The sequence below is a fragment of the Osmerus mordax genome, chromosome 14 (assembly GCF_038355195.1).
Source record: "Osmerus mordax isolate fOsmMor3 chromosome 14, fOsmMor3.pri, whole genome shotgun sequence".
Lineage (NCBI taxonomy): Eukaryota > Metazoa > Chordata > Actinopteri > Osmeriformes > Osmeridae > Osmerus > Osmerus mordax.
The window spans coordinates 4,449,521-4,510,468 of NC_090063.1; the positions used below are offsets into that span (position 1 = coordinate 4,449,521).

Sequence of the window (60,948 nt, forward strand, 5' to 3'; positions counted from 1 at the left end):
AGAGAGAGAAAAATGAGGGTGTGAAAGGGGGAAAAGGGGAAGAGAGCGTGTCTGGTCACTGGAGACGTGGTACTGCAGTAGCTATCTGGCTGTAGGGCTGATTCCTCCATACATATTTCATACTGCAGATTTGTGGCACAAATCCCTGTAGTCATTAACCCTGCTGTCTCCTCACTGAGGATGAGCACTTTGCTGGAATGATCCATCGACCCACCCAACCATCCATCCACTCACTATTGTATTTCAACTGGTAATTGTAAATAAAACAATATGTTTTACTAGCAGGTAAGTTGTGTAACTAGAATGTTCTCCCTAAACTCCCAGATGTGGCATTCAGGCCTTTAACTCAAGTTTATGACACAACGTTCTGAACAACAGACCGAGGATGAAGGAGAGTTTGGGGGGGGGCACCATAGAGGGGGAGGAACACACCATGAGGTTCAGCCGAGGTTCAGTTCCAACTCCCAAACCAATTTTTCCATGGGGCAGTCGGTACTGATGAAAGCCTTGCGTAAGAGCATATCATCAGATATATGGCTGAGAACACCCCCTGGGGAGAGCCTTTCTCTGTGCAGGAGGATCGATCTGCAGACCTGGCAGTCAGCAACATAACTATGGGTCTTTGTGAGAAAGAGACTGACGGAAGCAGCTTTAACCGCCTCTGTAATATACGGTCATAGATAAAGTACTCACAGCGCGTTCCTCCACCTGTTCCTACCGTCTGGCTAGGAGAAGAACACACTCAGGGAGGGAAGGTGGATGTTGCTCTCTATGTAGATCACCCTCTCTTGTTACTGGCCTACTTTACTTATCTTTATAGGACAGAGAGACCTCTGTTTGTCACCATGCCGGCATCCACAAGTATAACGCAGTCCCAGGAAAGTTTCCTGCAAAACTGTGTATATCCAGCACCAGTGGCACACCCTCCTAAGCACAGCCTATGATGATTGTGAACCCAAATCACGGATGTAGCCCTAATGCAGTGGTGGCAGACAGCCGTTCCTCCGAGACTGACGGAAGGAACGACAAAGGGGGTGTCGGGTGTGTGTGCATGCATGTGTGCATGAGTGTCTGCGCGTGTGAGGGCATGCATGGATGTATCTGAGAGGGAGAGAGTGTGTGTGTGTGTGGTGGGGTGTGTGTATGTGCGCGCGTGTGTGCACTGGAGCTTGGCTGACCTTTCGACAATTACCTTGGTGGGTAGAAGGACCTTAAGCACAGCACACCTCCCTCTACCCATAATGTGGCATGCATGGCTGCTTATTATCCTTCTGATTGTAGGGAGTCAGGTGGCTGTGTGGTTAGGGAATCGGGCTAGTAATCGGAAGGTTGTGGGTTCGATTCCCGGCTGTGTCAAATGATGTTGTGTCCTTGGGCAAGGCACTTCACCCTACTTGCCTCAGGGGGAATGTCCCTGTACTTACTGTAAGTCGCTCTGGATAAGAGCGTCTACTAAATGTAAATGATTGAGCAGAAAGCGACCATCATTTTTCTTTTTTGGAGTTGGGTTTTTCCACGACTACTAAACCAGTGAGAGACCTCCATTTTATTAACGACTGAAAAGAGATCAAACCAGAGACAGGAAACCCAGACCCTGTTGTTAAAAAGAAACCTGAATGTGTGTTAATTCAGCTCTCAGTTTGCGATCCTTCCATTCTCCTTTTCACTGCATCTGTCTCTTGGCTTCCTGTCATCTTGTCATCTTGTCATTCCCTCGTTCCGTGTTCTTGTTCTGTGGCTCTCCCTCCCCTGGACGTTCACATCCTGTGAGCTGTCCCTGGGCAACATTTACAATGTCACCAAAGTCACCTTGTCTCCCCTCTCTGATGCACACACACCCATACACAAAATCTCTCCCTCACCGACTATAGCACACGCACCAACATTCACTCAACCACACACACTCACTGTCTTTGTCTGACGCATGATCACGCACCAACACTAACATTCCCTAAAATATATGTGCTTCTCTCTCTCTCTCTCTGACACACACACAAACACAAATGCTCACTCAAACACACACACACACTATCGTTCTCTCTATGACACGCACACCCCCCACCAACCAAAACATTCACTCAAACACACACTCCTTGACTAGTGATGAAGCATAGGTCATTTACAGTACAGACAGCTGCTCATTCAGTCAGCCCTGATGGGTTTCCTGGTGCTGCTTGGCACCACCAGTGAATGAGATTAAGTCACTCACTAGAACATCTCAATGACTCATCTCTAAATCAACATAGTCATCCTACGTTATTGCATGTCAATAAGACCCAGCCGGCAATAAATCACACGTTTCTTCATTAGATTATCTCGACATCTACAGAAAATCATCTCAACTGTTTGGCGACCGGCCTGGCTCTCACAAAAATACCCCCCCCCCCCCCCCCCCGCCCATCCATGATAATCCAATCCCTGGGTTTTAATTGCTATTGATCGCAATCTGCTGTGCTCTCCCTCTAAAGACAGGAAGGGAAGAAGACTGAGTGGATTGGTTGTTGAGGGAGAGATGACTTGGATTCTCCAGCTGCTCTTTAACCACCTCTGCCGTCTGCACCAAAGACAGAGCTGGGGGAAATCCATCCTGTATGTACAGTATCCTATAGCCATCTGCTAACTCCCTGGGTGGCACAGAGGGTCTCCCTCCCTCCCTCTCTCATCTCTTCCTTTGTCCGTCCCTGCATCCACTACTGCTCCCTGGCTCTTCCAGCTGTCTCTCCATCCATCCATCCATCCATCCCTCACTCCTCTCTTTTTCACCACCCCCCACCCACCTCTTTAACTGCTCTGTGATTCCCAGTGCCCACAGAGGAAGCCTGGCGCAACGTGATGAATAGCATATCATCTATCAAGCAGACGGGCAATTGCGCTCTCCATCTCTCATTCCGTCCCTCCATCCCTCTCTCCCTCGACTCCCCTCTGCTCAGAAAAGGCTGATCTGTGTGTTAAAGGCAACACCAACTGGTGGCTTTGATTTCCTGTAGTAAAGCAGGAACGTCTCTCTAGGGAGTTGGTTTTTACAGTAAAAACAGACTGAGGCCGTATGTTTTCAAACAACTTTCAGAATTAGGGTTGACAGGAACATTACCTGTTAAAAGCTGGTGATAATACCTATTTAGAACCCAAAGCTAACTTTAACATAATGTATGGATAACAAAAGAATTACTGAATTTACTTAAGGGGAAACTGTATATTGGATCCAATGTACAAATGGCCCATAGATATCTCCAGTTAATTGTATGTCGTGAAAGCATTTATGATTATTTTGCTAATGGGGAAAGCCCCTGTATAACAGACAGACAGGTCAAAGAGGGCCAGAATGTACTCAGAGAGAGAGAGAGGAAGAGAGAGAGGTGGGGGGGGAGGAAAGAGAGAGAGAAGGATGGATGAATGGAAAGAGAGAACCAGAGAGCAACATAGATTTACAGATAGAGGAAAACAGAGGAAGGCGATGAGAGAGAAATAAAGAAAGAGACAGCGGGGGAGGGAAGGAGGGCACGCCCCACGACTAGAGACCAACAGCATGTCTGCCTTCCTATCAGCTCCCTGTCTCCACCCTCCTGGCGTCATATACTACTAAACCCACACACACACACACACACACAAGTGTGTAGACCAGTCACTGCCTGGAGCTCACATTCGAATCAGTATATTGCATTTCAGGAACATAACAACATGCAGAATACAGTATAAGTGTCGTTAAACCATAAAGATGAAAGGCTAGATACAAACACCTACTGTAAAGTCATACAGACTGAGGTGAAAAGAACTTGATCTCATAGACTTTTGGTTGGTCCTTGATCAACATGGTATGCAGTCAATTCAAGTCAAATTGAATTATACTTACTACACAGTTTTTCATTTTGAGCTTACATAGATAGAAAGAGAGTGACAAGGGTGAGGGAAGGGGAGAGAAAGAAGGTGAAATAATAGATGAGCATCTTATGTAGCGCTGACTCTCACTTTCAGTTTTTTTTTTGCCAGTCATTTCAGCCATATAACACCCTCTTCTTTAGACACAGCCTCCTCTCCTCCCTTCGGTCCTCTCCCTCCCTCCCTCCCTCCCTCCCTCCCCTCCCCCCCCCTCCTCTGTCCTCAAAAGCCACCAGGGGGTATGAGCATGCTAATAACCCAGGGCACTCCTCTGCATCTGGGCTGCGTTGCAAGGCAACCACAAGCCAGGGAAGGGAGGAGGGAGGAGGCGAAGGGCAGAGAGGGAAAAACAAGGAGGGGTACATAGGGAAGGTACACAGTTGGTGTCGGGGAGTACTCAGTCGAGAGTGTACCAATATGAGCAAGAGTGGCATTCAGGTTATTCAGTCGAGAGTGTACCACCATCAGTTTCAATTCCAAACGTTTGGGAGTAAATCAGGTAAAAGCTAAATGGTTCCCCATCGCTGCTGTGGCCAGGTTTAACTCTGAGGAATACTCAGAGGACAACAATGTCAGTAGACATTCGATCTGAGGAGAATCACAGTCTATATGTCAACGTACTGTTTATGGAACAAATCAAGTGATCTATTAAGACATCGTTTTTCACAAGGCGACCTTACTGTTCCTAACTCAGCATGAATTACAAAATAATTGTGGATGTGCAGATAAATCAAGGCAGACACATAGACCACACAGACACAGACTGACAAACAATGATGAAGTCACACACACGGTTGAGATTACTAATAGTCTCTAAATGGCTCAGCTGCGTTTATATTCCTGTCAGCAGCACAGACAGCCCTTCGAAAAGGTACCTTAGATGAACACTGGAGGAGACACCAGGACCTGTGTGTTCCAGTCATTTCCATCCCAAAGTCACGGTACCTCTCTAGTGACAGGCAGACAATCATAGACAGAAGCCATCTGTCTGTGATGAACATTGCATACTTGTGGCCTGCACTATAGCAAAACCCCCCAAGCAGAAGGCACGGTTTATCCTGACATAGCGTGGGTGGGGGCCAGTCTGAAGCCTGTGAGGTAATGGTCAAGGGCAACGCCTCACATCCGGACACTGTCATTACTTCATTAAGTGGGCATCATCGCTGGACTGTTGCTACATTTCCCGTCCCTGTTATAAGGACACAGGAAGATCTGCAGCTTCAGTACACGCTGACACAGCACAGTCAGGCATAGCTTACAAAATAACAGCAACCACTGAACCCTTCAGGGAATTACCTAAGTACAGTTCCAATGAGGAAAACCCACAGATCTGACTTTGTAGAGAACTAAAACAGGACAGCTGGTTTATAACTGTATTCTAAGGGTAGAGCAGAGTCAGTATTGTGGATTGGTTAACGTTTAACTGTCATTTTTATAAATAACATTTACCCATGGTCTGTAAAACCCATTGTTTGATTTTTGGTTGAGAAAGTTAAGAGCATAGTTGACCATTAAAAACAGGATGGCGTGTCGTTTATAAGAATGCAAAGACAAGAACTCCCTCACAGGAACCGCTCTGGGTGGGTGGGCTGTTTGTGTCCTGTAACCTTACCTCGGACATCAGCAGAGAAACGTGCTGAGTGTCTGGAAACGAATAGCTTCAGCTCCTGGTCCAAGTTACAGTCGATGAGGTTGGTGTCCCAAGAGCGGATTCCTGCAAAGCACACAAAAACAAGATGGAGGTGATCAGAGCAAGATCAAAGAAAGAAAGATGAGCTTGGGGTACTTCATCTGCCACCTGATTGGACAGGCCGACCAGCAGCTGCACAATCACAGTGGACAGTCAATATTCCCCATAGATTTAGAATCTAAGCTGCATTGCAACAGGTCTGGGAACTCATAAGTCTCAGTACCACCAACATCTATTTCCAATTGGTAAAACGCATTCATTTCAATGGGCTTGCCTGGAAAAAGCACTTACCATTTGGCTCGAGAGGAAATCTATAATAGGAAATATCTATAAAGTGCTCTCTGCCAAGAGACGGTCATGCTGTCCAGCTGTCGGTGTGTTTGTCTGTCTGTCAGTCTGAGTCACAGTTACCAGAATTATTTTGTCATCCATCTTATGTCTCTTTCTCTCTCTCTGTTTTTTCCATTTCTCTCTGTGCCTCTCTAACTCTCCCCCTCTGTATCTTCCTGTCTTATGCTTTCTGTTTTGTCGGCCTCTCTTTCCTTCCCCACGATGCAGTGTTATCTGAGTCTGATAATATGATTATGAAAGCAAACTGGAGTAGGAGGAAGAGAGATAAAATACAAATCCAAACTGAAGATATATAGTATACACATTATGCTATATTTAAATGCATTAAGAGTTAGCATCAACCTGATAACAAGAGAGGCTTTGTACAGCCAGCACAGGCCTTTGCATTGTTTTGTATCAGTGTAGAAGGTCCAAAGTCTATCTCCATGTGGGATCGCAAGCTGGCCTTGGCTTTCAGAGGAAACCAGAAGAGGCCAGGTGGTAGAGCATCAGGTTTATTACAAGAGAAAAGAGAAGCCGGCCAGGGTCAGAGATGAAGTAATGGGTGTGGCAGAAAAATATATTACATGGGCAAGGCTGGCCGCTCTGCAGGTCAGTTCAATATGTCTCTAACCAATCTAACCCTACTGACAACAAAGGAGTATCACTCATCTGAGCATGGATCTAAAGTGATCACGATTAGCAGTGTCTATATAATTTTAGTTAATACGTACATTTGATTCATATTGGACCACCTCTAAATGTTGTCCATTTAAGACAAAGGATCTTTCTCATAGATGCTGACTGTATGACTTCTGCACATCTGGGTTTGTTGCTACTATAGGTCTGAAGATGTAGAGAAAACTTGAGGCGTTTCTTGTCTCCTCCATCTATCTACATAATCAGCATATGTTTACAGGTTCCCTTTGTTTGCAAGTTGCAACTGAAAGTCAACCCATACACGCATTCCTTTCGCCATTTTCCTGCTTGTCATTCCCACCTGTATAACAAATCCAGCCAATGGTGAAACGAGACACGCGCAACGCGACATCTGAAACGCCCTTTTTGTTTGAATAGCTTTCCCTTTGACTTTCCGTAGGGACCGCAGTGCGGACCTGACCACGCCTACTTGCCGGTGTCTGATGAACGAAATCGGGATGCAGGAATGGGATGGTCCCGCTGGGCTGGGCGGATGATTTAAGATGCTGCAGGGCTAATAGTCGGATAGGCAAAGCAATTTTCTCCAACATTTTACAAGACACAATTTTTAATTTCCTCTATGTGCGAAACTGACAACCAGAATTTGGATAACATTTTGTGTAAGCAGCAGCTATTCCCCCGAGTTTGGGGGGGGGGGGGAGTTAAGCCTTTACAAGGCAATTCAATACTTTTTTGGGAGAGTATTGTTGGGTTGCTCGTGTTAAATTTATTGTATGGATGTGAAGAAATGTTGCAACGGTGAAACGCGTTGAGTTCGATACGGGTCCACATCCCACGAAAAGCAATAACCTATGCGCTATTGACGTAGCTAAGACAAGCTAGCCGAACATGCTGAATCACTCCAGTTATGTTCAATAAGATGACATCCTACCACGTGTGTATGACAACATTGCCAATGCAATGATGATAGGTCAAAAGTAGTAGATTGCTTAACAAAAGGAGAAAACCTCCATCGAAAGAATAGCTTACATGGATTGCAGGGAGAGGAGGACCCTGATGAGTTGGGAGGGTGGTACTGAGGTGTGGACGGATGTCATCTGTTTGATTTGAGATATTCCACAGATTTGCAGGGGCGGGTCCATAAAGGCAATAACATTTACAGTATGTCCACTCTTTTAAATAAACCAATACTTGTCAATATTTAAAACAAGTCCATTTGCCGATGGAGTTCTCAGGTGGGCCATAGCGTGCGATGTCTATAGCCTATAAAGTTGATTTTAAGTAACACAATAAATCAATTAAAAGCCAGACGATTCAAACCAACACAGACATACATCTAATATCTGCTTTAAAAGGCCTGCATAGGTAGTGAGGCTGCAACTGACACGACAGCACAACCACGTCCAACACCAAAACATCCCCATCTATCGTCTTACCTTTTTCGATTTCCGCAATGGCACACTTCAAATGATCTTCCGAGACGATTTCCCCGATTACCACAAGCAGGTAAAATTTGTTGTCTACAAAGTGTTGCGAAAGACTCGAGGGTGTTGGGGATGCCATAATGTGGCTACTCGCGCTCTTCATACTCTCAGTATCTGCGGATTCCACGAGCGTCGACATCCCCTCGCACTCTTATAGCAGCACAGCACACACCCCTGTCCTGTTGCAACTGAACGCAGTGGTAGTCACCAGACGTACAGTACGCCTCGAAAGGAGTGGCCCCACCTTTTATACCCCCAGACATTGTGTCATGGTCGGTAAACGGGGAAGAGGCGAAGGCGCACGAGGAATTGGTCCTTGGACCATGCTCTTACAGCTGATGTCATCCGCAGCGAATAGAAAACTCGGAAAGCTGTTAGTAAACTGATGCATTTAAAACAGCAGATTAATTATAATTTAGCTCGTATTAAACTGTGTCTTTTAAGCCTAAACAAAACCTTATTTAGGCTACTCGCGGAAGTTAATTAGTTCGGAGCACATTATATATTTTGTGTTCTGGTGTGTTTTAGTGATTTATAATAGGCTATTGCTGCACGTCGTCGGTCCGCCTCCACAGGTTATATGATGTTTTGAAGTGTTAATACAGGGATAACCACGCACACTTCACAGAGAACAGGAGACTCGTGAAACACTTTAGTCGTAACAGAATAAAAACAAAGCGATTTCACACGAAAGAAGGCTCAAAAGATTGGGGACATAAAAAGTAGCCTGGGACTTGAGAAGAAAGAAGATAACAGCACAGAACAAAAAGACGATAGAGATGTTGCCTTTTGAGACACTGTTTTAAAATGGAAATTATTGTTTCAACAAACAAGCAGTCGTCTCCTGGTGACAATACCGTATAGCACAATCTACATATTAATTATATATTAAATATATTTGCTATGCTATGACCTCAAGCCATGTTACTCACATTCCACATGCTACAGTAGCCAGCATATAAAAGCCAGGAATGGGGTGCTCCATGTGCGAGACTTGATCATGTGTCGCCAAGGCCACTGGAGGTCTGTGATGATACAGCGCATCAAAGATTCATCACAACACAGCTGGGAAAGTATGAGGACATTAAATATGCAACAGCTGTCACTGTCAGTCAGTCTCACACACTCAGAATGACAGACTGGGGGAGGTTGAGGAGAAGGGACTGGGTGGGCAGACACTAATAAGTTCAGTGCAACTTAATTGGTCTAGAAGTGAATCGCTGCTCGTCGTGAACCATGTCATCATGAACACGTTGGGGGAGATGGAGGATGCTGAAGTTCGGATTGCTTGGGGCTTCCTTTGGAACAGTTTCTGTCTCCTCCAGGCCAGTTACTTTGGAAAGACCCTTGGTTCACCCTCAGCCTGGCACCCAACCCAGTCACACAAAAACATTTATCAGAGGTACAGTGCAAAGGACAGGATGTTCAGCAGGACTACTGAAGTGTCAGCAATGTCCAAGGAATATTTGAACAGACTGAAAATGTTCCATGTGTAAATTAGTAATAATATCCATCTAGATATTTTGTTTGTTGTTTTACTTAAGTAAAATACTGATTGGGGATACAGTTAGTCCATACTGTATAATATTTTGCAATACACCGTAGAAGTATACAGTATACAAAACAATCTCAGAATGTGGTTAAATGTTGAGGTTTTTTTTTCATGTTCAAATATGGATCTATGATTGACAGGACCGTGTGTAATGGGGCTGGAATGACATCTGACATCAGTCGGGTCGTTTCCATGGTTTCTTAGTGAGGAGGTCGCCATCTGTCCTGACCTGGCATGGGGTCGGAGATTAAGTCTTCATTGCCATGGCGCCAGGGAGAGAAGGCTTTAGGGTAATAGTCTTTCCTGTCTGGATCCCTCTCCCAGCTGTGAATGATGGTTGTCGGTGATGGACGTGTGAAGAGAGGCAAGTCCTATTGTGTACCAGTCTCTGGAGTGGTGGAGAGAAAGGAGCCCATGTGTTTCTATCAGTTCAAGAGCTCATATGACAGCCAGTCAAACAGATTAGCCACTTTTCATAGTGACACTTCCTTAAAACAGGAAACTAATATTGTGCAACAACACAATACAGATTGCGTGGATCCATAGCGATATTATTGAGATTAGATTCATTGTTGGTTCATTGTTGCAAATCTTTTTGGGAACTAGCTCTGGGTTAGCTCCTAGGGTTTTGTTAGGTTTTAGGGGGTTGTGATTCTTTTCCTCTCTCTTTCCCTCATCCATATTCATTTACTTTGAGGCCAATGTGGCTGCAACAATGTTTGCAAATTATTGTATAAACGATTGTAATGGCATGACTTGATTGTAATGAGTAAGTTGTGGGGATATTCCCATGGTGCTGAATGCCAACAGCCTTCTTTCTCCCAGAAGAGCCACACCGCACAATGGATCATTGCTTGTGGTATGACCTACTTTAGGAGGCATGGCAGCAATGTGCGTGTGTGTATGTGTGCGTGTGCATGTGTGTTTCAAACAAGGAGGGGGGCAATTATCCCCAAATAACTCCCTAATACCGCTTGAGTTACTGTTCAAATGAACTTATCCGCTAAGATTCTGCACAATGTATATAACAGTTTCTCTTTTTAAAAGTCTAGTGTAAATGTTCCGTAGTCAGGGAGACATCACTGAGGTGTTACAAAATGATCCCGTAAAGGGGGAACCGTGTTCAGGCAGCTGGGGTTTCAAAGTGGATCAGGATATCTAGACTCATGCTGGATGAGTAGACATAGGCACCAGTACTGGAGCTTCAATTCTTTAACCCCCCTCTCTCTCCCTCTTTCCTGGCACCTCCCTGGCAATTCCCAGGGCCTGTCTGTGCCCCACTGAGCTGACAACACTGATGTGTCATCCAAGCATCGGGGGTGGAGGGTGTGTGTGTGTGTTCCATCTATGTAGAGTCAGAGTTTCTGTGTGTGGGTGTAGACACTGGGGAGGCTGGCTCCAGGACTGTGCAGTTCACAGCAGTGACTGAGGGCAACAGAGAGCAGCTATTTGAAAGAAATACATGTACAAACACGTTTCTTTAAACCGTCAACTGCATCACCTGACTTACATGGGTGAATAAGTCACATGGGTACATGTGTCCCTCCACCTGTGAGACCTTCACTACCTACATCCAGTCAGACCAACACTGTCAAGCTGGGTCAGTCATACCATGAGTCATGCAGACACCCAGCAATGCCTTGTTGGCCAGTTTGCTAGAACGGAAATGATGTAGATTTATGTTGAAAATGTATGTATGTACATAACTTACTCTCCCACTCTCTCCTTTACACTCAGACAGTCATTTATGTTGCATATTTTCTTGTTGATAAGCTGCAACCTATCTAGGGATTTCTCAAACTAAAGCTAGTAATTCAGTGGCATGGCAAGTTTCCCTTCCAGTGAATAGTCTGGTAGCTGTGTAGTGTGTGTAGTTCCCTTTTGTGTGTCTATGTCTCTCTGTGTGTGTGTGTGTGTGTGTGTGTGTGTGTGTGTGAGAGAACTGTTGCTACCCCTGCTGAACCAACTGTTTTGTCTGCTGGCCTTGTGGCTTTGCCTATAGAGGGGACACAGTTTTAGTGGACTGGGTATGCTGGGTTGGTGGTTGACTGACTGGCTTGTTGACTGGCTGGTCTGGTGTCTGCATGATATCTGAGAAACCTTCCTACAATATTTAGGAAGAACAGAGGCTCTGCTGGAAAGCTTCCTTGCAGTCAATGCAACCTACAAAGCACTACAGCCCTCACTTTGCTTAAGTGATATCCAGCAGAGGAAGAGAGAGAAAGGGAGAGAGAGAGATGATGGAGGGGGGTAATGGCTTTTTGGGCAGAACCCCAGGAGTTGTCAGCTCTGATTTAACGTGGTCGAGCTGAACCCCTGAGTTTGTGACTGCTTTCTCATGCATGATAATCCTACTGTACATGACCTTATATGACTCTCTCATGACACACAATTAACTATAATAATCAATGACAGTTGCAAATTAACTTTGCGAGGTTTGGATTGGAGGATGGATGTTGATAAATGATATTGAGATCAGTTTGATGCTATATAGACAAAAGAAATGTGTTAAGATGGAAAGTCTTTACCAATAATCAGGATGCTAGCGCCATCTTGTGGTAAGTAGACAAGTTTGGCACTTTGCTCCGGAGACAGGTTCAATTCTTTTTCTATTTAGCCTTTCCTGCATGTGTACAATGTAGACAAGTTTATTGTCAAAGGGCTGTTCACAGTACACTTTTTTCAAGCTAGCATGGAAGAATTGTAGAATTGGAGCAGGGTGTGAAGTGTATGTTTTATTAATGACCGTAGACTATTTTATGTGTGGGTCCGTATGTTATTCCCATACTGTTGCAGCTAACATTTTGGTTTGTGGTGCATTAGTAGGCTATAGCTAATTGAATGTACGCCACATAATAGAGACATGCCATATACAATCATGCAACAAATATATAACTTGTATTTTTGACCTTAAAATAGAATGTAGAAAATAATTGAATAATAACTTAATGTAATTTAATTTGTAATAACAAAACAAGTTGTGCCACCCGGAACTGCTTATTTCGTTTTGCGTCCCTCCCAGTTTCTCTCGCAGCCAAGTCAGACCCGTCTGCCCGCAGCAGCCAGCTAGCTCCTCAGCAAGGCCACTGCGGGAAGATGGCGACGGATAAACAGAAACATGAAGGTAGAGTGAAGATTGGACATTATATTCTTGGAGACACACTTGGAGTGGGGACGTTCGGAAAAGTTAAAGGTACGTGTGATGGTCTGCTATCGTGTTCACTGGCGAAGGAGGGTGTGTGGAAATGATAAGCAAGCTGCTAGCCTACCCGTGCAACACTTGTTGGCCAGTTTGCTAGAACGGCCCCGTCTATTTACTGGAAATGATGTAGATTTATGTTGAAAATGTATGTATGTACATAACTTACTCTCCCACTCTCTCCTTTACACTCAGACAGTCATTTATGTTGAATATTTTCTTGTTGATAAGCTGCAACCTATCTAGGGATTTCTCAAACTAAAGCTAGTAATTCAGTGGCATGGCAAGTTTCCCTTCCAGTGAATAGTCTGGCTCGTGGAAGCTTGATGTCGAGCTATCTAGCTAAGGGCTAGATAGTTAAGACGGGTGGTCAGCAACATCCACTGATTGTTATACTGTCATCACGGAAGAGATGAGCTTGTTAGCTAGCAATAGCCACTAAGTTAGTTCTCAGTCATATATACTCAAGTAGTTGCAGCATATTTCCAGATATGTTTCTGTATGAGAAAAGAACGCAGTTCAGGTGTGTGTGTGGCCTGTAAATGTATGGTGTTTGTTAACCTGTCTTAGTGTGGTACCTAGAGCTAGCTGTGCTTGGTTGTTTTACGTTTCCCTGGGTTGCAATGTGATTATTACTTAACTAGTTTATTGCCTAGTACTTAGCTAGTACTAAAGTTTGGTTACAAACCAATGCAAGGCCAGTTTAACTTAACATGCCTTTCAGTGTTAGAGATTTCTCTTAAACCACCAATGAATAACTCCCTAATGCTTATTTCATCAGGCCCCTTTCCGGCCAAGTTGTTCAAAAAATGCAGAGCCGGTTGGGCAATTTACTCTATGACTCACTACGTGCTAGTTGACTGGTTGCTGGGTTAATACTCCACCGGGTCAGCACAACCGCTCGATCAATATGAGCTGTTTGCCTTGCTGTGTCAGTCCATCTCATCTACCTGCTTGTCACTGTCCTTGTCTATTCGGCCAGTGTTGTTGTTTAGGTTGCAGCTAAGGGTCAGGAGGGGTAAGAGGTGGGCTGGGCCTCATGTCTGGCCAGGCATGTTTTGCTTAGTGTATCTTAAGGGCCGTAGCAGAGAGTTGGTATGAAACACAGCCCTCCAGACAGATCAAGTTGTAGACTATTGGAAATAGCTGGGTGGGGTTGGAGTTTCTTTTGAACTGATACATTTCAAATATTTGACCCTAGACTGTTTCCTAATTCCTGCCCCCAAAGGCTATTTCTAACTCCTCCCCCCCCACAGGCAATGTTTTCCAACTACCTCCCCTCCCCCAACCCCCCATACACACGCACAGACACACACACATGCACAAACATCCTTACCTCACCCCCTCGTCTCACTCTCTGTCTCTCCCTCTCTCTCTGTAGTGGGCCAGCATGAGCTGACCAAGCACCAAGTGGCAGTGAAGATCCTGAACAGGCAGAAGATCCGCAGTTTGGACGTGGTGGGCAAGATCCGCCGGGAGATCCAGAACCTGAAGCTTTTCAGGCATCCCCACATCATTAAGCTGTAAGTCCCAGATTACACGCCTGTCTCACAGTAGACTAATCCCCCCCCCCCCCCCCCCTCGCAGTGCCACCCACCCATCTTTTTCTAGTTTTCCATGTGCTGTTTTAGAGTGCACAGAGTACATTTTTATTTTTATCTCTCCACTCCCTCCATGCCCGTTTCCCTTTGTCTCTATCCATCTCTCTCTTTTTTCTCTCTTTTATGTCTGTCTGTTTGACAACCCCTCTCTTGGTCAGACAGGTGCTTTGTATTCGGCTCATATGTTTTAGCTAGAGCTAGACTGTTGTTATTTTGTTGTCACAGTACATGATATGATGGGAACTCTGAAAAAAATCTGTTATCGTCAGATAACTTTCCCCATGTAGGAAAGCCTTCCCCGATTTGCTGCTGCGGTTACCCAAATAGTCCCTGATTGGTTATGAGCTCTTTGGGGGGGGGGGGGGGGGGGGGGGCACTTCCTGGGGTGTGGTCTCCTGGGACCTAACCAGAATGTTTCCATTTGATGTTCCCTGTTAAGCTCATCCTCTCGAGCTACAAGAAACATATCTAAAGGAATCTATGTCGTTCCTCTCCCCAAACCCTAACCCAATGGCATCCTTCCCTGTGTGTGAAGTCCTGTTCCCTGTGGCCAATAAAAATAGTTTCACTACTGCAACTCTGCCAAGTGGTTGTGCTCTCTGGGATCCCATTTGTGCACACACGCTATACTCGTTCATCTGTTGACATATACACAGCATGTTCAAGCAAGTAATGCAATGTCAGTGGGCTGCTGTTGTTGTTGTTGTTGAGGCGGTTTGTGTCGCAGTCGTGTTGTTGCTAATGTGTTCCAGGCCTGACCCTTTTGCAAAGTGTTCAATGCCGTTCGTTACAGCTCAGTTAGTGTTGACTGTCGTTTGAACTGTTGATCATTTCCAAAGCCGTCACTGTCTCAACACTGGACCTTGACCATTCTAGTCTGGTCCTAACACAGACACCTGTGTTTTCATAGGAACTAATGTGTCTGCGACTTGACTGACTGACTCAGTAATGTTTGTGTGTTGCCTCAGGTACCAGGTGATAAGCACCCCCACAGACATCTTCATGGTGATGGAGTATGTCTCCGGAGGAGAGCTATTTGACTACATCTGCAAAAACGGAAAGGTAATCCAAACCCCAACTGGATCTCCTGAAGCCTCCAGTGTTTCTACACACACTCACACGTTCCGTATGGGTGTGTGTGTGTGTTTGTTTGTGAACACTGCTGTGTGTGTGTGTTTTCGCGGGGGACAGCTGGATGAGAAGGAGAGCCGCCGTCTGTTCCAGCAGATCATCTCTGCGGTGGACTACTGCCACAGACACATGGTGGTCCACAGAGACCTCAAGCCTGAGAACGTGCTGCTGGACGCTCAGATGAACGCCAAAATCGCAGACTTCGGTGAGTCCCACACACGCATTCCTACCAGGCTCAGCCGAAACACGCTCAAGCCCTGATCAGGCACACAGAATCCCCTACTTGGCTTGACCCAGCCATGCTCACCCCGATGTCACACAGCTGAACACCACCATAGGGAGAGCAAGAGGTCAGTCTGTCAAGGAGCAGAGGCCCTGAGGGGAGGTGATGAGGGGGGGGGGGAAGAGAGAGAGGGAGAGAGGGAGAGAGGGAGAGAGAGGGAGAGAGAGGGAGAGAGAGGGAGAGAGAGGGAGAGAGAGGGAGGGAGAGGGAGGGAGAGGGAGGGAGGGAGAGAGAGGGAGAGAGAGGGAGAGGCAGCAACCAGAGCACAGGCTTCTAGCATACAGGAAGTCAGTCCAGTCAGCTGAGAAGGGACATCTCCATATCTAATTCACTTACCCCACTAACAAGCACAGAGCCCACGGCTCCAGTCTAACTGTCTGCGCTCCTGGCTTTAGGGCTGTCCAACATGATGTCAGACGGAGAGTTTTTGCGGACGAGTTGTGGTTCGCCAAACTACGCTGCCCCTGAGGTCATCTCCGGAAGGTACTGAGTAACCACATCCACATTTGAACTAGAACATTTGGAACGGCTGATGTCGTTAATTTGAGTGTATTTCTGTCCATTACGTGGCTTATTCGCTGTCCTAGAAAGCGCCATTAAATAAAGTCATCCTGTGTTCCTGTCATTTGGCAGATACTCTTATCTAAACCTGACGTACATGGTGGGATTTGAACCATTTGACCTCTTAATCTGCAGTCAAATGCTACACCTGTTATGCGCTGGAGTCGGTGCTATGTGAGCTATGTACACATCCAAAGAGTGTTTGTGTGTGTGTGTGCCGCCCCCAAGGCTCTACGCCGGCCCCGAGGTGGACATCTGGAGCAGCGGGGTGATCCTGTACGCTCTGCTGTGCGGCACGCTGCCCTTCGACGACGACCACGTGCCCACGCTCTTCAAGAAGATCTGCGACGGGATCTTCTTCACGCCGCAGTACCTGAACCCCGCCGTGATCAGCCTGCTCAAGCACATGCTGCAGGTGGATCCCATGAAGAGAGCCACGATCAAAGAGATCCGGTAAGTTCTTTGAAAACCTGATGCCGTTGATAGGCTGTCTTGTATCTGAATGTGCCTCGGTGTGGACAACTTCCAGGGTCCAAGCAAACAAGATGGCACACCGACAATCGTTGACACCTGACTGACTATCAGCTGACTGTCCTGTCTTCACCCCCCCCCCCCCCCCCCCCCCCCCCAGGGAGGACCAGTGGTTCAAAGAGGACCTTCCCAAGTACCTCTTCCCAGAGGACCCCTCCTACAGCAACAACATGATCGACGACGAGGCCCTGAAGGAGGTGTGCGAGAAGTTCGAGTGCTCCGAGGAGGAGGTGCTGACCTGCCTCTACAGCCGCAACCACCAGGACCCGCTGGCGGTGGCCTACCACCTCATCATCGACAACCGGCGCATCATGAGCGAGGCTAAGGACTTCTACCTGGCCTCCAGCCCGCCGGACGCCTTCCTGGACGACCAGCACCTCACCGCGTCCTCCGCCTCCGCCGCCGGCATCAAGCCCCACCCCGAGCGGGTGGCGCCCTTCTTGGTGGCGGAGACCCAGCCCAGGCCCCGGCACACGCTGGACGAGCTGAACCCCCAGAAGTCGAAGCACCAGGGGGTGAGGAGGGCCAAGTGGCACCTGGGGATCCGGAGCCAGAGCAGACCCAATGACATCATGTCGGAGGTGTGCCGCGCCATGAAGCAGCTGGACTACGAGTGGAAGGTGAGGGGGAGAGGGAGGGGTGGACGGGTACGTAGAGAAGGACAGGGCTGGGGGCAAGTGAGTAGAGGAAATGAAACTACAGATAAAAGCTACAGGGGGGGTTTTCAGGCTGTAACCCTTAGCTTCTGACAGTGGATGAGTCACGAGACAGAGAGTTCATGCGTTGGAGGGGCCCGTGCCCCTTCACCCTGCCCCTTCACCCTGCCCCTTCACCCTGCCCCTTCACCCTGCCCCTTCACCCTGCCCCTTCACCCTGCCCCGTCACCCTGCCCCTTCACCCTGCCCCTTCACCCTGCCCCTTCACCCTGCCCCTTCACCCTGCCCTTCCCTTCCAGCTATCAGAACCTGGGTCTCCTGATTAACACTGAAGAGACCCTGCTGACTAAGCACAGTTTCCCCACTGAATTATTTTAGGTAACCCCTCAGCGGTGCCCGCAGGTTGGACTTTTTTTTCTTTTTTCTTTTTTTCTCTGTTGTTTTTTCACCCGACCGCTTCTTAAGGAATGTTGTTTCTTACTCAGGAGCTATTTTCAGTACTGTGAGTATACAGCTTCTTATCAGCTGCAGTGGCATTGAACTTGTGTGAGAATGATAAAAGCAGTTTCTGTTTAGACGTTTGCTGATAAATGGCAACTGTTGGTGGTTCTATCTCACAATGGGCACCGGGTTGTAAAACTGATACCGTGCGTCAGTTCAGATTAAGTTCTCAAATAGAGTTCTTTCCTGTAAAATGACTTTTTGACCTAAACTTCAGAGCGGTCACTTGACAGTCTGTTGTGTGCTAAATAGTGAACAGCTGGAAAATTGCCTTCTCACCATTTTTTAAGCGTTGATCAACACAGCATGGTTCATGGGGCAAGAGGCCAACTTCTGTTTACATTAAATGAGGCAGCTTGATGTGCACGCTCATAGCCAGGCACTGGGCTATAGAATATAATTCCTTTATTGTCATGACAACATCATTGATAGATTAATAAATTCAGTTTAAAACCAGAGTATATGAATATAATTTGCACGAGTGGGAGGGAAAGGGTTTGCTCAAAAGTGTTGGTTTTCTAAAAGTTAAGTATCAAAATGGCTTCCTAGCATTTAGTATTTAGGGGCTGGTGGCCTTGTTATGCAAGGTAGAATACTTTTCAGTAATTTGCTGAAAGTATTCTACCTTGCAACACTTCCACATTCCAACACTTTTGAGCAAACCCTTTCCCTCCCAAATCAGGGCAGTCAACTGATGTTTAAGAGAACGTGCCCTAAATCTTCTGTGATGCTTGGCAGGTCGCAAACCCATATTACCTGCGCGTGCGGAGGAAGAACCCAGTCACGGGGATGCAAACCAAGATGAGCCTGCAGCTCTACCAGGTGGACAGCAGGACATACCTTCTCGACTTCCGTAGCATCGACGGTGGGTCGCTAGCTAGCTTCATTGTAACCAGCACATGCCACTGCTACACCAAATTCCTCCGTAAAGGGGTTTATATGCAAGGCATTTTTGTTTCTGGACTTCCATATATATCTTAAATATGTCATTCAACTGAATCTTCAGTCTCTCTCTCTGCCATTCACCCTCACTCTCTCTCTGCCATTCACTCTGTCACTAACTGATGTCAACACTCTTCCTCTTGTGTCCTCCAGATGACATGTTCGAGACTAAATCGGGCACGGCCACCCCCCATCGCTCAGGCTCCGTGGGGAACTACCGTGCAACCCTTAAGAACGATGCAGAGGTGGCCGAGGCCAAGGGAGACGGTGCCTCCGCCCCCGTGCCTGCCGCCACCCCGGCCAAACCCTCCGAGGGCTCGCTAGCGTCCTCGCTCACCTCGTCTGTGGACTCCGCTGGGGGCGACGGCGCCGCGTACCCCCGCCCGGGCAGCCACACCATAGAGTTCTTTGAGATGTGCGCCAATCTCATCAAGCTACTTGCACGATAGCTACTAGCAGCAGCAATCAATCCGCTGGCCTTCTTTTCTTCTTTTTTTTTTTCTTCTTCTTTTTATTCCTCCTCCTGTCTGAGTGTCTTTATAAGCAATAAGCATGCAACCAATTCATGGCTCAAGTCATCCTTCTCTAGGTGAGGATGTGCTGGTGGTTCCATGGCACTGATGCAAGTTTGCATCAGCAAACAGGATGGGGAAGTCTGAGGTGAGGGTTAGGTATGAACCCAGGTGAGCAACTATTACCAAGCCACTTTATTGCCATAACAGGATATCATTCTAAGAGATGGTTACGTTTCCCATTATTAACATTATTAGACATCACCATACTCCTCCAACCCCAGCTGGTCAGGACCCATAAATATATAGTATGTCTTGAGTGATACACTGAAGTAGCTGTACTGTAGTCAGTGCACATTGCTGTATTTTTGTCCAGTACAGGGTGGGGGCTAAAGCAAGTTTTCACCTGCAAGGAGAGGAAGGGAGCCAGGGGGAGAGGAAGGGGGCCACAGAGATAAGCTAGGTGGTGGGTTTATGAGGGCCAGCGAGGTGGTTGAGGGGGAAGCAGGAAGCACTTTTGCACCGTTTTTCTTTTATTTTCCGCTGCTCTCTTGTTCTCTCTGAGACTGAGGAACCTGTGCAGATCTCACCGGGGGGAACTGCGCCGGCTGGAACGAGGGCTGCCATGCCAGCTGTGCCCTCTGGACTCTGAGGAAGTGCAATGACCCAGTGTCTTTCTCTTTTGTCAGGCAAAAAAAAAAAAAGGAGTACTTCATCAGAATTATGTTTTGCTGTTGGTTATTTTGTGAATTTCATTGAGTTTTGAAAGTCTAGATTTTCATGATTTTGTCATTGTTGTAAAAAAAAATGTCTGTTTGGATTTGTCTGTCCCCTACATTTTATATATAAAGAATTAAAAAAAATGCATTTGGATATATTTATCAGTGCTTTTAAGTGGGGAGCATAATTATATTGAAATAGGATTTTTGACTGAAAGATGCGTTTGTCTTGGATCAGTATATTGCTCGGTGGCATTTTATTCATTTCGCTTTCTAAGAATCAATATCACAGCTTTTTTATTTTTCATTTTAATCACTTATTTAGGTACCCTTCAATGCCTGTCTTCAAAACCCCAATGAAATTCAAATCAACAGGAGTGAGATCAACAAACAGTTGGCACATTCACAGCACCATGTACCAAGCTATAAAAGGTTGACAATGTTTTTATTTTGATGTTTCTTGGCCGTTTTGAAGACTTCACTGATCAAGTTTCTGTGGAACATGTAAACAAGGAATTTTACTAAGTGGCAGGCCTTTGTCCTAAATTCAAACAAGGTATATCATGAGGGAAGTCCCTGATCAAATCTCATACACATTGGCCCATGACAGCAGACTGGAAGCCTCTTATACTGAAATCCAGCTCAATTTTGGCTCCCAGTAGGTTAAAAGCTTTAATCCAAGGGTAAAATTATGACATCTCTGACTTATCTTCTATGTACTGCTTGGTATTGGTCAACAATCCATATGAAGACACATCAGGGTTTAGGACCGATTTGAAAAAGATGATTTGTTGCAGGGACATGCAGTGCATGGACTGTGTTTTGATAAATCAAAAGATAGTATTAATATTATTATGTTTCCGGTTACCTTCACTTCTGTTTGACCATATCCCCTGACTTTGATATTCGCTTGAACCTTAAAGTAAAGGCCTGTGGGCCCTTGAAGGAAGTGTATTTTTCTATTGATGAAAGGATGGGTTTTGTTTTGCTTTACTGTCAATAAACCCATCGGGACAAATCTGTCTTTTTGAGTCTTAATGTCTCTTGTCATTTGGTTGGCTGCCTTATCATAAACAGTACTGTTGATCAGTTTTATATTGGAGAAATTAGATCATTGTCTGCCCTCAGTAGGCTTTTGCTTTTGCCCTGGTTTCTTTGTTTGGACCTTATGTTGTTGGACCATCAAGCGTTTTTGTGTTTTGAAAGGATAGGTGCACGATATGATTCCAAATTGTCCTTATGACAACACGCAAGAATTGTTTGGAAAATGTGTGTGTGTTTGTGTGAAACTTGTACCCTCTTTTAATGGCTTATTTTGTGAATCATTTTTCCATATGAGTGGGAGTGTGCAGAGTGGGGACTTTTAAGGAGAATTATGTAATTGTATATTGTCTTAACTGCTTTAAAGAAACGTTTTATTTTTATTTCTTTTGTTAAGGGACCCTTCTAGAATTACCAATATAACTTTCAATGGACAGTGTTTGAAATAAATCATTTATATACACAACTGCCTAATAAACCGCTAAATTGCACAAATGTTCATGTTGCTCTGTCTTGTTATGATGTATTTGTGAGTCTAGTTTCCAGGTTTCGGGAAAGCAGAGAATGTTTTGACGTCAGCACTTGGTACTTTGATATTAGTGGGTCCCTTGATGTAGACTTTCAGATTTAGCAAACTGGCTTTGCTATCCCTTAAGACATTCTTTATGGGTTGTGTTAGTACAATGAATTACTGACTATATTTATATTTAGTCATTTAGCAGACGCTCTTATCCAGAGCAACTTACAGTAAGTACAGGGACATTCCCCTGAGGCAAGTAGGGTGAAGTGCCTTGCCCAAGGACAACGTCAGTTGGCATGTCCGGGAATCGAACTGGCAACCTTCGGAATACTAGTCCGACTCTCTCACCGCTCAGCCACCTGACTCCAATATAATAATACCTTTTATTTATAGATTCCTTATAAGGCACTGAAGGACACCTTGCTTACAGCTTAAAAACATGAATACAATACAAAACAATACAAAAATACAATACAAATCAAACATACAGATCAAGGAATAAGATCAATAAAAGCTATGCTAAACAAATACATTTTAATTTGAGTTTTAAACTGGGAAATAAAATCAAACTTGCGGATAGGCTATACAATGGTAAAGACTAAGAATTTTGGCGCTGCACAACTAAAAGCCCTGGCACCTAAATAATTTAATTTGAAATTAGGAGCAGACAGTAAGTGCTCAGAGGATCTTGAAGAGAATATGAAATTGATCAAACGGTTAAACCATAAACAAGAGCTGTAACACACTTACATATTCTATAAGACCATATTTGTCACATAGCCTACTAGTTAACGCTAGTGATGGTCTCGTTTGGCCCAAAGATTAAAACGTAGAACTGTTACTTTAAATGTCAGTGTTTACATTTTAAAAAGCTTCCGGGTTAGATAGAGTGATCATGTTATAAATCCAATGGATATAGAGGATGGTGAACTGTAAAGAAAAATATATATTTTTGTTCAATACCAAAATCTATATAATTGGTAGGAATTATGGTTAAGTGGTCAAATAGTTTGATTGACTGTCATATGTGAGAAATTAATCTGTTAATGAGGGCGAGCGCAGTTGCTGTCCTCTGGAAACATTAGATCTAGACGAAATCAACAGCATTACCACTTCATGCCTTCATTACCACTGAGTCGGAATAGGTTACATAGTAAACATTTTCATTTTGTCAGGGTACAAGTTTGCTGGCGCTGTAAATTGGTTGGGCTAGGAGAACGATCTAGGTAAGCTCAATTAGCTAGTCTGTGTGGTTGCACTCTGCTGGAAGCGCTAGCTCGTCAAGTTGGTCACATAGGCTACTAGTGCTAGCCCTGCACATATCTAGCTAATGTTATGCCAGTCAAATAAGAATAGGTTACATATTTCATACTCCACACAAAACAATATCCTATCCTTGTTGTTTCTGCTAGATACAGACGTATTATGTTTTGTTATCGTGTTAATAAATATGACTTTCTGCAGTTGTCTTCAGCATGGCTTCGTTTGGCTGGAAAAGGAAAGTAGGTGAGCGGGTGTCGAAGGCGGCGGCCCAGCAGTTCGAGGCCGAGGCTGAGAAGGTGGACGACGGAGCGGACAAGGATGACGATGTGGACTGGCTGCACGCAATCAAGAAGAGGCGCGAGGTGCTGTTGGAAGATTGCGCCGCCAAGAGCAAGAGGCTAAAGGATGAGGGCGCGACACTGGCGGAGCAGGGCAGGTGAGCGGGGACAATATTTTGCAGGGTACTTTGCTTTGCAAGGTCAGATGTTAAAGGTCTGTGTAGCAAGCGAGGAAAGTAGGAAGGGGAGGTGATAGTTAGATCTGGGCGACGGCAGATTACGTAGGTAGGCAGGTCAGTAGGGGTGGGTCATTTGAGAGCAATCCAGGTGAGCAGGACCGGTATGCATTTTAGGTTACTGTGAGTAGGTCGTGTAGGCAGACCAGGTGTTTGGATACATGAGAGGCAATGTAATGGCCTTTAATTCTTCTCATTTAACGACATTCACTCTGTAACCAGTGAGTGAGTGTGTATGCCAGAACCCCCTTTATTACTCTGTACAGCTCTGAGATGTTATCACAGCTGGAGCCGCTGTAGCAGTGGTTCTTAACCCTGTCCTCGAGAGCCCCTGTCCTGCATGTTTTAGATCAGGGGTGTTCAATCCTGGTCCTCGAGAGCCCCTGTCCTGCATGTTTTAGATCAGGGGTGTTCAATCCTGGTCCTCGAGAGCCCCTGTCCTGCATGTTTTAGATGTTTCCCTGCTCCAGCACACCTGATTCTGGTCATTACCTTGCTTCCACAGAGCTTGATAACAGCACACCTGATTCAAATAAATGGGTCGTTATCTAGCTCTGTAGAAGCCTGGTAATGAACATACATTTGAATCAGGTGTGTTGGAGCCAAGAAACATCTAAAACATGCTGGACAGGGGTTCCCTGAGGACAGGGTTAAGAACCACTGCGCTGGAGCCTTTGTTACTGTAGAACAGGGGTGGCTAACCCTGCTGTAGAAGGACCTAGAAGTTCGGTTCCCCCCTCTTTTCAGATGTTTTGTTCTGCAGAATCAGTTCTGTATGGCATCTCTCAGTGGCAACTGATGGAAAAAGTCTGCTGGAGTCTGTCAATTCAAATGCAGCCTCGCAAACTGATAGATTTATCTGTCAAGACTAGCTGCCAGCAGGCCACAGTGAAGCCAACCGTAGTACACCACCAGAGAGAGCTGTTGGCCAGAGTACTGCATTACCACAAACAAATTCATTTCTGGGGATTAAAAGCACACAACTAATGAGGGATTGCCATGACCTTGGGTACATTGCCTGTAAGAGCGATCTCATTTATCGGTTGTCCAGTCTCCATTTGATCGTCATCGTAATAAGTAGGACATCTCATATTTCAATTTGTTTACCTGAATATGAGGTCCCTTCCAGGCTAGAGTTTTGTGTCGGTAATCTTCTGATCCACCTGGCCTTTAAAACAAGTGCACCTAACATTAGATGAGCTGTGTTAACAGGAGGGATTCATAAGGCATTTACTTATTTCCCGATACCCGTTTGGTCAGTATTAAACATATGCAGTTTGACCATGGTCAAGATAAAGAAAAATATTTGACCAATAATTTTAACAATAAAGCCACAATTGTTTCCACTTGTTTTTGTGGAGCTAGGCTAATCATTTTCTTATCATACATACCCATAGCCTTAGAGCTCTATATTCTTTTTCATTAGCTTGTTTCATTGGCCAGTTTGGATTGGCTACATCGCAATACCCTCATTCACAGAGTTTGACCAACTAACCAGAGGCGTTGGTGTGAAGTGCTGAGTTCTTGCACATTTTCCCACACTCACAGGCACATTTTTCTCATAAGCTATAAGGACTGTTTGGAAACAATTTGCCTTAGATAAGCACATGATAGACTAACCAAGAAAAAGTAGAGAAACCAAGCCAAAAGCTTTCCAGCGATCTCCAACCCTGGCCTGTGCCACTCCAACCCTGGCCTGTGCCACTCCAACCCTGGCCTGTGCCACTCCAACCCTGGCCTGTGCCACTCCAACCCTGGCCTGTGCCACTCCAACCCTGGCCTGTGCCACTCCAACCCTGGCCTGTGCCACTCCAACCCTGGCCTGTGCCACTCCAACCCTGGCCTGTGCCACTCCAACCCTGGCCTGTGCCACTCAAGCCCTGGCCTGTGCCACTCAAGCCCTGGCCTGTGCCACTCCAACCCTGGCCTGTGCCACTCCAACCCTGGCCTGTTCCACTCCAACCCTGGCCTGTTCCACTCCAACCCTGGCCTGTGCCACTCCAACCCTGGCCTGTGCCACTCCAACCCTGGCCTGTGCCACTCCAACCCTGGCCTGTTCCACTCCAACCCTGGCCTGTGCCACTCCAACCCTGGCCTGTGCCACCAGGAGTTTCTTGAGCACAGACATGCATGAGTTCACTTTTATTAGTCAGCACATCTGAACAGGGACAAGAACCCAACAATCAACTGAAGTTGTAGGAGTCAACCAGGCACGACTGAAACCCAATCCGCAGGCCCACGTCAGTACTTGGCTTCCCGGCTCTCAGTATACGATGACGTGAGCATTCTGGGACACGGTGTTTTAATGTAGAATCCTGATGTCTCGTCCGCCGCTGTGGTGCCTGTGACTAAACTAACTGTGGGATGAATGAAATTGTCATTGTTTTTTTGTCTACCCCATGCACATACACGCGCACACACACACACACACACACACACACATGCAATTACACACATCAGAATTGAAGCGTATAATAAAAAGTGACATATTCTGCCTTTTGTGAATTTCCTTTCAGTCTCCTGTTTCCTCCTACTGCAGCCAATGCAGTGTGCATGTTGCCCGCAGTGACTATGTTTAATTGGCTTTGTTAGGAGTTAACTGGATTCGGATTCTGCAGAGGAAATGATGTTCTTCTGGCCTAGTATGGTCAACCCTGAGTGTGTGTGTGTGTGTGTGCGTGTGAGAGAGAGATATCCAGAAATTTCCTCCACTCAAACCGTCCAGCGTCAATTGGACTAACAAATACTTAATACTAACAAATACAAGAGTGCTTCATATAATTATCCCATGCAGTTAAATCAAGAAATTGGTCCCTTGCGAGTCATAGATGAAACAAATCAAACGCATCTCAGTTTGGCTATTTTTTGATACTCTTGTCAGCCTGATTACTAACACACTAACATTACCTAACACAGCATGCTTATGGCTCATGGTGACTAAGTGTCATCGAGTTTTTCAAGAACTGGATTTCAACAGTAAAATCTTTCTAAACTTATTGACCACAGAGGTCTAAGTTGACGAGCGAGTTGTTTGGTCTTGTTCCTGTGAGGTTGTTTTCATTTCTTTTTTTCCCTCTCACCTGTGATTGAGATGTTCTTTCAGGCCCGAGTACTTCAGAGTCTGCACAATCAGAAGCCTCAATCTCACAAAGGGGAACCAAACAGTTGTTTTGGCCCTGTTTGATGATAGACTGTTTGTCCAGGTTTGTGATGCCTGTTACACCACATGATCCAGTTTGGACATATTTATTTATGATCATGCGGCAGGAGGATGTCTGTCTTCATCACTAGATGACTCAAGGCACACACAGGAGGGTGATACTTACCAGATGAGGTGATTGGCTGGTGCGTTGGCTGAGAGACAGCAAGCTAAACTGTCAGCCAATATTGACCGACAGCACAGTGTTTTGACAAGAGGACCATTTACATGTAACTGATCACTTTGACCTCCGACTTAAAGACCTTTAGTTTGTCATTGCCGGACAAACTTTTTTCCCCCCCCGAATCAGTGTCCTTCACATTCCAACATGACACATTTGGTAGATGTATTTATGAATGGATTAGATTATTATGTGTTATGAAAATGTATTACTGTAACACCCAACTGTGTGACTCAAATTTATAGACTGACTGGCTTACTTGACTGGATGACTGACTGACTGGCTTGCAGACTGACTCGCTTACTTACTGACTGACTGGTTTACTGGCTGACTGGCTTGTTAACTTATTAATTAACTGACGGCTGAATAACACGAATGCAGCTCTTGGCTGCGTCATAAACGACGTATTCATCGCGGTCAAGGTACAACGACATAACGAGGAGTGTCCTCCACTCATCTGACTTTATTTCATTATTAACCCTAAGCTGTTCATACACGCTAGTGTTTGCTTTTCATAACAAGGCCATAATAAGAAAATGAAAAAAAGAATAGGTGAAACCAGAAGGCTATCTTTGGGTGGTGGTGTCGTGTTGCCAGCTGGCGTCCAGCTCCAGACGGGCATACAGGGTTTAGTACTGGACCGCCAGACATGCATCTAGTCTCTGTCAGTGGAGGTGGGAGGGTGCGAGGAGATCAACTAAATCTAGACTCGAAACACTAAAATAACTTGGTCGATATTTAACGTGAGTTCAAAACTGTTCACTGGACTGATTGAATTGGAAAGGAACAGATTGTAATTATTCCATTCTTGCATCTGGAGTTGACTAAAGAGCTTAACATTGCCCCAGAAGTTGCAACCTATAAGGGAACTGACACACTCTAACCCAGGAACAAGTGTGATCTATCGCTTTTTGATACCCCTCAAAACAAGGCCCTTTTAAACACAGGTGGTACAGTAACAAAGAGGGGAGGCCAAAGATGGAGAAAGAATCAGAACTGGTGGGAATGTTCTGTGTTCTGTCACCATTGTAAGGGTGTCAGTTCCCAGCCAGGTTTGGACCAGGGAAAGTACAGCTACACTAGGCACTGTCCTTTGCACACACACGCCAGGAGCCAACTGACTTTACACAGTGTGTGAAACCCTGATTCAGAACATTGATGCTGTGTGTCTGTCTTTCTGTGTTACTGTGTGTGTCTGTCAATATATGTGTGTGTGTGTGTGTGTGTGTGTGTGTGTGTGTGTGTGTGTGTGTGTCTCAACAGGCACTGGGAGGCCATTAAAAAATGGGACGAGGCCATTCATCTGACTCCAGAGAACCCCCTGCTGTATGAGATGAAGTCACAGGTACACTACTTACACCTCTCTCTCCCTCTTACCCCTCTCTCTCTCTCCCTCTCTTCTTTCTTTCCTATTGCACCTCCATATTTACCACCCTCTCATCATACCTGGCACTCTCCCTTGCTTCCTCACACTGCAGTGCCATGCTATCCGTCCGTCTCCCTTCTCTCTCCCCCTCTCTTTCACTAACTCACTCCCTCTCCATTGTCTCGTCCCTTTTCCCCATACCCCCACTGGCACTTTACCTCTCAATACCTGTCCTCCCCCTCTCTCAGTACCCCCCCCCCCCATGCATAGCCAGATAGGACCACATATAACCAGATAAAACGACCTTTCAATCTGCCTGCTTCTTTCAGAATATCTTGTCAGGTTTTTTTTTTTTACCCTTACACTCTCTTTAATTCTCTCTCTGGCTGCCTCTCTTACTCTGTGTTTGTGCTGGGACAGTACAGACATCTTGTATCAGGTGTGTTCACCCACTTAGGATCTGAGCTGAAAGCAGGGCTTCACTTTGAAGCTTCCCTATTACAGATTAGTATGGAATGATCTGGCCTGGTTCTGGGGAGATTGGGGTGTGTGTGTGTGTGTGTGTGTGTGAGAGAGAGGAAATTGCTACCTGTAGTCCAGTTGCTCTTACATGAGGCACTTTGCAGCTGGAGTTTCAAAGTTTTATACCGTGTGTGTGTGTGCATAAGCGCACGTGCCACTGCAACGTTCTTGTCATTCACCACTTTTTCTTCAGCGGCCACAGCGGTACGCTTTTGAAGACTTTGGAGGAAGTTTTCGACATGGCGATGACACAGTGCGACAAACCGTGCAGCCTGTTTCTTTGTCCCTGGTCTGTTTCATCTCTGTCTTCCTCTCTGCTTCACTCCTGTCTCCCTGTTTGTTCTGTTTTCACACCTTCATGCAGGATCAGTTAAATAATTACCTTCATTCTGGCAGCTTTAACCTTTCAGCTTGTCTTACATTTTCTCAGGCCGTTGTGTCGACTGCTCTGACATTCTGTAGGAGTCAAAAACCACATATTTCCACTCCAAAATGGAACAATGGCTCTGAGGGTAGGAGTCATGAGATTTACATTTACATTTATTCATTTAGCAGACGCTTTTATCCAAAGCGACTTACAAGAAAGAGCTTTACAAAAGGTTTAGTGTCTTTACATGATGTCCCAAAGTTTGGATCCTTCCTGGCAGCTTAGGATTTTAATTACTCACTCTCTTTCCTATTACCTTCCACCGTGGTGCAGTTGTACAGACAGACCCATAAACATGTAAATAAACACACACACACCTGACTCAGCTGCTTGGCTGGATGTGAGTTTTCTCTGCTCGTAAATGAAGATTTTGATTTGTTTCGTTGCGTACGAATAGCCTCGCCTAAACGGTCTGCTGAAATAAAAATATATTTCTATTTGTCTGGGTTGGTACGAGTGCAGTAGGCACCCAGAGACTGCCAGGGCCTGGGGACTGAAGACATTCTGAGGGCCAGGGAAGGGGCCATGCCAACAGACCTAGGTAGAAACCCCTTTGGAGATCATTGCAAAATACAGATCTGGGCTCAATAAATCTTGCCCTACACAATGGAGTCAATGAGCTTATTCCCAAAGTAATCAAAGGTCTAATCCACTCACCGGATAGACCATTCCGAAACTAGGAAGTTCAGATGCGATGGAGATGCAGGTGAGGTCAGCAGAGACACATCAGAGAGACCGGCTGGGAGATGCGTGGAGAGACTGTCCACAAATGCTCGCCACCTCCGTCACCCCCTTCCTCTCTTGAGCTTCCTCCAGACTCCATGACACTCTCTACATGTCCATCTGCCTGTCTGTCTGTCTCTCAGTCTCATCTAATAAACCAAGACCCATCAACAAATAAGATTTATGCAGAGACAGATTCTTGTATGTCTCTCTACTGTGGAAGAAATCCGAGATTTCCACCCAACTCATCCCCCATGACGCAGTCCTGCCATCTTGCCTGTTCGGTCTGCCTGTCCATCCAGCTCTCTGTTTGTCCACCTGTGTGTCACCGCGACTTCCCTTCTGTCGTCCCCTTGTCAGCGTGACAGAGGACCTGCATCCTGCCCTCCTGGCCCCTGAACACAGACCTGTCGGCGCCCATCCCAGTCCACGCCAGACCGGTCTGCCTCCTTCTTGCCTGCCATGACGAGCAGCCCACCCCTCACTTCCTCCACAGCCCCGCGCAAATTCTTCCGCTTCTCTCCCTGTGAGGATGCCCAGTTCTCCCCGAGCATGACGTCACGTTCCAAAATAGGGGCTTTTAACATTCCCTGCAGATAGAACGGTATCTTCGACCGACATTCTCTGCTCTCCTAATGAGAGTGAGAGCTTTAACCTAATGTAAGGAGTGAGTGTGTGTGTCTGGTCTGCAAGACTACAGTCTCCACGGCTAGCTAATTCCTCACATATCCGTCATAGATCCGATCCTGGCCCTGATGAGGTCACTTGAGGGGAAGGTTAGCAGCTCTGCGGCCTGGAACTCAGCTGGCCTTGTGCTCTCACAGTGGGCGGTGGTCCAAGACATGGACGGATGGGGACATCACTGCCTGGATATCCCCCCCCCCCCCTCCCCTCCCCCTGTCTTTCCCTGTTTTATCCCTCTCTTCCTCCTCACTCCCGCTCCATCCACAACTCCTCTCTGTCTCTCCCTCCTCCTCCCTTCGCTCCCCCTTTTTGCCGGTTCGTAATCAAATAAAGTCTTGACGGTAGCTGGCCTGCTAGGGCTGTTATGAATCCCGAACCTAGACATTTAGACTGCATTGTGACGTCACATACCCCCTTATTACACCACCCACCGGGGAAGGACTATCCATCAAAAGACAGCTCCTCTATCTCAGACCCACACACGCTCATATGCACACAACCATATTGAGTAACACACTGCGATCAGTGGTCCAATACTGTCTGATTAGATTTTCAGACGACTGAAATGGTTCACATTCCTCAGTGGTTGATGTCACCGGTGCTGTGTGACAGAAAGAGCATATCTGACTTTGACTTTGGTAGGGCCAATCATTTCCCCGCTAACCTAAAGCGAACCCTTCTTGTCAGTTAACAATGATGTATGTGTCTTTTTCTTACTGTTTACTGTTACTTATCTCAAAAGCTATATTTTTCTGTCTTACATATTTTTTTGATGACATCATGAAAAATTGCACCCACGCACACTTGGACTAATAGCCTCCCATCGTGGTCCATTTCCTACATTTTGCGTCAGCTCTCATACACAAGACCATCGCGCACGAAAAACTTGACCCCTGAGCCCTGTGTGACCCCCCCCCCCCCCCCCCCCCCCCCAGGTGCTGACGATGCTCCAGGAGGTGTTTCCGGCGGTGCAGGCTGCGGAGATGGTGGTGAAGCTCCGCCCCCTGTGGTGGGAGGGCTGGCAGACGCTCGGCCGCGCCCAGCTCAGCCTGGGAGAGCTCGACCTGGTGAGGATGGCGTCCAGTAAGCCTACAAAAGTGCAGGTCCCAAATGAACCACTAGCTTACCACCACATCCATTCTGCGTCCGGACCGGACAGATTTATAGTCGGTGGCAATTCCACCCGATTGGGGTGTCAGTTTAAGAGACCTTTTTCTTTATTTCCCAAATGGTTCTGCTTTTCCATCAGGGAGAGTTCTGCTTTTTCTCATCGCAAAAGAGAAAGACTGTTTTGACTGTGTCTTATCTCTATGTAACGACCCCACCAGCCTAATGTGTGTCAGGGAGGCCTGCCAGGTCGTACTTGTAACCCCAGCCAGATCCCTGCCCCTCAGATAAAGTGCTTCTGTCAAAGCACACCCTTGAGCCCTGGGCATGGAAGATTACCGCGGTGCCCCAGAACGCATGCCCAAACGTGCCCCTGGTGTGAAACCTGCCCCGCCTCTACCGGGGCACTCAGCTGCTTCGAGGAGGGAAAACGGGCTGTCTGAACTCCAAAAACCCTGGCGGCCAGTGGCACTGTTTGTGCGTGTCTCCCCCAGTACCTCCCCAGTCACATGGCTGTCAGGAGAGGCACCCGGGATGACAATGGGAAGTGTTGAAAGTTACCCAAGCTGTGATGATGTTGGCCAAACACACACACACGCAGAATGGAGGCATTATTCACTCACAACACAAACATACGTGTACGAATCAATATAGAAAGAAGGTATGAGGTTGACTGAAAAAAATGCCTTGTCTATTAATAGAAGGACTTGTCGAGTCAAGTCGCAGGATGATCAAGTAGTACCGGTTTTGTACAGAGGAGAGCAGAGATTCTGCTCATTCACACACATACACAGAAATATACTAGTCTCTGTCAGCCTTTCGTTTGACCCATCTCGCTCTTGGTCCACCGCTCACCGTTGCTTTAGGTTCAGGTCGAACATGGCAGTACAGCCAATGAACAGCCTGTTAAAAAAAATGCAGCTCTCATCATTAGAATTCCTGATTTAGATTGAGGTTAAAAAAGAAAACAGGCCATCAGGCCGTAGGGACAGTTCTGTCATCAGGGAATCATTGCCGAATGATGATGGGGGGAGGGAGGGAGAGAGAGCGAGAGAGCGAAATCAAGCCGAAACATGAAAGGGCCTTTCCCAAATTGTTGCCACCAAGTTTGAAGCACAGAATTGTCTTTTTAACAGTAATATTTTATGCTTCGGCATGAATAAATCCATCAGTAGAACTAAAGTCTCTTACCCGAAACCACAAAAGACAATCTCCATTGTTAATGTGGCTTAATTTAAATAAAGAGGATGGAGGGGGGGGAGTGGTAGTGTATCTGCAAGACAGGTGTGTGACTCCTGTCCAGAGACTGATGGAGACTGGGTACATATTTGATGTGGTGAAGAGAGCAACTCTTTTGGCCACTTTCACAATGACACACTGGTCCACACATACTGGCTGTTACTTAGTTAAACACTGATCTCTCACACTCAGCAGAATAGTAGCCTACTCTTTGTCCTTAATGATTGATAACCCAACACCGCCACCCCCCAGCACAAGATGTTGTTTTCCTCTGAAATAATGGACTTAAGAATGCACTGCTGAGAGTGTCCTTTTCTCAGAAGTGACAGAGCTACGCCTCGGTGAAAACATCACATTGTAATCCCAGGACTTCGACCTAGGCTGCTACTCCTCCCATATGATCATGATCCAAGATACTTTGAAGTTGTCACAGTATTTTACTCTTTCAGACATTTCACTTATGGACACTCTGCAAGTGGGTGCTTATGTTTCATGATGAAATATGCCAATCGCATTTTCAAGCATCCCTCTCTCTCTTTTCATTTTGAATGAATCTTCGTAACTGCCACCCACCACCACCAAAAATAATTCCCTGACAGTTATCGGGCGTGGGCATTAGGTATGCTGCAGTGAGACATTGTTGGTGAAAGCAGGGCGATGCATCTTGAAAGGCGGGCCAATCGTTTAAATTACGATTGGTCGTAAATTGCAAATTCATCAATCACCAAGGAACAAGGGGCGTATTATGCTAGTAGCAATGGTTATCATAAAGGGCAGAGGTACCCTCTTGTTTTCATTCTGTTTTATACCAGTATGACTTGTTTAACGTTACTGTAGGCCCCGAATCAGTCCCGGTGTTGTGCCGTAAGATGCGGGAGCGCGCGCAAACCACTCCGAATCAAAAAGTGACGGATTTCGTCATGATTTTGCAACGAAACGGAGGGGAGACCGATGTCTCACATCATACTTTATTTGTTATAGAATTCAAGAGAAGAATGTTGGTTATCTGTGTAAATCACATATGTTATTCTCAACACAAAATCCTTCAAACTCATCATTCAAACCGTATAGTAACGAACGCGAACCAACATTCTTGCTCCTTGATCGCATTCTGAGGAAATATACCCCAGCTATGATTACCAAAAGAAATGTATTTTGTTTAGCAGGTTCAAAGTATTTCGTATGGCTCTTCATACAAATGTATAGGTTCAAAGGCATGCGATTTTAATGCAGTTAGCCTGCGCGTAGGGGGGGCTACTCTCATACAGGTCGAAAACGACAGCCTTCTGATCCAGAATATCAGCAGTCCTGAAAACGGACCAAAGGTTCACATGCCTACAGACCATTACTATAAAACCTCTATGTATCAACTTCAAAAGAAATGTTCTCACCATCAAATCCTATTTTTAAGATAGGAAATATTACTCTTATTGTTTAAGTCAATGAAATACATGAAAAAAGAAAACATAATCCCCCACCTACCATTGACTATTTTGTTTTCAGACCTGTGCAACCTATACATACACATGTTTTGGTATTAAATGCATGCTATTAAATGTACTTGATGCTGGGGAAGAAGTGAAGAAACGTATGCGGGGGGAGAGCTCTTTAAAGAGCAGGCTCGCTGTGTCTACTGTATATATGTCTATGGATTGACTCCAAGAAAGGCCCCATTTTCAAAATGGCGGCCGTCAGGTCCTTAAAATTACCATTATTCCTCCTAGACCAGGAATACCGGTGCCTGATACATGTTTTGACCATATAATATTCTAATTAGTGTAGCGGTTGTGTACTCCTCGGTTGTGTACTCCTCGTGTGTTGTGTATTGATGGCACCAGTTTGTATGTAACAGACGTGGTCTTGCTCTGCCAGAGGTACACTTGGCCAATGTTCGCCCATCGCTGGAATCGAACCTGCCACCTCTGGCATCCCAAGCACGACCACTACCAGCTACGCCAACGAAAGGCTAGCTATTCATTGACGCGGTGGCCTATTACATACTTGAGGAGTGAGTTTAACCTGCTACATTCACCCCTCTAAACTCACTCCACACTAATGATCTGGGTCACGGCACCATTGTAGGGGTTGTGTACTCCTTGTGAGTTGTGTATTGATGAAACAGAGTCCTATTCTTTGGCTCCAACCAACCGTTTATTTCCCTGGTGATGAACACGATATAACAGTTAGTCATTTAGCACTATTCAGCCAGTCACCCGAATGCATAGAAAACACCACATGCAGAGTGTAAATAGATTTATCTCAACACCAAATGTACCTGGTGATGAACACGATATAACATTTAGTCATTTAGCACCGATCAGCCAGTCACCCGAATGCTAAAACAAATGAAAATGTTGTAGGCCTACATTTAAGCATGTTGACAATGAATAAAAAGGACAACACCATGTAAAACATTGAAATAAACTATATTAACATACAGATAAATGAAGCTAGCAAAACGTTATGGAATAGCCATAGGAATGCGATTAAAATATAAGATATAACGGAGCTAGTGTTAGGGCAGCTTACCATAGAAAACACCACATGCAGACTGTAAATAGTTTCGGGGTTTGTCGCTCAAGTCTGCAGGGGCGCAGCAGAGCCTTCCCCCTATACACACACCCAGGTCTCCATGGCAACCACACCTCTACAATAAATCTCCGGAAAATAAACAACTGTAAATAAGATTAAAAGCATTATAAAAATAAGTTGGTATAAAAAATAATTTGTATAAAATAAATATTGAAATCATTAAACAGTGACAGTGATGGCAAGCGAAATAATTAACTCCGCTATATTAGCATATTTGCATGATATATAAGTGATTACAAGTACAATTATATATTAAAGCATTTGGTTACAAGCATGTGTATGCGAAAAATAAGTAATGGATCATCTGCAGGAGGCTTTCTGGGGCAACAGTCTTACTGGTCATAGCTGGCAGGAACCGGTTGTCCACCAGTTTCCATCCCCAATCCACTGTTTTCATGTCACCTTCCTTTCCGATCCACACCATGATCTGGAAGTAAACTCTTTGGCAGTGGTATTTGGTTGAGGACTCAGTTGGAGGCAGACGTTCTGGGGTAACAAATGATTTGGTGGTAACGACTGTGAATCGGTACTCTTTCCGCCAAACAACAATGCCGTTGCCTTGGTCCCATGGTCCTTTATGACATTCCTTGCTTGATGTGGAAGCAGAAACACATTTGCACAGGACTGGATGGTTGATCCACCATTCACAAGTTTCTGGAATGCTGTCTGTTTGCCAACACTAACCATGCGTTAAAGTTGTATCACATCCTGTAATGGCATGAATAAACGGCAACTGGGAACACAAGTCACTACCCAGGACTTGTTTCATCTTACTGATGTTGTACACTTAAGTAATACGGAAGATTTCCTTGCCCTGTTCGAAGGCAGCAGGAAATGAGCTAATAGCTCATTACATCTTCCAGGGAAAACAGTTCAGTTTTTGACATGATCAGGAACCGTTGGAACAGCAAAGCTTTTCCTTGATCTTTTCTAGATTAGAGTGTCTTCTGAATTGCTGAAAATTGATTTGTGAATTTAGTTTTGTTGGGTTTAGTATAATGCCACCTTTATACTCAAAAACATCTATAGAGGATGCATTACATATGTATTACCTTATTTAGTGACGGTTAGGGGGAGTTAGGTGGCTGAGCGGTTAGGGATCGGGCTAGTAATCTGAAGGTTGCCAGTTCGATTCCCGCCGTGCAAAAATGACGTTGTGTTGGAGTGCCTTGGGCAAGGCACTTCACCCTACTTGCCTCGGGGGAATGTCCCTGTACTTACTGTAAGTCGCTCTGGATAAGAGCGTCTGATAAATGACTAAATGTAATGTAAATGTAATTTATATGGAAATGAGTGACCATTTTAGAGGGTTCACACACAGGCCTCTGTTTGGGCTAATTCAGAGTTAACTTTTACATTGAATGTCAAGTCTGGGTTAAAAAAAAAAAGCATATGTGTCCAAAAACACGTACTGAGTAGGAGTTACATGACAGGTTAAATCGATTACATATCTGGTTCACCACAAACAAAGATAAAACCTTACAGTAATCTCACAAAATCATGTACACCATAAGTATGTAATCATGTCAATGCAATTTAGACAAGTCCAATGGATTCATAGACCCAGATTGGTTAGACACCAAGATTACTTGGCTTGGTCAAATAATGGAGTTAGAATATTTTAAGGGCTTCCTGCCCACCTTCTACGCCATCTTAGAAATTACACCTTTCTAATGGTCAAACTTTGGTAAACTTTTAGTATGTTATTAAGGACACCTAATACAAAAAAAAACTGCTGAGAAACCTTTTGTTTAAATGTTATTAGGGTTAGGTGTTTGTGTATAGGCGGCTGCATATATGAAAAAACAGACTCAAACATGCACTAGTGATGAATTGTTTGTGAACGATTAGTTAATTTTGAACGAATCTCAAGTCTGACTCTGGCTCGGGAGAAACGAGCAGTTGCAGAGAGTGATTCGGTCATTTTCTCGTGGCAGCACATCGGGACTGTTGCATATAGGCTCAGTAGAGGAAACATAAATTATACGCTCATCTCCCGACTGTGTCTTCGGGTACGAGTCTTTGGATCATTTTTCAAGTGACCTGCATAGGCTCAGTATAGGAAGCCCTGCCCACAATAAACTACTCGTTGAGTTGTTTTCTGACACTCTTCAGCATTGTTTTGAGTGTACAGAGTCTCAGGTGGGAGACATTAATTGTATTCAGCAAAATAAAATGAGAAGAGATTATTTAGGCTTAGTATTAATATTTCTAACAAGGTTTGTGTCAAAGAAAATTCTAGCGGCACTGTGTATATTTGAATATAGTCAAGAATGGCGGTTTCAATACAATTTAAGTCCTAAAATTCCACAACAGTTTGAAAAACATCCGTCACAGGCATTGTTACTGATCACGGGTGAAACTGTTCTCCATAATCTCCCAAAACTGTATTCCTGACAGAATAATGTTTCCTGTCACTTTTAACATTTAAACAGTCAAGTGATTTGAGAGGAATATAGGACTATGGCATTGGGTTTCTTCTGCCACTGACTGTGATGTATTACCACAGCGATCGATAGCACAGAGCCTTCGGTTTGCTCTAACAGATCTTAAACCACCTGATTTAAGAGTTTCAATAAATATGTCCGTGGCTCTCTGAAGCATGGCCCCCCAACCTTCTCTATCCTCAAGCTCCCTGACCTACGCAGAGCACAATTAGATTGTGGTCATCCCAGAGGTTCATAATGCCTAGCAACCTGTGTTGAGTGACGCCACCAGAACAGCTCAGAGTCATTAACAACCTTAATGGCATTAGTGTCATCATGCCCCTGATGATACAACATCAAAAATTCCTGTTCACCCAGTCACCACCAGGCACGCATCGAAATTCCTCAGACACGCACCAGTGGCTGTGTCCTTGAGCAACATGGAACAAATGAAAAACGGCATAAATCGCAGAAGGTAGAATGTCCAACTGGGATGTTTCTGACCCTTTTTTCCTCCACACCATCCTTGCATGCCCACCCTCAGGCTGTGAGGTCCTTCCAGATGGCCGTGCACCTGTGTCCGTCGGAGCGCCCCCTGTGGTCGGAGGACCTCGCTTGGGCTCGCCAACTGCAGCAGCAACGGCAGGCGGCCCAGGAGAGGAAGCACAGGGAGGAGGAGGCGCGCCAGGAGGCGCTCCACGTCCCGGAGCTGCAGGAGGACTACGACTTTGAGTCGGACGAGGTGCTGGCGGCGTGCACGGCGGTGGCGGAGAGACAGAGGCGCTACGAGGAGCTGAGGGAGACGGCGGTGGTGGTGGACGCAGAAGGGAACGCCAGGGAGGTCCCCGCGGAGGAGGCGGAGCGGGACACCCCGACGTCTTCCCCATCCAAGGAGCAGTTTGTCAAGGCGCGGGGGCCGTGAGCTTGGGTCTTGAAGGCCTTGGTCGATCACGTAGATCGAGTCATTAAGGTCTGTTCAATTCCTCTCACGGTTTGCCCTTAAGGGGCTGATCCATAGACTCCTTGGTGTTGGATGTGATCAGTCGAGCCCACCCACCAGTCATTGATCGTGGACTGCCAAGCTCTATAGACCTACGGACTTTTCTGAGAAACCTTTGTTTGGGTTAAGATTTATTTGTGTGCTTTGTGTTGTGCACGTTGTTGTTTTCTTTGTTGTGGTATAGGATCGTGTGAGACAAATTAGACATATGTACTCTGTTGTTAATGGGCTTTTTGGTGTATGTTTTTAAGTTTTAAGTTTTGACAAAACCCTTATTTTGTCAATTCTCCCTATGCAGAGACTGGAGCATAGCAGCAGAGCATAAACACATACTTTCTGTTATCATTTATCCCCGAGAGGTCAACAACCACTGGCCAGTGTCAGATTTGTCTTAAGTTGAGTTGCTTTTCTCTTTGGAAAATGTCTGTCTTTCTTGTCACGAACATACCGTATGTTGTCTTTTAAATTGTCACAGCTTGAAACTGACAAGTATTAAAACGAATGTCTGGAAATCTCCTTGACAATTCCCCATGATAGTCACTTGTACCAGTCAAATGTTGTGTCCCATGCCTTTAGGAACCTTAATTGCAGTTTAATGCAAGATAAGGCTGCTGTTGGAATTATAGCTTCAGAATTAGCAACAAATAAGACAATCTTATCTTGATCTCCATGACAAAGTGATTAAAGGAGGATCTTTGAAAAATAATATTGCACGATGATTCCCAGAATTCGACTTAAGCTTCAGAACGTGGTGTGTCATAAGAGACCCCATTGGGGAGATGGGGTGGGTGCTGCTGAAACAATAATCTCCAGCAAGGTCTGGAGCGACTCCACAGAAAGCTTTGCACTGATTGAATAGCCATGCTTAAAGGGCCACAGCTTGAACGCTCATTGCGTGTGAGTGGCGTGGTCTAATAGCAGATCCTTTTCACCAATACTCATACTGAAGAGGGTTGGTGTGACTCGCGAGAGGCCATACGGTGGAGGGTTGAGACTGGCATGAGGGCAGGCAGTGCAAGAGGGGAACGGAGGAACCGTGTTCATTACATTCATAAGAAGGCGATACATGTATTCATTAAATTCATATTAGGCGGAGTGTTGTCTTTCATGTCTCTGGTGCCCAGTACAACTACACTTCTGTACCAGCCCATCCCTCCAGAGTTGTGGCTATAGGCGCCTCCTGTGGAAGACTCCAGGACTCAAGAGCCGACTGCAGATGGTTTGTGGCCACAGCCTGGTGTTGGGATGGATTTATTGTATAATTCTAATGGCGGTGAGGAGTATCAGGTTCTTGGATAAAGAGATGAGGAATACAGATGACACCAACAGCCGGTTGCCATGCCATCAAAGCTGCTGCTACTGCTGATGATGATAAAGGGCACTAGTGCAAAAAGGCCAATGGTAGGAAAGTGCAGGACTATTTCTCAACCGATCAATAATATTACCCCTCCACAGAGTTAAGAACATTGCAGAAAGGTTGCCATAAGAAAGAGAACGTAATTTTTGGCATAGTATTTGTTTAAGTATGTTTTTTTAAGTATGTTTTTTTGGTCAAATAAGGAAGTAACCGTGATTAGGATGTGGCATAGCCATTTATGTTTTTAAAATGTGAATGCCAATATTAGCACATAGTGTGATAAATACAGTAGGCCTATGCTTGTACAGTAATCCGCTCGTTTGTCCTCCAAAATGTAAGAACTGAAATAAATGTGTGGAATATTGCTTCTAGTTTTTAATTATTTGTCGACTACACATTTCCACTGCAAATGTTGATACTTTGAACACAGCCTTTAAATTTATCAAACTATTAATGGAAAAGTTGATAATCCTATTTTCAAAATCATGGACATTTGATTGATGTGTAATAATCTGTAACATCCATTTGATACGATTCAGTAATGATTTATTTGCTAGTCTTGTCTGGCCAATAACTGCTGAAACAGAAGGTCACTTTTAGAGCATCCTTGTTCAGAGGCCAGAGGAACAAAGTGATCAAGATCTGGGTGAAATCGTGTACAAATCTAAGTCTGACACTGTGGACAATGGGCTATGTTGGTAGTCCTAAACATGTTTAATTGTCAACCACCTAGTTCTCCAATCCAGACAGACTGCACAGTTGAGATGGATTGGGCAGCTTGCGGTCGCAGTTTGATGCAATGTTAATTATCTCTGTCAATCACTATGGTATATGGAGGTGCTGTAATTGTCAACCCCACGATGAATTCTAGACAGCGAGCTAGTGGAAGAACATGCAGAACAGGTGCAGGACTAAATAGGACTATTTATAAGTTTGTATCCATCAATTTGTTTGTACAGTGTGTAGTAACTTCTTTAAACAGAATGACTCATTTGTTTTCCATTTCCTGGGTTTTCTGGGATTCATGCTCAGCAAAGCATGACGGACTTGTGGAAAGAAAGTCAACAGCAATCAGTTCTTTTAACATCATTTACTCACTACACAAAATGTCAAGATAGGTCAACATGGCATGGGATTATTATATTGAAGTCAATAGTTTTGTTGGTACCCCATACCTCATGCAAGGTTGTAGAAGTGCCAGTCATTCAAAATGATACATTTGTTTACCAATGTTTCTGAAGTAGCCAAAGCTTGTAGCCCTTCTTTTAATCATTTGTAACAAGTTCAGAGTTGTCAAACCTTCTCACAGAGAAGATATGTATTTTTTGCTTTCTTAAATAACTTAAACATGGAACACACAATTCACATTGTAGCATAACTATACAGTATTTGAATGTCATTCTTGAGCTTATGTCAGAATGCCTAGTAAGCCTGTGGTTGCTTAATTGACCTTGCAGTGGTTTTAAGTTTCTAAAAGTGTGCTGAAATTCCCCTTAACAATTTAATCTGTAACTGAAAATATTTGGGTTTTGTGGCTGAACACCATTGATGTGTACGAGTACGTTGAATTTGTATTGCAGTAGGACTTTGACATGTAGAGACACATTTAGGTATTTAAGGATAACAATATTTAATTTTTATATTTTTGATGTTCGTTTTGCCTTTATACCTCATCACCTGACGTACAGGTCAGTCACATGAATAGAGCAGTCTTTAGTCTTGAAGACACCTACTGAGTGGCCTTAAACTAGCCTACCCATAGTCCTTTATGTTTCAGCTGCATTAGCTACTAGCATTCATGTTACAGTCAGCCATTCAAGTTCAACCAGCAGCAATTTCTCTTCTCCTTTTGAGTTCAGTTGACCAACCACATGTGCGAAGGGTGGTTAATTAATGGAGTTCTCAAAGTACAATGTCAGATGCATTTCTCCTGCAAGTTCGAGGTCTCGTCCGTGAAGGTGACATAAAGAGCTGGGTCCTTCGAGGGCTCCAGGGGTAGCCTGTTCATCCCACCTGGCGTTTCCGGCGTCTTGACCTCAGAGGTGGCCAGTAATGGGTCCTCTTGCTCTCTTACCATGTTGAGGTCCTGGAGAAGGGAGCGCTCCACTGCTGTGGGGCTGGGTCTGCCCAGGCCCCCGGGAGTGAACCCACCGGGCCCAGAGTCGGAAGCCTCGGGCAGGTAGAGAAAGGTCTCCGAAGTGCTGATGACCTCCCTCAGCCCGGGGGACACCAGCGAGGGGCCATCCCGGGACACGATAGAGGAGTGGCCGTCGACGCAGTGGAACTGGCCTCTGGCCTGGCGGCGGCCCCTGCTGCCCATCCTGCAGAACAGACACTTGATCTTCTCCACCAGCTTCAGGACCACGGTCTTCCTCAGCAGGATGTAGATCCAGGGGTCCAGGATCGGGTTGACCGAGGCCATCCGGATGGCTTGCAGGTCAGGGTTCTCAGCGGGGGGGACGTCCACCTTGGCACGGGACAGCTGGTTGACGAAGATTCGCAGCTGAGGGTGAGAGGGGGCAAGGTTAGTGTGCATGTAAGGGCTCACTTCTCTGAGGGTGAGAGGGGGCAAGGTTAGTGTGCATGTAAGTGCTCACTTCTCTGAGGGTGAGAGGGGGCAAGGTTAGTGTGCATGTAAGTGCTCACTTCTCTGAGGGTGAGAGGGGGCAAGGTTAGTGTGCATGTAAGGGCTCACTTCTCTGAGGGTGAGAGGGGGCAAGGTTAGTGTGCATGTAAGTGCTCACTTTTCTGTGGCGGCTGTAACGTAGAATAACGTATAGAGGTTTTATATAGAGTTGAAATATCGAGGCTGCGATCCAATATGTACATTCTGTATAAGGTGCGCTGTGGACATTGTTTGATATGTAGCTCATGATTTATGCTCGGAATGTTGTGGTGATGTGAAGTGTTGCTATGCTGTGTAAAAATGCGAGTGTCTCTTGTGTGTATAGATTATATTTTATCATTCATATTAGAGCCTCCTGCATCTCCCTTAATCTTGTACTGTGTGTACCCAACACAGAAGCAGTGGCAAGTAGCCAATGAAAACACAGCTCTGTCTCACATTATTTATCAGTCATAAGCATGTTTTTGGCCATTGGTTGCCCCTGGAGGCCAATCAACAACCTTGTCAAAACATGTAAACAACTGTCAGACTCATGTTGAAACATTACAAAAAGAAAGCGATGGTGAAATATGAGTGTAAGGCTTTTAGGGTTTTGGTAGCTCTCCGGTTTCCAGTTTTTGCATTATGTCTTCTGGCTGTTGACATGATGTCAGTCATATCAATGTAATATATCAGCAACTCTTCACTGCTGAAATATGCCAAATATTTTTGGATTACTTGAGCCCGCATGTTGTTATTGATTAATTTCCTGACTTTGATTAACACACAAAGCCATGTAGCTACATTATCAACTTACCACTAACGGTATTGAGCAGATGAGTACTGTGGCAGAAGTAGCTATGAGCAGTATGACCATTTGTATCTCTGCCCCAGCCAAGCGCCTGAAACTCCGCCTGCGCCGCAGGTCCGCGATGCGCCCCTGGTCCGTGCCCAGCGAGGTCCTGCGTATGAACCGCTTGTGCATCATGATGAGCGCCCCGCACACCATCACGTTGCATATGACAGTGGCCAGGACCAGAAACGAATTCACACCAGCGTACATGTAGGAGAAGGTGGCATGAATCGAGTCGTTTGTCCGCCAGTCGATAAAGCACCACGTCTTTGGATACTGGAGTTTGACCTCTCCAAGACCCATGCTGGGCAGCGCGCAAAAGATAACGTTTGAAACGTAAATGGTTACCAGTGTCAGGGCGGCAAGTCTCTGGTCAACGTAATGGTTGTAGAAATAGGCATGGTTAATGGCCAGGTATCTCTCGATGGACATGGCGAAGACGATGCTGAGCTGCACCAAGAAGAAGAATAGGAGGATAAATCCAGAGTACTGGCACAGCGGCTCTCCCCCTGGCCACCGGCCCTTCATGTAGGTTGCAATGGTGACGGGACTGGCCAGGAGAGTGCCCAGGAGGTCAGTCACTGCGAGTCCGCACACGAGCGTGTAGAATGTGGTCTCCTTCTGTTCCTTCCTAGTTTTGCGTAGCACCACGATGGCGATAACATTGCCCACCACACCGAATATGAACATGATGACTGGGATGGTGGGATCCCAGGACCGGGGATTTTCGTTCGAGGTGGTGTTATTCATGTCTGTGTGGCTATTCTCTCACAGTCTCTGCGTAATTCTTGTCATTTACTCTCCTTCCCTGCTCGCGCTTGCTCTTAGCTTCCTCGCGCTTTCTCCAAGTTGTGCAATGAAGCGCAGAGCCATACTTCTCCAATTTCCATGTTCTTTAGTTGACAACGTTATTCGCTCTTTTAGTAAGACTCCAGTGAGAACTCTTTTGGCTTGTCGTAACTGACGACAGGAGTTTTCTCTCCGATGTGACTGTTATAACTGCTTTGACTTTGAGTTGACAGTGTCCTGTGCGCTTGCTCACCCCTCTGTGCGCCGAGCTCTCTCCACGCTATTGTAGACTAGTCTACTCCTTTGCGCTCCTGATCTGCTCCTCCTCCTCGCTCCTGTGAGCCTATGATTTTGAAGAAAACTTTTGTACACCACTACAGTAGGTGTAGCCTAGGCTACCTCATTGAACACAACATCTCATAGGTCCGATTGTTTTTCTTAATACCCTCTTGAATAACTTTTCGTAAAAAAGGCTCTTCTCATGCCTAAGAGTAAATAAATGAGAATAGATGTGACCATAGATATAGGTTATCGTTGGATAAATACTTACTATATGTTATCATGTGGTTCGGTTCATGAAGAAGTACAGTGACGTCTAATTAGTTTGGCTCATAGTGTAGTAACAGTCATTATAAATTGTTAACATAAAAAGTATGAGGTCAAAAAGTCTAGAGATTCACAACGAAGTCGAACATGGTGTTGTATTTCAGAATACACAGGCGTCAATAACATGGAGAGAACTGATTTTTTGGTGATGGATTGCTCTCAGTATTGCACTGGAAAGCGCAAGGTAATATCATTGTGGCTTAACCTGTAACCACTGTTACAGACATCGAATGCGCACTGAGTGCGCAGGCCCACCCTTGCCTGTGCGTAACGCTGTAGAGCGCATGGCCCGGACATCTGTTTTGGATTCAACCAATTATTTACTCCATTCATTATTTACAATGAGACTTTAACAGGAATTTCAATTCTTGGTAATTAGATACTCCCCCTGCGTTAGTTAGGCCAAGAGAGTCAGGTGGCTGAGTGGTTAGGGAATCGGGCTGGTAATCTGAAGGTCGCCGATTCGATTCCCGGCCGTGCAAAATGACGTGTCCTTGGGAAGGCATTTCACCCTACTTGCCTCGGGGGAATGTCCCTGTCGTAAATCGCTCTGGATAAGAGCGTCTGCTAAATGACTAAATGTAAATGTAAGATGACTAGTCCTTGTTGGTCTAATAGGCCTACGACGTGTGGGGGCAGTTCAAGAGAAATTACAATTTGCGCATTTGCGACCAAAAGTGTTTAGAAAAGGGTTAAGAATTTCAATATAATTTGAATGTAATGTAAGACTATTTCCTGCTCTACAGAATCTAATTATGACTTTGGAATTTTTCCTTTTAATATTTCATAATTTTGAGGTGCAAAGCTGTGCAAATATGTGCACACGTCAAACAACCAACCACACACACACACACACACATATGTAATAGATATTTCATATAATATAATCCATATTATATATATATACATATATTCATCCTTAGCCTACCTATAATGAATGTGGAAATTAAAATTAATTAATTAATGTTTTCTACGTCATTCAGTACCAAAAAAGTCTAACAGAAATGTGAGGCCTGTGAGCCTATATGAAAATGACTCAAGATGCATGGGAAGTTTTCAGTAGCTGCTACATGGTGAACAGATAAGGAACTACGTTTGTAACAACTGCATTGGCTTTCGCATGTAGCAAATACATGTGGTGAAAGTAATGACGTACATCTTACTCACCTAGACTTCAGGGAAAGTACACAGTCAAACCGTGTATATAAATCACCTTATTAGAGGGAACACTAACCACATCCACCTATATGGTGTACACCTACTGGACAACTGAGAAAAACGATTGGATATTTGATCAAGGGGATGATGCTGATGTCCAATGTAAAATAGTCAGTCGACCCTCTTGGGAACTCTACAGTAGTGTAGCCATTCTGCAAAGGAAAAAAAAGTGTGGTGTGAAACTAGATGAGCACACACACGCATCGGAGAGGAAGTCTACAGTCATAAACATCCTCTACTGGCTTCCATTTATGTTCAGAGTGACATGGAGGTCCATGAAAGCTCACAGTTTGGTTTTCTTTGACATCCTGTTGACCCATGTTATGAACAAAAACTGTGAATTTACTTTTTACAGATGGGCTAGACATTCAACTGATGCCTAAATGTGTTTGTTCTGTATTAATAACACATGCCTTCAACATTGCCAAGGGACCAAACTGACTCTAATGACTTCTTGCTTAAAACACACTGCTTTTTGCACTGTATTACAATAATGGTATCTTGTACATTTGTATTTTTTGTAATATTTGTATTTTTGTATTTTTATATTGTAATTTACGGCAACTTATATTTTATTTTATTGTATATTTAATTATATTCTAATCCCACTTAATACTGCTAGTTTATGTACCCTTAGTATAGATAGTCCACATATTTAAATTGTAGGTATATGTTTATTGTATGCACCTTCCTGCCAAAGCAAATTCCTTGTCTGTGCAAACTTTCATGGCGAATAAATCCCATTCTGATTCTGATTCTGATTCTGAAATGGCATGGATCATTCAGTGCTCAGTAGAGCACTGAATGTTAATTGCTAGCAGCAGCATATTTGTGCTGCGTGTCAGTTCTGTATAAATAAAACACAAAAATAATAAATAACAGAAACAAACAAAATATCTTAGGAAAAATAACAGAAGTTAAAAAGAGGGTAGGGCTGTATCTTAACATCTAATAATAAATCAGTTTGTAACTAAATAACTCTGCAGTTGGTTTGATAGAATGAACTGAAATAATCCTGGTCATTTACTTAGAGTAAGAGTCCTAACCCCAGCCCCAAGTGAACAAACACAGGAGCAGGACCATGGAACAACCAGACATTGCACAGACCCTATGTTGGGCCTTACCTTTGAAGTGACCGGCAAGAAAAAAAAGAGAAAGAGAGAACGAAACAGGACGGAATGGTCCACAACGGTCCAGATGAGTCATTGTTTATAACATGTTTCTCAATACCCCACGATGACACGTCAGTGGGACTGGAGCCCACTGAGCAGCACCTTCTCCACAGCAGGACACCCCCTGCTGCTGGTGTCCTTCCCTGGGAGGCACATGCTCCTGGGGTGGTCAACGAGGAAGGTATTACCATGGCATGTGTCCAGAGGACTGGTCCAATTTTCCAAAACACATTTATTTTATGTCCAACAGATTTGAGACTATACAATTACACACAACAGCACAACACAGCACAATTCTGAATATATTGTATTTTTATTGAGGTATCCTATACTAACAGTTTCTTATAATGTAAAGAGTGCTTTCTGTTGGTGGTATACTGTAATAAAAAACATCTTCAATCCAACAATGTGATGGATAAGAGTTGTTAACCTCACATAAAGGCTACTGCTAGATATCCAAGGGAGGTTATTGGTTCAAATCCCAGATGGGTTGCTGGTTCTATGTCAAAGTAAGAATATCCTTCTGTGTTCTTTGGAAATGCACAGCAAGGGATATTAGTCCGCTGCCCACTGTGTAAGACACTGATTGGTCAATGTCAAGTCTCCTTTATGAGGTTCTGACATGATGACCATCAGTTTCTGCTGAGGCAAAACAAACAAGGGGGACAGAAGTTGGAAGTGTTGAGGGGAGAGAGACGCAGACTGTAAAAGCAGAATGTGCTTACGAGAAAGTCCTGACCCAGCCTGGGAAAGGCTGAGAAATAGTTTCTGTCTCCTGAGAGAACTGTGCCTGGTAATCCCCCCTCTTGCTCTCGTCCCCCCGCACAGGTCCAGTCGGTGTGAGCGGGGGTCATGCGATAAGGGCGACGACCCCTGTGTTTCTTTGGTTCTCAGTGCTGGTCTGATAAGGCCCCTGAGGGAACCAATGAAAACATTTTAAGGACTGACGAGGGAACATGATTGGCCGGTGTGGAGGTCGCACCTTCCTTTAATGTGATGACCCTAGCAATGTTTTCTTTTCTCCTTCTTCTCAGGGGACTGGATCAGAATGGGGTCTTTGGGAATACAGCACAGCCAACAGTGGCTGCAAACACAGGATGGAGAGTTCAGCTGCATGCAGTAGTTTGTGTGTGTGTGTGTGTGTGTGTAAACTGTATGTGCATGTTTATGCACGTGTATGCATCAGTGGAATTAAGTTATAATAAATGTGTGTGTGTGTGTGCACATATTTATCAGAGAGCAGATCTGAGTTTGTCCTTTAGTGATAAAGTCTGTGAGTGTGCACGTTTTATTGTGATAGTTGTGAGCGTGTGTTTGGTGCCAACTCTTTGACACAGCAGGTAAACCACAAAGAGTTCTTATTGTCTGTCTCCAAGATGTAAGACAGGGTTCAGACAAGCCCAGATATGTACCAGCTCACTTTTTCAATCCCAGCATTCCTTCAATCTCCCAAATGAATTAATCCATAAACCAGCTCGGTCAACCTTCACTACTCATGGCTGAAACTGCTCCGAGGAAAGAGAGTCGTAAAGGAGAGAAGGGTCTTACACAGACATGAGATCTAACATACCTTGACTGTTCATAAGTAAATCATCCAACGAGTGTGCCTGTGTGCATTTACAGGCATTTACAGTGTGTGTGTGCGTGTCTGAGTTTTCAGTTGTGTGTGTGTGTGTGTGTGTGTGTGTGTGTGTGTGTGTGTGCATGAGAACAACCATCCTAGGCCTCCTACACATGCTTCCCATGTAACCAGATTAGGGAGGCAAGAGGGGGTGGAAGGAGTGCGGTGGGGTTGTTTGTGTGTGTGTGTGTGTGTGTGTGTGTAGCAGGGGGTTGGGGGGGTTGGGTTGGAGGGTCCGAGTTCCAGAACTCTCTGAGGTGTAACTCTTGGTTTGGAGATTACTATTTTTTGCCTTTATAAAAATAAAAAGTTTCAAATCCTCACTTTCAATAAAAGAGGGAGCTGTGTCACAAAGCATGTAACTGAATGTTTGATCACGTCTCAGGTCTCATGTCTCTTCTTTGTCAATCACCATAGAACTGTCTGGAAAAGAATAATGTTACAATTGGTCCTGTAATAGGTCCGTTTAATAATTTTGGGATTTCTCCTTTGGCAGTTAATAATGTCGATCAAGGTTCTAGGAACAGACACAGATATCATTCCTGAAACCTATACTACACTACTGTGACAAAGTGTCATTCAACTTTTGGTGATTGATGGGATAGTTTGTCAAACAAGGCTGTATTGATGACCAAAAGTTTACTATACAAATTACACTGAACTGTTCTGCTCCTTACCAGCTACAACTAACAATAAAAAAGAACTCTGTCAAAACAAAACCTATGGTTTACTTGAGTTCTACAATCACCATATCAAACAATGAATTCTAACACTGACCTTTGACATCCAGATACCACTACCTCTTTGATAGTGTTTGGTACGTTTCAAAACTCATGAGAGTGCATTGTCTTTTTGTGAGTGTGTGTGTGTTTGGGTTAGTCTGTGTGTGTGAAAATGTGCATGAGTGTGTATTTTGGTGAATGTGTTTTTGTTTTGGGACAAACTGTTCATCCTAAGCTAAGCCATCCCCTAAACCCATCATAAAAACCATGAGACAGTTACAGCTAAAATTATGCTCATCATCTTTATGTTCTCAGATGCGGTTTTAACATAAGCTTTAGAGGAACAAGTCTTAACAGTGGCAAAATATTCCCCCCAGGCTGCCAAGAGAAAAAATAATGTGTTCAACATATCACTCTGCTTTCCCAATGTGTGTGTGTGTTGGTGTGTGTGTAGGTGTGTGCGTGTTTTTGTGTGTGTGTGTGTGTTTGTATGTGTGTGTGGCTGAAACAGAGGGACAGAGAGAGTAAAGGAATGCAAAAACAGTTGCCTGCATCATTCGCTATCCTTGAACACTGGATCTACAGGTACAGGACATTACCCACACCCAGTCACCACTTGTACCTTCTCTGACTTGCTCTCTTGCTCTACTTTATTCTACCCCCTCTCTTTCGTTTATCTCTCTCTTTATCTATCTGCCTCTCCCTCTCTCTCTCTCTCTCTCTCTGCATCTATGTCTCTCTCTCTGTATCTCTCTCCCTCTGTATCTCTGTATCTCTCTGTATCTTTTTGTATCTCTCTGTATCTCTCTCTCTGTGTCTGTGTCTCTCTCTGTAGCTCTGTCTCTCTCGCTCTGTATCTCTCTCTCTCTATGTCTTTTAAGTTGTACCAGTCAGGTAGACCCTTAGGGCTGAGTCAAGAATGAAAACAAACCAACAGCAGGCATACGAGGATACAGATACACTGTTGTCCAAATAAACAAGTGAAGGCTTATCGGTGTGCCAACTGTATCATCCAACGTAATTGTTGCAATTTCAGCTTTTAGCACTGTTTGCTTCGGGCTTGTATCTTCTACACACCTTCATTATCCTGAAATGCACAACATTTCGCTGAGTCTGCTGGAAGCGTATCCCTGCTGTCTCCTTCTTGTCAGCCTCCATGTAAAGCATGGAGTCAGTCAGTACAAAGGTTGTACTGGCTGAGATAAGGACCAGGACAGAGAGAGTCATATCTACTACATCTCCATGATAGTGATGTGGAGATCATAAAGAGACAGAGTGCGATCTATCTCCACCACGACGACAGAGAGAGAAAGTGAGGGAGAGAAAGGGAGAGAGAGACGAAAAGTCCCCTGTTTTAGATCAATTGGTGTTATTCAGAAACAAAGTGACCAGAGCGCCTGAGTAGTCCACGTTCCGATTGAACTTATCAAAACAAATGAAGCGTTACGCTTTGCGTCGCTTCTAGCCATTGAAGGGAGTTTCAGTTGGTGTTTGAGGCTGGTGTTTGCTGAAAGGGCTTGGTACATTCCTGGAGGGTACTGAGACAGAGCGCAGAGGAGACCGAGAAAATGAGAGCTGGTTGTCATATCACATACATGGTGTGGAAGTGTGATATTACAGGGATGATGTGTAGGGAGGTAGAACACTCCACATAGGCATGTAGGCTGCGAAGGAAAGAGTTGAAGGAATAGACTTTGGAGTGGAGAGAAACAGTGTGTGTGTGTGTGTCTGTCTATAACACAGCTGATCATACAGTTAGTTGAGATGATGATTGCAGAATTTAAATTGAAACAGACAAATGTGATTAATGCTTTCATGACGTGGCTGTTATAGCTAAAGGTGGCTGGGTTGTTACGTAAAAATGTGTGGGCGTAGTTTTGTGAGGCTAATCAACATGAAGGCAATTTGTTTTCAGATTCGATACAAACTATTGATGTAGACCCTTTTTCATCAAATGTACCCAATTAAAAAGCCACTGTGCAACAGATTGAGCCTTTTCATTACTTGTGACTATCCATTTACATACAGGGTGGGAAGTCAATTCTAATTTGAAACATTTGCCATGTGAATTGGTTTTTAATGATTCCTACACACATAGTTCTTTATATACTTACCAAGTCATATGATAGCCAACTCAATAAAAAAAAACTGTGTGTGTAGGTAAGTGTTGGTGTGTGTTTTGGTTTGTGCCTGTGCCTCTGAGTGTGTATGTGTGTGTATGTGTGTGTTCTGCCCAGACTGGTGTGTGCTGCTTGTATTTGCCAGGAAGAACATCTGTCTGGCCTGGCCTCCCAACAGATTTTCGAAGCCTTGTTTGCTCCGACCAGCAGAGAATGTCCTGCCTCACACCCTCCATCACACACTGACCTCATTTCCCGTAGACACAGGTGAGCTTCCTGTCTTACCAGCTAATTCCATGTCTGAGTTCCTATGTGAATGCCTCTCCATACATCCATATTTTACAGCTGCATAAAGGAAGGAAAAGTACCATTAAAAGGTAAAATATTGGTGCTGCTTTTCAGTGAGATAAGAGGCAAGGAAACTGATTAATGACACTGGTATAGTCTATCTCTGCAGTGGTATAATTCTGCCTGACTAGGAGAGATGTTAAAATAAGTAGAGACAGATTGAGAAAAAGAGAAAGAGATACACAGATTACAGAGAGAGATTGAGAGCTATAGACGGTATATTTGGAGTCAGAGACAGAGAGGTGAAGGGGAGCAGAGGAGCAGGAGACAAACGTCTCACCACTCACATCCCCAGGACTTTTATTGAGCTCTGTGAGAAAAGAACAAGTTGAAGGAATTGACTTTGGAGCGAAGAGAAACATTGCTCAAGCAGCGCAGTGTTAGTCCTCAACACGCCTTAGAAGTTCCTCTGGAGATTCTTAAAGAGCCAGCACCAACAGCTGCCTTTCGATGTAGTGTCACTTCAACTTACCTAGTCCTACTCAGTCACCCCCATTCCTACCTAGTCCTACCTTATTCAAAACAGCCTTACCTTTTCCCACACAGTCCTGCATAGTCCCATCTACTTCCACCTAGTCCTACCTAGTTTGATCTCGTCCCACCTAGTCCCACCTAGTTCTTCCTAGTCCCCCATAGTTCTACCTCATCCTACATAGTCCAATCTAGTCCCACCTAGTCCTACATAGGCCCACACTAGTTCTACCTAGTCCCACCTAGTCCTACACAGTCCCATCTAGTCCTTATTGGTTTTATCCAGTCTAGCCCAATCCCACCTAGTACTCTCCAGTCCAATATATTCGAAAACAAATGGATTTCGTGTATTTGCAGTGTGGTAAATGACAGTTAAGTACTTTGCAGCTCCTCGATCATCTGTCTCTGTTTCCGCCTGGACTGCAGGTGGGTTGCGGGGTGGAGGAGAAGGTAGGTAACAGACACGATTTAGCAACTCCTCAGTTGTCTGGTTCTGTCTGAGACTGCAGAGCTTGTTGCACAAGTTATACAACTTGTTTGTTTCAGCCTTGTGCAAGACTGCCCAAACAATTGCAACTAGTAGTTGTATGTTATCATAAACATGCTTGTGAGTATGTGTGTTTGTGTATTTAATGTTTTTCACGCCATCTCCGAGCCTGTTAGGGCCTGCAGAATGATGACATATTTGCAGAGAGAAACAAAGCCCTTCCTGTTTAAATAGAGCTGCATGCACTGTCAGCTTCCGGTGTGTCAGAGCAGCTTGGAGGGATCAAGACTTTGGGCTGACTAACACGTCAACCTAGCAGAGAGTCTCCTAAAGCAGGGGCACTGGGGGTCAGGTGTCGTGGACCACAATATCCATCCTAGTTATGAGAAATCAGAAAGATAAGCCTTTGATTAACAAAAACAGAAGAATATTCTTGTTTAGTGCTTGGTGACTTTTCTACTTTAACTCTGTGTGCTCTGCCTTTCTCTTTTTCCCTAGACAGTCTTTCTCTCTCTTTGTCTCTCTCTCTTTGTCTCTCTTGCTGTGTCTCTCTCTCTCTCTCTTTGTGGGCAGTCATGTGTGTCCAGGACCAGCTGCAGAGAGAACAGCCAGATCTCATGCTCCACCACGCCAACGCATCACGCTCTGCCATCAGTTCACCGTAAATATTTGGGGTGTATCCGACAGGGACTTTTATCAGGCTCTCCATCTCAACAGTTACTCCCCAGACAGCTCGACGAACGGTTGGTTTCCCGACATTACAGAATGAGACAGAAAGCACCAGAAGTGCCACTGGAAGACTGTTTAGAGTGAGTGATAACGACCAACAGCCGCTCAGAACAGTTTGGAACAGAATGTGAAACCCTCAGGAAAATGTGTACCCAACCTCAACTCATGGTCCTATCCCTCTCTCCCCAAAACCATACGCTTGATTTGCACTGATCCAAAGGCCTCCACCTCTTCCAGTTCACTTGGTGCATCTCCCCCGCCCCGCTCCCACCCATTACAGTAAGCATTTGAAAAAAACTGTAATTTAAAGCTGCTATGATATCTGATTAACACAAATGGGCCCCTAACGTGGACTCAGGGCTGGACTGGCCATCTGGCATACCGGGCATTTGCCCGGTGGGCCGACGCACTTTTGGGCCGAATCGCCGATATTATAATTTTTTTTTTTTTTTGGTCGGGCCGGCGCATAGACAACTGACAGCGGCCCATTGGTTAATTTCCTTAATTGGCACTCGCTTGACCCCATCAAATCCAGGAAGACACGAGCTGTTGGCTAATGCCTAACATCGTTTGGCATCGTTAAAGTTTAGCATCGATAAAAATGGAGAAACGAAAGCGCAAGGGAGGCGCAGAAAAGCTAAGAGCGAAAAAGCTAAAATATATACAGGGGGATGCCTGCATTAATAATCCAGTGTTGTTCAAAGGCCATGCAGCTTTCCACTGTTACTTGCACTTGGTATGGACATTGTGTACTATATGGCCTCCAAATCGTCGATAAAAAGTGAGTGAGGGGGGCGAACACTGGGTGTGGGCCACCTGGCCCAAAAATGCTAGGGCCGATTTTTTGTCCCAGTCCAGCCCTGCGTGGGCTACTACTTTAGCAAGCAGGTGATTCCCAATCTGTGATTGTGTCATGAAGTTTGTACAGTAGTGACCACACTAATGCAGCCTGTGTGTTTGGGTGAGTTTGTTTTTTGGGAGCATCGATGTCGACTGTGGATGGGAAGGGAACCTCACTAGGATCCCCAGGCCAGAGGGTCGGAGGTCATGGGTTAGCTTTCCAGGATTTGCAGCCTTGTAAAAGAAGGTTGAAGGTGACTCAGTGGAAAGTCCGGTTTCCCTTCAAAAATGCCTTCTCTCTGGGTCTCCTATCTCCGGCCAGCATGAAACCCATAAACTTATGTCACTCCTGTGGCCCCAGTGATTGGCCACCCAGGGACAGAGCCTATTGTCCCTTTGTGTGTGTCCGTGCGTATGCTCGAAGAATTTCCCTGTTTATCATCTGTGGAAAGAATTCACCTCGTAAAATGCCTCGGGATCAATAGATTAGCTTGGCTTTTCTAACAACAACAATTCAAATATGAATAGCTCAGCCGTAGGAAGTATCTTCCCCGTGGTTTGGTGTCACAGTTGTCCTCAAAGAGTTGGAATTTATTTCAGGTAAAGAGAAGAGATGGTGAAGTGTATTAGCTTTCCTGCTTGTCTTTTTGCAGACTTTCTCGGAACACCTTAACTGTAGGCCTTTTGTTGCTGCTGGATAGATGATTCAAGAGCTAAAGATAGACTTCTGCATGAAATTGAGAGTGTGTCATGATGATAGCCTGTGTCATCATGTGTCTGTACTCGATTGGTACATTTTCTATATTCCGTGCATTCATGCTCATTAGTCCAGCAGCCTGTCTCTGCTCCTACGCATTAAAAGTGGGAGTTATAAAAAAATAAAACAAAAATCCTTGTGTTGTTAGAGCAGGATTTACTGACTGGCAAATTGGTGTATGAAAGCTTCTCTTTAGAAAATAAATAAATAAAACCGTGTCCTGATTTGATACGTGCCACAGCATAATATGAGCAATATTTTTCAATTAAGAATTACCCGGTTCAAGACTCTGATAACTTTTTTAGCATTCATGTGCATACACACACATTTACACACAAACCCACCAGTTTGACACTGCAGAGTCCCTCAGAACATTGTTTTTCGGTATTGCTCCATTTGTGGAGAGATGATCAGATGAAATGCATGTGTTACTTTAATCCTGTTTGTTACGATGAGAAGGCTTCACAATGACGGTGAGTCATTAAACATGTATGTACATTATTGAATTTGTTCGATGATGAACAGCATGTGTGTGAGGGGAAGGGTATATGTGGGCGTGTGTGAATCATGTCCTCGAAGGCTACAATACAGGGTAGGTGGACATTGCGTGTGTCAGAAATGAACTTGCAAGACAACAGCATTTGAACTTGCAAGACACAGATGAACAATTCAATGTATCTTCCACGGAGGGAAAATGTGTCATCTGTTGCATTGTTATTTTATTTTATGGCCCACAGAACTTGTGAGTGTGACTCTCTGGGTGATAGGAATATGAAAGACGCATATCTTGGTGCCTGATATCTTTTCTACATATACACACATTGTTATCAGGAAAAATAGGACAACTCTCACACAAGAAGGTCCAGGTCTTGATTACAGACATTTTCATTCCATGAAGAAACCTTTTTTTTTCAGCATCAATCTCCCTGGTATCTTTGTGTGCTTTGAGCACACAAGATTTGTCTGAGAATGTTGTAATACAACTTTTTCTCATTTATATATACAAGTCATTTTTCCGAGAACCTCCTACACACACATACACACTGTCTCTATTTCGTTTTAAGATGTATGTAATCCACATGGCCTATCAGTAGTCTTAGGAGCAAACTTCAACTGTTTGCTAAACTGTTAAGTCTGACTTCATCTTGAACCTCTATTTTAACATTAGACTGGAGGCTGGGGACGAGCCCTTGGGGCAAAGCCTTAGGTTTGGGGGCCGGAGACTGGGGCTGGGGGCTGAAGGTTGGAGTGTGGGGGTTTGAGTCTTGAGGACATCCATAGACATCTGCTGGATGGATCAAAGACATGGGGCAGGGTTGAGCTAAGACGCAGAACCTCATTTGTCCTTTGTCACAGAAAACAGTTCCTGTTCCTTGGTGCCATTGTGTCTGTGACTGTGTAGTGTAATGATGGCTCTCTATATGATGATGAGTATTCCAGAGTTGTTGATGGGCTCAGCCAGGTTTGTAAGTGCCACTACAAACCTAAACCAAATAGTATTTGAGCATATTTTCAAACTTTTTGAGTATTTGAATGAATTTGCCTATTTTCAGGGAACAGCCGGTATCAGCTGGTACAGTCAGGCATGATCAATCAAGCACAGACAAATATTTGAAGTAATTCTGAAGTCAAGGTGAGTGTTGGGTGACAAACCAGTCATAGTGTTTCGGTGCTCTTGCTATTCTGTCACTACAGACACTCGGGGACTCCCCACTTGCTTCCTGTTTCTGGGCCCAAGTTCCTGGTTTCTGTGGCAATGTAGTGAGAACCTCAAAGCACTTAAAATGAACTCTAGTGTCACATGTTCAGACGAAACTCTGGTAGCCTTGCTCCCCAGCCGATTCCAGTATGTCACGGCCCTGCTCCACTCTACAAGGCTGATGCAAACCCTAAGACAGATACAGGCAGACAGATTGATACATTTATGTATGGACCTCGCTTTGTGCGTGGGGGCTAAAGGAGCGAGGTAACATGTATTTCTAGTTTTGAGTGTTTGTTACAGGGAACCAGTGAGACCTTTTGCATGAAGTAGAAAACATATCAAGACAAAAAGGGGAAAGAGCCTTTCCCAAATTTTTACCACAAAGTTGAAGCCACAGACATGTTTTGTAGAGTGAAAAACTTGACTGGCCTGCACAGATCCCTGACCTTAAAACCATCAAACACATTTGGGATCAATTTGATCTGCCATCTGCAAGCCAGTTCTCATCACCCAACATCACCAGTCCCATCTGCCCATCCCCGACCTTTCTAGTGCTCTTGGGGCTGAATAGGCACAAATTCCCACAAACACACTCCAGAATCTTGTGGGCCGCTTTCCCAAAAGAGTGGCAGCTGTTATAGCCAGGGGCAGCTCCATATCAATGCCCATGGTTTTGAAAAATAATGTCCTATAAGATCATATACTGTAGGTGTCACGGCCAGGTGTCTATACACTTTATTGGGAACCCCTCCTTACCGCATACCGGAGGCTCAACTCCCGCTTTACAAGTTGCACATTCAGGGAAGATAAGCAAAGCAATTGTCAGACAATGGTGGGAGGAGGTGTTTGAGGGTGTGGGAGTGTGTTTAGGTACGTGTGTCATCGGGTTAAGACTTAATTAGGATTTGTTTTGCTTGCAGACTGACCATGTAACCGAATTCAACTTCAATCATAGGTGTGATTTAAAACAGACATGTTGATAGATACTAGATAGGAATAATAAATGAAGGCCCCATGAGTATGAAGCCTGACCATGTGACACACGGGGTTTCAGACGTCACGGGAGGAGGCTGGCTTCCCATCCAGCTCCAGACCTTTCAGCTTTTCCATCTCTGCCAGCGTCACATGCTTCCACTTGCCATCTGGATCTTGAACACACCACTGTGCTTTGTCAAGGCAACATCGCGCATCCACAACAGAAGCACGGCGGCACTGAGCGAAATGTGTTCCCCATCATACGATACCCAGGCTGAAAGCCTCCCCAGCCAACATGCAGTTGGTAATTACAGTCCAAATATGTGAACCATATGTTGTGTGTTTTGTAAGTAGTGCTGTGCTTTACTGTGTGGAGAAGCAGTCGTTTCTAATCACATGATCGATCAGGAATGGAGTATGAGAGGGCTGTGCAGAGATGAGCTGGGAGTTCACCGTACAGACACTGAGGGCTGGGCGGGCTGCTCGGGTGGCTGCTTTGGGTCAAACTTCTGCTCAAGAGCAACAAGATTAGAAATGGCCTGTTTTGGAGATCAGCCGGATCAACTTTCCCTAGATATTCGTTGGCTCCCAGGCTAGGGTGAATCACTTTTTCATCGTTCACTGAAGTCTTGACAAACATTCCCAAGGATGTCTGCCCCCGTGGCCACGCCAGGCTCGTCTATACTTCATAAACAAACTCTCTGAAAAATTCTGTGGCTTCAGAGCGCCATCAGCGACAAGCTGGCATCCCTTTTGGCACAGATGGTAACACTGGCCAGACCTGACCGTTGCTTTTTGTGTCACGCTGCAAAGAAGAGCTTTCTAGGAGAAGCCACCTAGAGGTTTCATCCTGGCCCTAACACTGACCCCTGACCTGGTCTTAACTCCACTGACACGCACACTGTCCTGGTCCAGAATTATTATTGAGCATTAAGAAAACGTGCTTGCTACCTCTCTCTCTATCTCTCTCTCTCTCTCTCGCTAGCTCTCTAGCTCTCTTTCTCTCGCACTCACAAACACACACGCACACTACTCACAATCGGCACACACACTGAAGACTTTCACAGTGCACTGTCCACACACTGCACATAGACAGTTTAGTTTTTTGTGCACTTGTGTTATGGGGTTAGTGCTCAGTGTGGCAGTGAGAAAAGCAAAAGAGAGAACCGAGGGAGGATTTTGAACTGCTGGTTCTTCTGGGCATGCTCAGTAGGGTGGCTCACCATGCTCTTGACTCCGAGGTTCGTGCACCAAAGTCCCCCTAAAATCCCACTATAAAACTTGCACAGACACACAGACACAAACACACCCAGACAGAAATTCCTTGCATTATAGTATAGATATGCGTAAATAACACTTCATAAGTGTAAATAATCTCAGCAAGGGTAAGGGTCAGTGTTAGGGCTATGGCAACAATATCATCATCAGCATGACTTGGCAGACGCACAGATCAACAGGGTCCTGGTGCTTGTAGTAAGTGTTACCTAATAGGTAATAAGGCCCCTTATAAGATGCTTATCAACATACGAATGTGCTAACAAGACTCACCAACCAACACTTATTCAGGGAGTCAGGTGACTGAGAGGTTAGAGAATCAGGCTAGTAATCAGAAGGTTGCTGGTTCGATTCCCGGCCGTGTCAAATGACGTTGTGTCCTTGGGCAAGGCACTTCACCCTACTTGCCTCAGGGGGAATGTCCCTGTACTTACTGTAAGTCGCTCTGGATAAGAGCGTCTGCTAAATGTAAATGTAACTTATTACAAGCACCCTAACCCTAAAGTGTAACCTAGTTCATCTATGAGTCTGCCGAGTCATGCTGATGAAGATATTGAGTCATGGTATGTTTGAGTAAAACAGGAGGCGGCCAATGGCGTGTTTGGGAAGCTCCTAGACTGCTGCAATGGAGATTTGTGTCAACAGAACAAGCAGGAGGGTTCAGCCTAAATCCGTCCCGTCAGCTGTTTTCCCAGAGATTTACTGGTGCTAGCTAGGATGTGCAAGCTATCATAGAGTGAATATACTGAAGACGTAGTTATAAATATCAATCTGTACAACTTGAGGAACAACATATGGCACCTTACCATCCTAGTATTTTAGTAAATGAAGAACCTTAAAGGAAGACACATTCTCATGCACCTTGTAGTAATACATTGAAGTACTGTCTCAAGACGCATCTCCTTTCTGTGGTCTAAGAAATCTGCAGAAATGCAGTAGCATTACAATCAGTTGTTTGATCACATGTACGGTACTTTATGTACTTTATCTTAACAAAGTTTCATTGTGTTGGTGTTTTTACATGGATCTTATTTTAAAGCACTTTGGTTAACAACGTTTTTTTTTATGTGGTTAATATAAATAATTGTGATTGACTGACTGACTGATTGATTGTCGGTTGTCTTGTTGACAGCTGCGGTGGAGAAAAATGGATGAATGACGCCAAGGCACTACTAGGGTGTTTTGGTCATGGAAGGCCGATGCCTGATATTAACCTCATCAATTTTGAAATGCGTACAGGACTTGCAGTTGTTTTGACTGTTTACAGTA

General features: G+C 44.9%; 4 protein-coding genes across 4 annotated transcripts in view; 2 read left to right on the forward strand and 2 right to left on the reverse strand.

Moving 5' to 3' along the window:
* The window catches only part of map1b (microtubule-associated protein 1B), a 19,345-nt gene extending 11,108 nt beyond the window's left edge, over positions 1 to 8,237 (reverse strand). Inside the window, exons 1-2 of the mRNA XM_067250025.1 lie at positions 7,993 to 8,237; positions 5,489 to 5,590 (exon numbers count right to left, since the gene is read on the reverse strand). Of these exons, the coding sequence (XP_067106126.1) occupies positions 5,489 to 5,590; positions 7,993 to 8,179 (289 nt within the window). The 5' untranslated portion in view covers positions 8,180 to 8,237. The remainder of the gene's footprint in view (positions 1 to 5,488; positions 5,591 to 7,992) is intronic.
* A 4,412-nt stretch (positions 8,238 to 12,649) lies between these two features.
* On the forward strand, positions 12,650 to 21,251 carry prkaa1 (protein kinase, AMP-activated, alpha 1 catalytic subunit). Its single transcript, XM_067250666.1, has 9 exons — positions 12,650 to 12,785; positions 14,173 to 14,314; positions 15,361 to 15,454; positions 15,584 to 15,728; positions 16,202 to 16,289; positions 16,596 to 16,820; positions 16,999 to 17,518; positions 18,794 to 18,920; positions 19,151 to 21,251. Exons 1-9 carry the CDS (start codon positions 12,689 to 12,691, stop codon positions 19,444 to 19,446), a joined length of 1,734 nt encoding a protein of 577 aa, XP_067106767.1. The 5' UTR covers positions 12,650 to 12,688; the 3' UTR covers positions 19,447 to 21,251.
* A 1,553-nt stretch (positions 21,252 to 22,804) lies between these two features.
* ttc33 (tetratricopeptide repeat domain 33) lies at positions 22,805 to 40,740 on the forward strand. Its single transcript, XM_067250463.1, has 5 exons — positions 22,805 to 23,015; positions 23,254 to 23,488; positions 28,210 to 28,291; positions 31,604 to 31,735; positions 38,577 to 40,740. Exons 2-5 carry the CDS (start codon positions 23,265 to 23,267, stop codon positions 38,952 to 38,954), a joined length of 816 nt encoding a protein of 271 aa, XP_067106564.1. The 5' UTR covers positions 22,805 to 23,015; positions 23,254 to 23,264; the 3' UTR covers positions 38,955 to 40,740.
* Positions 40,741 to 41,469: 729 nt separating this feature from the next.
* Positions 41,470 to 44,939, reverse strand: ptger4b (prostaglandin E receptor 4 (subtype EP4) b). The gene is made up of 2 exons (XM_067250639.1): positions 43,812 to 44,939; positions 41,470 to 42,892 (listed from the first exon to the last, which is right to left on the reverse strand). Exons 1-2 carry the CDS (start codon positions 44,595 to 44,597, stop codon positions 42,305 to 42,307), a joined length of 1,374 nt encoding a protein of 457 aa, XP_067106740.1. The 5' UTR covers positions 44,598 to 44,939; the 3' UTR covers positions 41,470 to 42,304.
* Between the last annotated feature and the right edge of the window lie 16,009 nt (positions 44,940 to 60,948).

Coding starts and splice junctions, on each gene's coding strand:
- prkaa1 (XM_067250666.1), top strand. CDS start 12,689: ATGGCGACGGATAAACAGAAACATGAAGGTAGAGTGAAGATTGGACAT. Junction 16,290..16,595: donor CCTGAGGTCATCTCCGGAAG/GTACTGAGTAAC, acceptor GCCGCCCCCAAG/GCTCTACGCCGGCCCCGAGG. Junction 17,519..18,793: donor AGCTGGACTACGAGTGGAAG/GTGAGGGGGAGA, acceptor GATGCTTGGCAG/GTCGCAAACCCATATTACCT.
- ttc33 (XM_067250463.1), top strand. CDS start 23,265: ATGGCTTCGTTTGGCTGGAAAAGGAAAGTAGGTGAGCGGGTGTCGAAG. Junction 28,292..31,603: donor TGTATGAGATGAAGTCACAG/GTACACTACTTA, acceptor CCCCCCCCCCAG/GTGCTGACGATGCTCCAGGA. Junction 31,736..38,576: donor GCCTGGGAGAGCTCGACCTG/GTGAGGATGGCG, acceptor GCCCACCCTCAG/GCTGTGAGGTCCTTCCAGAT.
- ptger4b (XM_067250639.1), bottom strand. CDS start 44,597: ATGAATAACACCACCTCGAACGAAAATCCCCGGTCCTGGGATCCCACC. Junction 42,893..43,811: donor TCTGCTCAATACCGTTAGTG/GTAAGTTGATAA, acceptor TCTCACCCTCAG/CTGCGAATCTTCGTCAACCA.